This window comes from Glossina fuscipes, unplaced genomic scaffold, assembly GCF_014805625.2.
Source record: "Glossina fuscipes isolate IAEA_lab_2018 unplaced genomic scaffold, Yale_Gfus_2 2, whole genome shotgun sequence".
NCBI classification, from domain to species: Eukaryota; Metazoa; Arthropoda; class Insecta; order Diptera; family Glossinidae; genus Glossina; species Glossina fuscipes.
The window spans coordinates 4,235,036-4,307,124 of record NW_023998416.1 but is presented as its reverse complement, the minus strand read 5'-3'; the positions used below and the strand labels follow the sequence as shown (position 1 = coordinate 4,307,124).

General features: G+C 33.7%; 3 protein-coding genes across 3 annotated transcripts; all 3 read left to right on the top strand.

Annotated features, from left to right (window-relative positions):
- Positions 1-43,538: 43,538 nt before the first annotated feature.
- Positions 43,539-44,946, top strand: LOC119632841 (odorant receptor 67d-like). The gene is made up of 4 exons (XM_038025964.1): positions 43,539-43,789; positions 43,872-44,363; positions 44,484-44,670; positions 44,734-44,946. Exons 1-4 carry the CDS (start codon positions 43,539-43,541, stop codon positions 44,944-44,946), a joined length of 1,143 nt encoding a protein of 380 aa, XP_037881892.1.
- A 1,896-nt stretch (positions 44,947-46,842) lies between these two features.
- Positions 46,843-48,300, top strand: LOC119632840 (odorant receptor 67d-like). Its single transcript, XM_038025963.1, has 4 exons — positions 46,843-47,082; positions 47,143-47,663; positions 47,821-48,007; positions 48,071-48,300. Exons 1-4 carry the CDS (start codon positions 46,843-46,845, stop codon positions 48,281-48,283), a joined length of 1,161 nt encoding a protein of 386 aa, XP_037881891.1. The 3' UTR covers positions 48,284-48,300.
- Positions 48,301-51,191: 2,891 nt separating this feature from the next.
- Positions 51,192-52,669, top strand: LOC119632838 (odorant receptor 67d-like). Its single transcript, XM_038025960.1, has 4 exons — positions 51,192-51,431; positions 51,567-52,027; positions 52,135-52,153; positions 52,457-52,669. The coding sequence occupies exons 1-4, from the start codon at positions 51,192-51,194 to the stop codon at positions 52,667-52,669; spliced, it is 933 nt and encodes a 310-aa protein (XP_037881888.1).
- The last annotated feature ends 19,420 nt before the right edge of the window (positions 52,670-72,089 follow it).

Sequence of the window (72,089 nt, the reverse complement as noted above, 5' to 3'; positions counted from 1 at the left end):
TTGTCTGTCTGCGTAATGTTTGTAGTAATCCGCGGTGGTTGCAAAAATGCAACTATCGGCTTTAAGTCGGCAAAAATATTGGAAGTTTTTTTACGTTGGTATTAAAAATGCGATTAATCGGTCGCTGTGAAGGATAAGTTGTTTTTTTTTAGCAAAATAATCAACTGGGTATTCAATGAAAAGACCTAAAGCATAGAATGCAACGCCCTAAATTAAATATTGCCGAAATATTCTTTTATACAATCCCGTCAATACGAGTATCAATTGAAAAGACTTGAAGTGTAGATAGAAATAGGGTAGCTGTGACGAGCATAAAGGATTCTGTTGCGGCCGAGTGTAGTTTTCTCACTTGTTTTATTATTATGTTAAAATGAAATAGAATCTTTTATAACCATCACCGTGATCCTAAGAAAAGGAAAAGAAATAAATTGTTCTCTTCTATATAATGTTGAGTGGGCGCAGGTGATTTTTTCTATTTTCAGAAAAAACTTACGGAGTATGTATGTCGCACTTCACGTATAGCAAGCAAAAACACGGATGGCAAAGTTCTTTTTGCAGAGGCGTGTGGGATCTGCAGGCGTGTCTTTCGACCGGACGAAGGAATGAAGAGCCAAACACACGGACATGCTTAGGTACAGAAATGTTTAGGGGGGTTTAAGACAAGTACCTGCCTGTAAGGCTTAACCTTGCGGTGTCCGCTGGCGCACGGAGTGAGAAGAGGTCACTCACGCCCCGCAGGGAGCAAGGAGGCTACCTGCAGTTCCAGATCAAGGGCATGTGTATGGCGTGCCCTTCCCTCTGGCGGAGGCGACGCCTATCTAACACCTCAAATATTTAGTGTTCCGGCGATTTTGGGGGCAACCACAGCCACCACGAAACTCCCCTAAGCGCCGTCCCAGCAGTCAGGTAGAGGACCCGCATTACGGGGATTCTGCTGCACCAAAAACTGCAGCCAGCAATTCCCCGCAGAGGGGATCCTCTGGGTAACCTGACCCCCGCGGTACCTTACTTATTTTGAAAGCCTAAGGCTCATAATTCGAAACTTGCCAAGAACTTATATACTCAATAAATAAAACAAACATAAGATTTGATAGTCTGTAATATTCAGCAGTCGCGGTCAATATTTTCCAGTTTTGTACAGGTACAGGTGCAGCATCACCCATGATATGTACGTTGAAATTTTTGTAAATTTATCTGCTGTACTTGATGAGTAATAAGCAAAAAACCAATTTTTTATTCCTTTTAGAAAACAGAGATGTTCTCAGTCAACGTGTTACTCGAGCGTCCTTCGACCGATTATGTTCGTTTGACAGCATATATATATGTAGAATATCACTGAATAGGATATGTCGTGTACATCTTAAGAGGCTTTTATAGAATATTTGTGGTCATAAGTAATGAAACGAAATATTCAGCAAACTTAACGTGAATTTTTAATACGCGTCACCAAGACGGACAAAGAAATTACAGAAGTTCTCGATAGAATCATAGATACCTGATTGTTTTGTGAGAAATTTTATTTCACGATATACAATTAACGGAGTTTTTGATGCTTATAAGAGAATGATAAAAACAGAAGCACGAATCAAACTTATTTTCCGGACTGATAGCCTGTGTTGCTAGTGCTCAATGTCTTTTTTTTTTAGTCTAAGAATTCAACTCATTAGTCTAAAATTAAAATAATAATAATAATAATATTTTCCGGACTAGAGTTGTCGGCGTTTATATAAGCAGGAAACAATTCAGTGTAGACCTGTACGGCATGCAGAAAATTAGAGCTATAGTGTAAGGACCAACGTGCTTGGGCAAGCTCTCTGTTCTATCCTTTGTTGCTCCGAAGACCATTCCTCTTTGTTACTAGACTCTAGCCGAATAATGGAAGGGACACAAATTTTGCCCCGAATGGATTGCTTGATCTTTTAGGTATGATTTGAAGCACCCGTGCTCTTCGCATTAATTCTCGTGATAAACTCATTTGTTTATATATAACTTACTCAGGCTTATATTTAATTTTTGCAACTTTTTTAATTTGTAGCAATATTCGAATTCTTTATTTATTACAGCTTTCTATACTTGGGCACTTCTATTTAAACTTCGATATTTCAAGTATTCAGTTATTCAACGCACATATTTTCAGAAATTTCTTTGCACTCAAGATCAAATTGATGCTGTCAGATTAATTAGTCAAGACTATGCTCTACGGCAGCCAGCAGAAGAACGAAAAATATGTTTTCTAAGTATCACCAAAGTTTTTCGATCGCAATACTCTTTGAGCAATGTAACACGATAGCAATCTAGGCTTAAGCTATGTGCTGGACAAAAATTAGAAATGATTTCACCACAATATTTTTGCACCGCTTCTATTTTTTATATATACAAGTGTTGATCTAAAGCTTTGAGACTTGAAATGCGTCTAATGAGAAATGCGCCTTGAGAAAAGTTAATATATTATACTTGGCTATTTAGAATGTTTTTGGCTAATAGGGTCGGTCTATTGCGGCAGTAAGCCTTTAAGCTAATTGAGAAATCAAGCCATAGCTTCAGATCTCCAAAACACCTATAATACTCTAAGCCACATGCTTTTACACATCATCACGTTTTTTGCACATATTCAACTTGTGGTTCAATTGCTTACACCGTTCACATTGATGGTTTTAACAAATCTTCCCAACATCCTGATAAACATAGACCATCATCATGGTTGTATCATAGTTGCACGAATTTTCCAAACAATTGTTGGTATATCTTGGATGATAAGGTTATTTTGCACTACTACACATTGTTTCTCTAAAGTTCCTTTTTATAGAAATACAATGGCAGCAATTGCACAGTGATTACTTATAGCGAAGTAGTAGTAAGAATAACAAATTGTAATGCATTTCTCTACAGTGTTATAGCAAATCAACGAGAAATATATTTCTATCCATCCAAAAAGAAATTTATTGACGTTGAGTTTGAGAGCGGACTTTGATGTGTTTTTTTCTGTCTTGTTTCATTTTTCGAACGATGTTCGCTTGATTGATCAATTGTTAGCTTAGATTGAAGTCTCATATATCGTAACAATGCTTTTCATGATATCCTCATCATCAAAAATTAATAATTTTCATTTCGGAATGCACCTCAGCATATCCTTCCGCTCATCTATCTGTCTGAAAAACTTCGTAACATCCGTGGTAAACATTCTCCCATCCGCAAGAATGCAGATATCGCTTACCCAGCGACTTAGTTATTTAACTTGTTTCCCCCATTGAAAATTGTCCCCTTTCAAAATTATTTTTTAATAAAATCTCCAGGTGTGGGAAGAAAATCGAGTTAAATCGAACCAAGATTTCCCCGCAAATGAAGATATCGCTTACCACAATGTTGCTCTATCAAGATGCGATTTAAATTACATACCGTGCTATGAGCAGCGTTAAACGGGCCTGTAGATGATCGCTCCTGCTTGTCTCGCGTTGACGTTAAAGTTGAGTCGATTGAAATAAATTTTTTTTCTGTGTGGGTCTACCCATCGCTTTCCCTGCGGAAAGCTTTTTGGCCGAGAACCATGCGTTTAGCTTCAAGTAAACAAATGTAGCTTTTCTCTTGCCTTCCGGCTTAAAACTCAATTTGAAATACACACCCAACTTATATAGAGAATGCATGGAGGCGGTTCGCTTCTGTTCTCATTATTGAAGTAGCCCCACTTTACAAACGCTCCAACGAACCTACAGATGAGGTGCATTTTCTAAAAAAAAAAAAAACATAAATAGACCAAATATACAAATTCGAATGGTTCAATGCATGAATTGTTGTTATTGTTTTTTTTTTTTTTTTTTTTTTTTTTATACATATAGACAGTATTATTATTCTATTGCATGCGTATTATTTTCCCTTTCTCCCGTTTTGTTGACTTTGTTGCTTTTCTGTTTTCCCTGTGTCTCCTACGGGGCGTCTAATGCCGCTAGTCAATGTTGCAAATTTGTGGTTTTGTATTACATGAAAAACGCCGTCAATTTACTCGTTTGTGATATCCATCACTATGGTGGCTTTTATGGCACTGTGAGCATGTGTGCGTTTGTTTGCACTAACGCTCGTCAGCCAACCATTTCGTGGTTATTTAGCTTTTGTTTTTATTTTCTTTCCTTTTTTTTCCTTTTTGTGTTTTTTTTTTTTGCTTTACGTTGTGCATTAACATTCCCATTTTTCTTTTGTTATCCTGGTTTTCCATCCTTTTCGCTTAATTTTTATTTTTTCCTACCCTCGGGATTTGTTGGTTAATGCTTTCAATTTACTTGTAATCCCTTTGCTTTTTCAAGAGATATGACTTTGTACGCTTTGTTTACTTTCTGCAGATTTATGTAAAATTTGGGTTACTGTGGATTATGTTGTATTCTTGTTAATGTTCGTTTTCTTATTACACCAGTTTCTCATCGCAGGTTTACGCAGTAAGACTTAAATATTTATGTAATTTAAGACGTATTTATACACTTTAAAATAAATGGTCGACAAATGGCGCATTTTCTCATCATTACCTTTTAAAATATCGGAACGTTTTGTGTGATAATAATAAAGTGCATCTTGTAAGCTCAAAAAATTAGTTTATAAACGCTTAGCACAAGCTTGAGCACATAAGATGTAAAAAGTTGAGGGCCTATTTTACCGAAATAATGGTTGTAATGCCATCGTTTAAAACGCCGAATGATTCGCGCTTAAAATTCCAAAAGAAGATAAACCTCATGTTAAAACTATACAAACCTGATCCGACAATAGACGACGTTATAGTATAAACGACTATATCACATTGCTTACTACAATCCTTCGTATAAATAATAGAAATTATAGTTCGTTGCTAGTTCGCTATTTATTTTGCGTGAGAAAGGTTATACAGAAAAGAGGCGAAAACGTGGCCCTAATGTAATCAAATTAAGTTTTTCCATCGAAGAACTCTTGAATTCTCGCTTATTTTCATCATACAATGCGAATAACGACAGTTAGTTACCATACAAAGGCTACCTTTTAATAGGGATCCTTATAACTCTACCTATATATAGGGACCCTCGGACTCGGTAAAATTTTGCACATTCACTTACGCTAAGCACAATTTTTTGATTGATTGTTATTCCCAAAAATAGGGGAATGAACGTAAAAATGGTGCGAAGCAATTTATATTCGAGAGCATTCGTCCTTGAAGCAACACATGTTAGTGTACCAAGTTTCATTAATATGTCTCGAAAATTGCAATCTATCGTTCGAGCAAAAAAAATAAGCAGGCAGACGGACAAGTGTATATAAATCAATTCAGAAATATCTGAATTCAGCGTATAATTGGAGAGAGTAAATATTTTCACAATATTTTCATTACTATATCACATCACTCCATAAGTCTGCTGTGTAACCTGCGGAGAAGGCATAAGAAGGTGGGGTAGGATGCTGATATTCAACACAAACATTACTTGATCGATTAAGAACCAGAAGTTAGAAAATGGTTGCAATTTGCTGACATATCTGCCCAATATAGATTAGATACTCAAATAACTTCGGCAAAACGATGACAATTGTTTTATATGTTGGTTGGTGTGTAATTTTTGACTCCGTGAAGGTATTTCAAAAAATCGGTTACAAAACGTTCGCTAAAGTCGTGTGCATGTTCGGTCCGGAAATGCTCTTGACCGTCCACAGTTATAGATAACAATTTAAATCGATATTATTTTGTTTTAGACTAAACGTGAAGCTGCTCCTGAAGAACTTCCGATGCGCAGGTTTTTGGAAATAACTTCACAGGATCGAAAGTTATAGGAGAAAATATGAAAAGAAAAATGTCGACGTTTTTCCAAGGTTATTTCAGCTTTTCCTACTGTGGGTGTGTATGTGGGCAGAACGCAAATATTGCTGAACCTATGGCTCTCAGGTGATCAGCGAATGGTAGTGTCAAATTTCAGTCGTTTTCACTGTAGCGATTCCACATATGTGTATGACTCGACATGCTCTACAACCGCAGAAGTACATATATGTAGCAGGTGTCAGACCAGGTAGAAGAAAGTTGGTTATGAGAGTTTAAAGGTCTTTTCATGTAAATAGAAGTCGTCAAAAAATTTCGTAACTTCCCAAGATGAAAATTTCAAAAAGGTCAATTTGACCCAAATGGTAAGTTTAGTGTTAAAACGAGAAACACTCTTCAATTTTTGCAAAATTACTACACAATATTTATTTATATGATATGTTGATGTTTACATAATTCATTCATATTGAAAGCATGACACAACACCCACATATATGTACACATGTCTGTATTAAATTTCGAATAAAAGTTATGTGTTAACGTTGTAAGCCATGAAATTTTAAAATTGTCTCTGCAATCGTTATTGCTGGCACACGCATAAAACACGGTAACAAATCTGCTGCCAAATTTTAAATACATTTATTGTCCTCATGCACTTATACCCATACATGGTCATGTTCGCATTTGTAGAAAACCTTCTGCAACGCAGGTACATTTAGTCGCGCGCATAAATAAGTGCTTTTGTAAATGTTAAATCGATTAGCCTTTTACAACCAACCAACTCATGCCTGAGTGGAATTAATTAGGACACATAAGCGAACAAACTCACGCATAGACATATTAGCATGTTTCTATTCCTTACCGCATTGCATTCACTTTAAACAGTTTTGATGATCTTAATGTGTTTAAACCAACATTTTTTTTTAGAAACTATTCAAGATGCTTTCGAAGCTATTATAATTTGTCTGTTGAAGTGTGCAAGTAATGAGCCAAGACCACGAAAGCAGACATGTTCTCAATTTACGTCGAACTGTCGGAATGCCCTTTGACTCTTTTCGCCTATTTTGGATACCAACTCACGCTGGTTACACAGACAGACAGACGGACATGTTTAAAATTTGAAAGTAATCAAGAATATTTATACTTTATGAGGTCTGTAAAGCTTCCTTCTAGGTATTGGAAACGTTTCGACAAAGTGAATATAATCCTATCCGACAGTGATAAGCAACAAGCAGTAAAACGGCAGACTGATAATACTTGAACTGATTGCAACTGATGCACTAAGTAAGCAAATTGCACTACTTGTGATTAACACGTAGTGATGTTTTAAAGCACATGTTAAGTAAACATGTAAATGTATCCAAAGTTGTTTTTGTAACATAAATTTTATGAGTGTATAAAAAATTAATAAAATTATAAAATATTCGCCAGTAAACAAAAATTTATTATTTTCCAAGGCATCAGTAGAATGTGTGAATGCTTTCACAAAATGCAATATTTTAGTCAAATCAATTTAGTCATATCCATAATAAATGATGAGCTTTTCAATATCACATCGTGTATAGGAAAAAGGAATCTTTGTACCCGATAGCAAACAAAAAAAAAAGAAAAGACCTTTGGAGCATTAATCTCTACGGGTGTGAACAGTTGATTGACATCTTGACAAATATAATAGATTTTCACACTAACAATATTGTTTTTCTATGCTCTCTAGTTTGCCTTTTGTCACTAATTAATGGTAATTGAAACAACTGAACTCAACTATGGTGTTGCGTGGCCTAATTGAATGCAAATTTCCGTGTTCATGCCTGTGTAAAAAGAACTTTAGAAAAAGTGTACTTAAAAGTTGTTTTGTGGAGTAATAAGATTTCCACAAAGTCGTGTAGCTTCACAAGAAGACACGTAAGCATGGAGCGAATACAGTGATACAGTTTCTGACTTTACTTGCTACAGTCAATAGATCGTTGCCTTAAGGATAGCGTAATACATTTTCTTTACGCTGGTACTCTTAATATGTTTGAAATAACTGTCATCTTGGTTATCGCCGTTTGTTGATTGTTTGTTAATTTTGCAATCTTTGAATAATGGCTTTATAAAAATGCCACGTTATTGATTGGTCATGCGAAGAGGATGCTCTTTAGTAACACTATGGCGATAGCTACTGTACACATCATAGAATATTGTTAAAATTAGTAAAAAGAATCAAATCATTCCTCCATACATAGCGAATTTTCATTAAGTGCCTTAAAGTGTCAGAGTAAATTATGGACTTTCCAACTTGTCCAAGAAATGATCTTAAAAAAATTCTTCTGTGGACAATCACAAGACTGAAAAGCTTTTATATACCCATCGCCATTTTGTCAAAATGTCTGCAATGCCCAAAAGAAAGCTCCAGAGATCCTACAAAACATATACATATTCTTGACATTTTCTAGGCATTTTTTTGTCCCTCCGTTTGTCCGTCTGTGTAACGTCTGTTGTAAACATTCTCTTCAATGAAGCTATCGACTTCAAATCTGCTGGAAACACTGAAAGTTCTTGGGGGTTGGCATTTAAAGTGGGCCAAATCATTCAAAGGATGCGTCTACAACGTCCACAAGCTTATGGCACATAAACTGTAAACTTCTATGCTTTCCTGATTTTTTGCCTGTTATTCACAAAATGCAACACATACGCCATAAAAATTTCAACTTTTATTCTGAAAATGGTAAAAATCAGCTGCGTCCAGCCAGCTTTATAGGGAGTGAGAATTTTGTTCTTTTCTCTTCTTTTAGTCGGTTATGGGTATAAAAGATTCGGTCATGATCGAATATAATTGCTTTACTTGTTTTCTATTCAAGCAGATATCTGAAGCAAATTTCAATAATTATAATTCATTTTTGTCAATATTCACGTTGAAAAGATACTTATAGTGAATCAAAAGTCCAAGTTAAGGAAAGAAGTAAGAAAGCAGATTGAATAAAAATATAAAATAAAAAATAGTTACAAGCGAAGAAGAGTAAAAAAAAAGATTTTCCTATATATATTGGCATTTAGATGCTGTTCTTAATAGAGAAAAGAATGCAGGTGTGGCTTTGCTTTTTAGTGCAATTAAAACATATTTCTACAACTACGTAACTGGCTACGTAAGTTTTAACATCTCTATACTCAAATATTGAGAGGATTTTTAGTCTAATATCAAACATATATATGAACTTTTGTTTTGTTACAAGAATCCAAGGAGGACTGCCTAATTTATAAAATAAACGGTTGAATGATACGACATTTCTCCCAGATGTTAAGGGGAAAACCTAACAAATTAAATTTACAGTCAGTTGCGGTTGTGATATTTTTTAAATTTAAATTATTAATACCTCTTCTTCATTAAAATTTTAAATTTCAACCACTGCTTATATATAGAAATATAATACAACAGTAGCAGTAAAGGTAACTTAACTTAAGGTAAACTTACAAGAGCTTCTAAAGGTTCGTATTAGGCTTGGGATAAAAGTTACCATGTAACTCGTGTGTATTTTTTTAATATAAATTTCTTTTTTTTCCGGAGTGTTGTGCAGCATCCCATACCCGCATCCGCTCTTCAACGCCAGCGCATGTTCAAAGTATCTTACATAAACGCGTTCTCTATCTATCTGAGGGCAATGTAAGGTTCCTTTCAAATATTCTTGTTTTTGCAAACGTATACAAACAATGTGAAAAAATCGAATCTCATATTCAATATTAATAAAGCATACGCGGCATACAGTCCTCCAGTTTTCTTTCCTCAATATATCATAAACAATTCGATTAATGATTTCGCTTGCTACTACTACTACTGCGGCATTTGCATATGAATACATTGGTGGATTGCGAAGACATCCAATCCTTTAGGATATGAGAAAAAAAGGAAAAAAGTCAAATTGACGCTACAGTTTTTGAGAGCGAATCGTTCCCAGATGTTTATCTGTGATAATAAAAAGGGACTATCTTCGCACGAACAATTCACGCCTACGCCTTTGTAACTTTATATTGAACAAATATAAAAAGCACAGATGTGCACATAAAAGATAAAATAATGACAACACAAACCAATGTTCTTGTTGCTTATTACCACGACAAGAACGAATATATTGAAAAAATGTTGTTTTTTTGGCCAAAGGAAAAGTCGATTACTTTGTAGCGTATAAATATTTGATCAAGGACAGCAGTGTTGAATAGATATAACGTCTTGGTGAAGTCAAGAGCAAGCAAAAGCGCCAAAGTGAAATTTGGCAAACAAGTTTTGGGACTAGCGTTCTGTGCATTCATCGCCTCCATACGCATCCAATGATATTTTTCTTGCTATAATCGAAGGCAAATGCGGCGAAAATGCTGCTTTCGAATTTTCACATTTCCCCCAAATGAGCACTTTTGCTTAAAACAACATCTTTCCCATGCAGGCATTGTGATATCAGCTATCAGATATATGAGGACAGTGCGTCTTAAATGTGCACTTGGCTGTGAAAAAATGCAATTTAATCCATTGTTGGGAAAAAACGAAATCACTTTCCGAACATCCCGATAAAGCACGAAAGTGCTTGATATATAAAGTTAATAAGGGAACTGCTAAATTTTGATAAATGTTAAAGGATATTAAATATTTTACGATATCGGAACTTTATCGATCATATACCATATATAAAAGACTCCGTGATGTTTTAAGAAAGGCAAGTCTTGAAAAGTGACGATTATCCTTGCAGTTATCTTCATTTCCACTACACACGTCCTTCCTTCTACAAAGGTCACACATAATCATCAGACTTCCCAGAAACTATAAACATGCGTATGTGTCCATCTGTACCTTCCTCCTTCTGTTTAAACATCTGATGTTACACTCTCAGTTTTGATAAGTGAGGCTGAAGCAATATATAACAATTTAAAACGGTCCGAACCTTTCACAGTCACACGTCTTATATCAAAAAACTACAACTTAGTGAATATATTAAAAATTGATGCAATCATAAATACACACATAAGTACTGCCACGATGTAATATGGTTGTTTAAGACCGGCTAAAGTGTACTGTGAACTAGAACACAGCAAAGCTTCGCTGCAAAATTTTTACTACGAATTTAATTTAAAGTCTGTGGAAATATTGGGTAAATCACAGTAAAATGTAGTGCATTTCAAAAAAAGAAAAGAGGCTGCAAAAGCCTAATGCAAAGAAAGCCGACCAACTGGGATACCAAAACTTGCATCTACATCCGTTCGCCGATAATTCAAATAGGATTAATTAACTAGACACCGATAAGCACATCAAATATTGTAATCGAACATGAAAAAGTCTCAATAAAAAAAATTTTAAACCTTGTAAGAAATTGTTGACTAAAAAACTATGGAGTGATTATCTGCTGCAGCTACTTTGAATGTGAAGGAATTTCTCGATTCGATGAGAAGTAAAAGGTAATTCCGCGTGAGCGTATTTCGCCGTTGGGCGATCTCACGGCAAAGCCTATTATCAAAATTTCTACATTTTTGTACAACTAAGAGATTGTGTGAAATAACTTGAACAGCACTTAGAAAAGATTCAGTAGAATCCTCTGTAAAAAGTTCAAAAAAAAAGGTTTTCTTTTGATAATTTTTTTGGAATGAAAGGAAAAGTAAAAGAGTAGAAATATTCGGGGAATTTATCAAGCATTTCTTTAAGAATAATAAAAAAAAATATTTTTGAAAAATAGTAAAAAGGAGCTGTACCGCGTACCAAATACCTCCAAATTAAGATACTCTGCTTTTTTTTAAATATTGACTATGGTTTGATTGGAAATTCTTGGAATGAATAAATTCAATTTTTGACCTAAAAAATGTGATGTTCTGCTGATAAATATTGTTTGAATTGCCTCATTGAATATATTGTGCATGTGTCTACGTAATGTTCTTTCAAAGAAGCATGAAAAGTTTAAGAACCGTGTTAGAGGCCGTTTTGAAAAATCTTCTGTCAAGAAACACATATATAAAGTTTAGAATTGTTTCTTCATTACAATGAATTTCTTAATATTTCTTTTCACTTGTATGCAATCCCTTCGTCCCTCAACACCTTATCATCTTAAGAATAAGTTAACAGAACATTATAACATCCAAACGAGACAGTTCTCCTTTCATTTTAATCAATATTTATTATTATTATTATTATTATTATTATTAATTTCGCCAGAGAAATAAATTCTAAGACTAAACTCTTAAAAGCACTAGCATCTAAGGCTATCGGCTTTTTATTAAAAACTCTACCGCACTTGAGATTCGAACCCACGACCATTGACTTGCTAGTCGAGATTCCTCCCCTTCGGCTACTCAGGCGGATTTTAATCAATATTAATTCAATCTGAATTCAATGTTGAAAATATTGAATTTGAAAACGATGAAAATAATGCAAGGCAACAACCAGTTACGAACTTTTGTGCAGTAAACAAAGAGGGAGAACATTTATTTTAGTTTTGGTTTTCTTTTATTATTTGTTATGTAATTGAGTTCTGTATTTGTTAACAATTTTCCCTCTAATATGCTTGGGTAGTGATGCGTGCAAAATAGAAACTTGCAAAATACAAGTAAATGAAATGAAGTTAAGATATTCTTATTCTTGTTCTTGGAAGGAACATAAATATAAATAAAATTTATCAAATTTTTCTTATATGTAAATACGTTATGATTTAGTCGGCAGACAGAAACAAGAAAAGCCGCGCGGTGGGATGCGAACCTTTGTTATCGATCATGCTAGCATAAGTTTAGCTTGATGAAAACGTAGCGAGAATTTTAGATTTATTGTTGGGTATTCTGTGCATTGCATATACTTGCAAGCAATTTGAGTGAATTTTCTTTTGCGTAGAATAATCAAAAACTTGTACAAAATTTTTAAAATAAAATTTCAATCTTACAAAGCAATAGAAATTATTAGAAGACTTTTTCATTTACTTTAAAATTTTCAAAATCATGAGTTATCAAATATCTCTCTAATTGCCTAGAGAAAAAGAAATAACATACGCTCTACACGTAATACGTCTATGCCCGTCTTCTGATAAAAATATGGAAAATCATTGAGAATTAAATGCTTCAGAATAGAAGGGGAATTGTGTTTAGAAAGGTTGCGCTAACTACAGATTTCATAGGGGAGACGTAATAATTTTTCAATAAGGAAGAGACTTTCTTAAGATGCGAGGTCTCTTAATAAAATGCAAAGTTCTTACAATGCCTTATCCATGATAATGTTCACACAAGACGAACGTTTTCTTACCCACTACCAAAAGAAGGGAGTGTACTCATTTCATAAAAGCGTTTGCAACAGAAAAAAGCTCCAGAGATTCCGGCGGGCACATACTTTCTTCATAAACAAGAAAACACCAATCGATTTATGTATTTTCGTCCATGCGCGAGTGTAACCTCCATTGTAAACATTTTCCTTATCATAAAATTGAAAATGGTAGGCACCTTCGAAGTTTTTACACGTTGATTGGCCGAATCGCACGAAAGACGCGACTAAAAGACCATCTAAACGGAGAATACTTCCGTTCTCAAAGGAAAAAAATATTCGATTTTTTTCTTCTTGCTCGGTAGCTGCAGGAGATAAAATTATAAAAAATTCCGCGTATAAGCCCTAAGCGGTGCTTTAGTACTTATTAAAAAATGAAAAAATATGTCACTCCCACACAACATTGGAGTGTATCAAAATTTCATTTTTCTTTAAGCGGGCAAAGTTCAAAAACCCCGTAAGTTATATATGATTTCGGAATGCACCTAAGCTTTCCATTCATTGCATTGTCTGCCCATCAGTGTAAAATCTCTGTCATGTAGATCTTTTTTTACAAAATCTTTTTCTTTTTTATTTGCTCTTATAAATAATTGAAGAAACATTTCATTTATTTCAACCATTTCGCAACTCTTACGTTGCTTATGAAGTTTGTCTGTAAATTGTTATTTAATTGAAGCACTTGAGTTTTTCTTAACACTTTTTCGTGTTTATTTCAAGTACACGAATTCCAAAAGTTTTTGTTAGCATCCGAAAGTTCGAAACGACTTCGAACGTAATAATATCGAATTTCTTAAGACTAGAACTACCGACGTTTTGCATTAGAACTACCTATGTCTATCGAAAGTGAGAATTCTCCCCTTTCTTTGTGAAATATCGCAGTCGCAAAGATGAAGAAGTTGAAATAAACATTCCTTGATGGATTAAAAATATGAGATGAAAAAATGAGATTGATTTGCCCATGTGCTTGTCTACAATGTATGGAAGAAATTGAAACAAATTCGAAAAAGCATCGACATTGTATCATATATTTGCCTACAAATTTCGATAGGTAGGATTACCTTCACCTTCAAAAAACAATTCTAGTTTCCTAGCACGTGCACAAACAAGGATAAAATATTAATTTCCAAATTATCCGCTTGAGTGGCCGAAGACGAGGAATCTTGACTAGCAACTCAATGGTCGTGGGTTTAAATCTCAAGTGCGGTAGAGTTTTTAATAAAACCGAAAGCCTTAGATGTTAGTGCTTTAAGAGTTTAGTCGTAGAATTTATTTCTCTGGCGAAATTAATAATAATAATAATTTCCAAATTTACACTTTCTTTACCTAATTAATAAAGAAATCGGTAATAAAATGAAATTAAAATTTTATCGTTAATTGTGGCCATTATAGTAAGCCGATCAAGACCATTTTTTGGGCCAAACATGTAGGCGAATTTCATGAACATAAATTCAAGGCGAATTTTATATGAAACAATTCTGACTGTTTTTCGAGTCTCTCACAGTTTGTTCTCTATTGTGGGCTGCTATGTTACCAAATATCAAGACTGTTTTAGTCTTGCGGTTAAAGAATGTTGGTCATTTTTGCTAATGTACCAAAATAATCCCTTTTGATATAAGTGCATTATCGTAGACGTCTCGAAATCTAAACTAGTGAGAAAAATATCGATTACAGATTTAAAGGTATCTTCCTGTAAATAGGAGTCATCGAAACGTTTTAAAACTTTGTATGCCTTGAGACCTTTTCTTTTCATATCATGTATCAAGATTACACAAATTTGCACATGTATATGTGTGCAAAATATTAATATGTCGATAAAAATGAAGACATTTCTGTAAAGTTATGCTTAATAGGTCTGAACGTGGAATATAAAAAAAGTTCCTGATATAAGCTCAAAATCGAAAAATCTCATGCTAGCAAGTGGGATTTTTTCTTTATGCTCTTTGGAAAAATGGTTGTCACATGCTATTTACTCAGCTTTGACATAAGGTAAACATTTTGACATAAGGTAAACGTTTAGTTTACCTTTATCAACACAATTTAGATTTAACTCGGATTTACTTCCACTCGATTACTATGCAAATAGTCGCAGAGACAGACGACAGGCAGAATTCTGCTCCATCAAACAGTTGCAGTTGAAAAAAACAGTGAGAAAAAAAAATTTAAAAAAAAGAAAATTTAAATCTACATAAAACGAAAAAGTAAAAGAGACAACCTGCAACGTAAGGCCACAGTTCATCTGGTGTGCGAGTACGACTACATACACTTTGCTCGTTTAAAAGAGTATACGAAAGAAAAAACTGTGTTATTAAATGTTTCAAAAATTTAAGTTGGAATTTCGTGCTCCTTGCGTACCAGCGGTAGAAGACTTTTTGCATTTTTTTTAGTTTTTGTAGCTGCGCTTATGCACGCTTTAAATGCTTTGATATTTTATGATAATTTGACTATAATTGTCTTCAATCGCTGTAGAACGTGTTACATATAATTTGCTTTACGTATGTCGCAAAATTAGATCAACTTCTGTTGGTTTGCTTTGAACGAATGGTAAGTGATATAAATGATGATTTGTTTTTTTTTTTTTGTTAATTGCATACTTCCTCTTCAGCAAGAGACAAAAACATATATATCTATAGGTGTAACGAATTTAATTCAAGTGATTTCAGTACAATCATTCAATTATACCCAATTCCCTTGAATCCATTTTGACTACAATTTTATCCATATTGACAGTTTTCATGCCTTCATCGTTCTTATAGCCTTGTTGTAGCTTTATGAAGGGTCATTACCCATAACAGAAAACAATGAGTTTTCTTGTCATAATTTTTATAATCGTATCAAATTTGGTATTCCTGAGTAGTAGTTACAATAAACCTTTGCAATATCAAATTCTGATATCGACCAACTTAAAGGATATTGCGTTTGACTTGTGACATCCTTGAGTGTTGCTTAGAATGTGATAGTTGGGCTCTAACTGGTGTGTGGTGTAGTGTATATTAAGTTTGCCCAATGATTTTTTTCTGAAAGAGAAAATTCTTACATTAATTCATTTTTATGACAAAATACACCAAAAGTTATATACTGGTTTAATTTAAAGGTAAAATTTTTACAAAAGCTCCCATATGATCTAAATTTGGAGAATTCGATTGAAAAGTTTTTAATATCTTCCGTCGTAGAGAACTACAACAAATACCTTACCACGGTATAAGGGCTTGATTTTGATAAGACTCTCTGCATATAATGGAGTTTAAAAAACACACCTACGTGGTCCAAATGCAGTAAGCTTAACTTCTGGTTACCATTTTTGGCTAATTTCCACATGATACATTGAAAAGTATTTTTTTTTTTTCCATATCAAGAAGGGTGTTCAAAAACTTGCCCCATTCGTACGTCAGGGCGCCAAATTTCCTTAAAAAAAAAAGCGTAGAGGTGTGATGCATGGAGAAGTAGCAAAAGAACTGGCGGACAGACAAGCTTACTTCGATACAGACAATGATTCTGAGTCGGTTGGTTTATTTTATGCGCTGTAAGGTATAATAAGTCCTTATACGGCCACTATCCAGTCATTGTCTGTGCAATTGATGTTGTTTTCTGATTAAATCTGTTTCAATATAACATTTTGAAAGGCTTTTCAAAGAGTCATTTGTATGCAATCAAGTTTATTCTTGTAGACAGTGATTCAACAGAATAGTGATTTCAACAAGAGGACAGCGTGCATACAAGGCTGACTATTTTGAATCGGTTATTTACACCAATCAAGTGTACACAAATTGCTTGAACATTTAGCAAAGCCAATAAACCATCCGCTTTAGGAACAAAGACGTAGAGAAAGTCACGGAATATTATTGTTTAGTTATGATTTTTACAGATTAAAAGGCAAATGAAAAAGAAAAAAAAAACGACATAAATCAGAGGTTATTCCAGCAAAATTTCAACAACTTCCATAGGAATATTTATAATCGTTTATCTTATGTCAAATTCCTTGAAACCGTAGTGTTTACTAGAATAAATTGATATGTATTTCTATTCAAGGCTGTTCGTGTAACCACTTTTTCTGTATGTCTTGCCTTTGCTTATGTTTTTCCGGCGACAGCATGACAGAAATATAAAAAGCAGGGAAAGTTAATCCACGTAGTCAGATTGAATATTTACTTTGTATTCGACGTAGGAGTTTTTTTCTTTGATTATAGAAAGAAATTAACCCTAGACCTAGACTTTTTGATTCTTTTCCAGTTTTAGTTTCGAAAATATGGTTATAAAGCATCTGCTGTTCCAACACTTTAGGGTGAGTTGTAATTGTATATATGAAAAGATTTTTTAATATCTATAAATAATTTTTCTCTATCCAGTCGACCTATGTTTACTTGTATCAAACGAAATCATTTTAATACACTTTTTTTTTGAAATTGTTGTTGTATGGTTGATGTTGTATGAACTAAAACCCTCCATAGAAAAATGCAGTGTTATATAACGATCACCAGCTCTACAAAGTTCGGTTACTTTAATTTTTTTTCACACAATAACCATTTTTTATGAATCGGAACTTCTGGGTTTATTAATGTATTGATCGGGTGTAACTTGAATTCTCATGGCTTTTATATGCGACTAAAAGGAAACGGGTTAAAACAAAGCGACTACTTTATAAAGAGGCAGAACTATTTTTCGGGTATATATACAATACATACAACAACAATACAAAACAATATATATAACTAAGGACAACAACACTGTGTACCAGTAGCCAGAACTACGTGCAGAACGTCACACATCCGGCTGCTAGGAAATGTGTAGATTGTGTGCAATAAGCTTACATTGTAAATAAAACGACGGATATGATGCTTTTTTAAGTGCCTTTGTAGCAGCAGATGTGCTGTTTTAACAAAGCTCTCGTCAATTTCATTACCAGTCAAAATTATATACTCTATAGCAGAGTTGTGAAAAATTGTTTACAATTTTTTTCTTCATTTTATCTTGCAACCACTTTCTTATATGCAAATTATGTTTCTTTTACTCTGCTCTTCCGTTGGATATACTCCTGCATCTCTTTTATTTGTGTTTAGATAGTCAATCACGTTATGTGAGGATGCATATCTACGGTTATTTCTATGACATTGTGAGGAGTGCTTTATAATGTTAAAATTCTTAGTAAGTTGACAACATTTGTTCGTTGCTCTTAAGCTTATTCTTTGCTCTTCTTGTTTAAGTATTTTCACTCTTTTGCTTTTATTATAATTTATTGTAATTTAAATATTAACTTTCTTCTGCACAATAGGATTCAAATCCAATCACAAAATTTTAGGTCTTTTATTGCGAGAACATTTAAATTTTGGATCAAAACATTAAACTTAATTTCCAAGTTTTACGACATCATATACTTAAGCTAATACATGATGAATATTAAAGTGATAAAAACTTTTACTTCGGACACTGTACGTGGACACTGTGGAGGACTTGTTCAAATAAGCATTCATACGCTCATGGTATCATTTGCTAGACGCAATAATATATGCATGGTTTTGAGGTAAATATAACTGAAACACAGAAAAATAGTTGCAAAGCAAATAGCACTTAGCCCGCCGACCAGCTTCTCTTTCCGGCCTATTACTTTCATTCATTAAAGCACTTTCTATGACGTAATTATGAAAAAGAATCGAAACAAAGCCAATAATAATGTGTTCGTGTACGTGTAAAGAAAGGAAAACTCGAAATGTTGAAAGGTTAGCTTCTACTAAAGATAATACAAATAATTTAAGGGAAGATGCCGGCACACATAACGACATGAGAAAGCACACAGAAAGAGTTGATAAAAACAAGGAGAAAAATAATGCTAGACAATGCCGACTATTAAATATCGTACACCATCTCTTCATTTATTTTCGTGCAAATTAAATCTTTTACTCCTTACTCCTGGAAGAGGGCTCAAAACGTGGACTGAGGCACAAAATTAACCTTCTCGTGCTATTACTACTCACCTAATTTCGTCATAAAGTACTAAAATGAAACTTTGTCTTGTGCAAACTTGCTCTTTATGAGAATCCTTACACGAGGTAGTGGCCATAAAATATACCTACTTGGTCCTGATTTGATCCAACTAATTTCTATGCCAAATTGTTGTTATGGAATAATTTTCATCGTAAAATATTGACGTATCTTGTAGAATAAAGGCTTACCTTTTTGCCGCCCCTTACACGAGATAGGGTATAAAAAGTAGATGTGCATGACCCGAATTTAGTGTTGTTCATTTTTATATCAACCGCCATTGTTGGCCAGTTCTTGCTAGTAAACAATAAAACGGAGATCGTTTTCCCATATAACGACTTGCATTTTTTAAAGATTGTTTTATACGAACACATTTAAAATATTATCCAACGAAATGTGTAGGGATATTTGGAAAATTGAAATTTGTTTCTTATGACGAGTGTTCTAAATTAGAGCTTTATCTGGAGAGTGGAGAATAGTCTGATCCAATTCATTTTTAATTGACTATGTCTCTAGACCAAAGAACGTCAACGTATCAAATTTCTTCAATGAAATCAAAAAAAATGATGACCTGCAGATTAAACAAAAAGATGCACGGATAGATGGACCAACAAGCTTTAATTCGTTCTTAAGTCTCGTGGGTGTTACATATACCTGCACAAAATTGATATGCACCACCGGTGGTGTAGGCTACAAAAAGGGGTTTGTGAATCGCAAGAAAATGAGGCACAAACGCATAACCCCATCATTATACTATGAAGATACTACTTTTCTATCTTTTCCTTGTAAACATTTTCTTAGTGTGTCAGGGACGAAAACTCTATAATGACTGTACATAAAAGTCAAATCTCTTACTAATCTGTAAGACCAGTGAGAATAAAGACAGTCATAGGATGTAAATAAGTAACGACACCATATTTATGTTTAAGTTCAATGATAAGGTAGCAATCAGCCAGTGGTAAGTGTGGAAGTAAGTAGTGATATGTGCGCATATAAGAATTATTATTGTATTTGTTAAAAATGAGTGGTCAAATATATGAGAAGAAGACACTCTTCCCATGGATATTCCACAAATCCATCTTGAAGAGCTAATGTTCGAAATATTAGCACGATAACTAGAAGGTTACCGGAAGAAGTTAAATGGTCTTTTAAGGCTTTTTGCATATGAAATGCACCCGTACCCTACTGATGCTGAAAAAATTCAATTTTTCCCACTCGTTTGTTGGCCATCTAACCATTTAGGGCTAGGTGTTGCCTTGATTTGAAGTTCAAAACCTTGCTCGTCACTGAAAAATAAATTATTACAAGTCAGTAAGATGGGCGTTACATTTTACATGATAGTGAAAAACGGTTTTCGTTCCAACGTTAATGAAATATTTAATAAAAGAAAAATTTCTCTTTATTTCAGTCTTCTTAAAACTGTGCGCATAATATTAATGGATTCCTTACCTGACTACAGTTAATTGCAGGGATCGACAAACGATGGCAATGAATACCACGACTAACGTTAATCACACAATAACGCATGATCTCAACTTAACGCACAGCGTTCACTGTATGCATAATTAATTTGAGGTTAAAATCTTTTCAAAGCTTCTCTCTTTGGCAGCGAATACTTTGAAACTCAATTGTTGATTTTAGGAACAAAGAATGCTGGTGTTGAAATTTTGAAAGTCTTTATGGTGATATGGAAATGTTATGGAAGAACAAACAAAGCAAGCAGCAGAAAAATGAAAATGAAACAAACAAAGCTCATAAGGCAAGCCTTCCAAGAAAAACCATTGTTCACAGTATTCGTTGTTTTATGGATATCAGTAAATGCTGCCATTATTAAGCATGCCATTAAGGTTCACTTAGTTAAGACTCAAACTTTTAGACAAGTTTTTTGAGTTAATAAACAGACCACCTATCTGTACAGTTGAAGCTTAATAGCTGTAGCTCTTTATGCAAAGCACAAACGTTGTACTTTTAATATTTAGCTTTATTAGCTAATTAGTTTTTGTCGATCACTAATTACCTAACAGCGGAAGTTGGCAGATCGTGAATAGCGAGTCTCATGCAGTTTTTTGTATAGACTTCACATTTGAATCGGATCACGGCATCCTGAATAGCGGACGTTATCACAGGGAGGAAGCCTTCTTTGATACCTCGTTTTCCTTTTTTTTTGTTTTGTTTGAGAATTTGCCTTTCCTCTGTCGACAGTTTTTCGACCCCTCAATTATGCATGAACTTCCATTTTTATTGTGTACAAAAAATCAAACTTTGGCATTTAAAGAAGTATAATTTTGATTAAAGGGATGATTCTTCACATTCAATTTTGCGTCTTTCGACTTAATATTTGTACGATCAATCTCCTCCGCTGTTGGTTACGTACTGTTTTAGTTTACTTTTTCCTCCTTTTTTTCGTCTTTCTGCCAACCTAATTTTCCGTTCAGACACTGTTCCTAAATATTTGTCTGATTATATCCATTTCACGTATACATTAACACGGTGTGCTATGATGCCACGATTAAATTTTTTTTTTTTTTCTTTCAAAAATGATATAAATAAAAATTTGTTCGCGTCCTTGCAAGTCAACGCGTATGGTTTTTGCATGGTTTAACGTGGTAGTAGCCATCCCGTTTATCCAAACTGACGTCGTCGTGCTATTGACATGCACGAAAATTCGATTGTTATGTGCTTCGTCAATATATTAAAAATGCGATAACATGCACCTTCAACGTACACATAACACCGTCATCACAGCTACGGAAAAGAATTCAGACACTGTATGTTTATCAAAGCTCTTAATTGATCCCTATAGTGATTGTGTTGTTACGGTTGTAAAGCGAATAATTTGAAGATTTTTTTCATGTAACGAGATGCATTAGATTGCATTGCAATCTTTTAATCGAACTATTGTTTATTGATTGGTTTCTGGCTTAAATTCTTATATCAAATTCCTTCCTAAATTGGATAGCTTCACTTTCTTACCTACGAGTACTGTTCGCAGGTGTACCTACAACAAAAAAATAAAGTAAGAAATCAAAGAAAATTTTAGTTTCTTTTCTTATATATATGTTTCTTTCGTTCTTCTTCTTTGTTTTATTAGAATTTTTAAACGTTTCATGGCAGTCATTAATTTCATCGACTTATCGAGTTTGACTTAAGTTTGACACCATTAAGAAAAGCAACATATAGTTAATTCCGACTTTTGTTTCCTTTGCTTTTCAGCAGACGATTGCCTGTAGGTAATAAAAAGAAGGACAAAGGAAGATGTCTGTTTACTTTGTTACCTTCGCTTATAATTCCTTCCTTCATACGATTGGATAAACGATTTCTTGTTGATTTCTTCTTTTCTTTTCTTCTTTCGCATTGCGATTGACTTTGTCTGGGCAATATTTCCCATGAGGTTGCCCTTCCTTATTAGAAAAAATATTCTTCCTTACTCTTCTAAATTTGTAGCATTCTTCTTCTTCTTCTTCTCACATAGTCTCTTATATATTATATTTACTTTGTAAACTTCAAGTATTAGAAATTGTATTGATTTAATAAAGCAATCAACATTTACTGATGCTCATGCATGCGCCTTGTTATGCTATCATAGTCTAAATAATATTGTAGGTGATTTCAGCATTTGATCTAACATTTTCCTTTGCGCATTTTGTTTGTTTGTTTGTACATATTCGATGGCTTGGCATTTGTCTCTTAAATGCCATAGGCATAATATAAAAAATTCTTATTTGGCTCAACGAACGCGCAAGCAAGCGTATCACTATTACTTAGAAAATATTTATGCAGGCTCGCATGCATTTGTACACAGAAATAGCTAACAAAAAAATTCTATAAAGATACAGAGACTAACTTTGGATAGAACCAAATACTTTTATTATTGTTTGTTGTTTGAACGAGAAAACAAAAACAATAAAAAATTTAATAACAATTTCATGCATGCAGAAGAATTAAGAGATGAAGTAGAAACTCTATCCTTGCTATAAGCCAACTACGAAGCACTTTTGTGCTTGTATTATAGCCACAGGATGACGAATGTGTACGCACATGGAAAAGAGTAAACTTGTAATGCCAAAGTACTTATGTGCAAAACTAAACTAGAAAATCAAAATTAAATTATAGTTTAAAAGTCCATTCCTCTCAGGGACACGTCCACATGGCAATGAAAACAATATTTTAAATAGCTTTTATTTCATGTAATGAAAGGAAAAAAAATAATCAAAAATTTTTCCATTAAATGGTTTTAGTACAAAATGCTTGTCACTCCTAAGTGTATTAAGAAGAGCAAGCAAATGAGGTTTTTGTCTTTTGCATTAGAAATAGAATAACAACTAAATGATGTAAGGCAGTAATGTATTCCTTTTATGGTTAGCAGAATGATTTAAATATGGTTTTAAGTAAATGGCTATTTCAGTAGTTTGTTGAACTTTGGCAATGAATTTTTGGTCACTTTTCTTCATAAATTAGCATTTATTTCACTTACATACTACGTTATTGATTCTTAGGTCGTGGAATGTTTGCGATTTATTGCATACGTTTTCTTTTAATAGGCTTCAGAGAGAATAGCCTAATAGGGTGATATAGCAAGAGCTTAATGGCCAGTTTACATGAAAATCATACGTTTCTTATGATTATGTCATAAAATATTTGGCAAGTTGCACTAGCTTCTCTTAGCATTTCGAAATCGTCTAACTTACACCGGCAGAAAACAGTAATCATGTTTCTGCGAAGTCCTCAGATGATTGCAAAATTATATATTTAGCTGACATATCTAGTGAAACTGTTAAAAATGTCAATCTTCTTTAGTCAAAGAAGGACAATTTTGGATATTTACGAAGCAATTTAATCTAAAATTAACTTAATCTTGAATAAACGAATTTTAGTCCAAGCAGATTCATAATTTTTAGATTAGAATAGAAGATTAGGCGGAAGAAGTGCTGCAGAAAAGAAAGATTGCCGGTTAAGCTTCTGAGGAGCAAAGTTTGAAGCTTGTTTTGGTTCCATGCCTAAGTTAAGTCCTTCTTACGCATCTCTGATTTCTCACTCTGTTCATTTACTTATTTATTCTTTCCGAGTTGCGTTTAGCCGCATTAAACAACATATGACCATTTAAGGGCTGAAAACTGCGACATTATATCGAGAAAAGAACATTGATCAGACGCGGCAACAGAAAAGTGTACTTAATGCCATTAAAATATCTCAAAGTTTACAGCTTGGAGATTACATGCAAGATGGACAGACAGAAAAGCTGAAATCGGGTCAAAAAGTGCTGTTGAATCGATCGATATAATAAAAGGCGGGTGTATCTCAAGTCCTTCTGCGTGTTGCATATGTCCGCACAAACTTAATACATCATTAGATCGAATGTATGAATTTATTTTCGAGCTATTGCAGGCGATAAAATTAAAGGTTTATTTGCATGGTCCTGGCATTAGTGGCGTGACACAAATTAGTCTACTCGTTATATTATTGGCTACACTAGCTGAGGATGATCCAAAGTGAAAATGTTGCATATGTATATTATCTTCTTTCCAGAACATATCTGTCTTATGCATCTTATTTGAAGTGTTTATACTGTCATTGGCCTCCGAGTCGAGAGATATTGGTAAGCTCCCTTGAATTTTCACTGAACTATTTAAATCCAATCACAACTAAGCAAATTTCAAAAATGAATTATAATATTTGGAAAAACAGTGAGCAATACAAGAGTCTGCTCTCTGTCCAGCGTATAGAAATCTATAATATATCAACTCTATAGCTCTTACGTCAAATATCTCACTCAATGTCCTTACTCAGAGGGGTTTTAAGTAAATCTGTAAATACATAAGGAATCAATAAAGAGGGGAAATGGAAATGCCTAGGGAGTAAGTAATAGCACTTACTTCGACAGGTAGAATAATTTCAAAAACATATGGTTATAGTAAATTTAATGAAAAATAATTGCCATCAAATTTTAAGGGCTACAGCATGCACGCTATTTGAATGAATGTCCGCGAACGTGTTAAGTTTTGAAATTTACATCCATTTAGCGTGAACATAATTCGAAACATTAAAATGTAATGGGCATGTAAATGCTGTTGTAGTTCATTTGCATGCAATATTTTAATTTACGATTGAACGTAAATACCTCTAGCTTATTATGTACAAATATTAAGTGAAAAATTAAGAGGTTTTAAATATAAATATGTCCTCGACGCGTTTCCGGTATACATACACAATATATTATATAAATAACATAAAGCAAATAATCCTTCAAGGGATTACACAATTGCAACCGCTACCGCAATATAAATATAAATATAAAAATTTAAAAGCTCCTGCATACATAACTCCGTAGGAACATGCAAAACTTTGATGTAAACATATATAAATATTATTGAATTTCTAGACGCGTGCTGTTTAAGGCACGCGATGCGAACAATAGTGTTGACAGAGGTCAAATTGCTACATCGAATGCTAGTGATTACAAGTATGTTTTAAATTGTGCAAAAGAAGTGAGGATTTTGTCACGCGACATAGACTGAAATAATTGACAACTACGTAAATCTTATGGTTGTTAAGGTTTGCACAATTACACAGGGTTCATATTAAATTTTCTTAAATATTATAATTACTATGGTACTAAGATTGACCTAAGTGCAATCACAATCGATCAATTTTTGCTCCTGCAAGAGGCATACTAGAGACTTCTCTACTTCAAATATTACCAAATGATCATTAAAGTGTGATGATAACCGCCAAAGTCATTCAGATTTTTAAGGTAGGGCTGCTTTGTTTACTAGCAATGTCGCGCTAATAAGTGATCGAATGTATCGTCAATCAACACTCTAAATTACCTCTAAAAGGAATATTTGTTACTGCCCGTGTAGATACGTAAAGTATCCGTCCACCGAATTCGGTCAATCTTAAAAATATACTGACGTAGTATGAAAGTTGAGATCAATTATATCAATTGATATAATTTTTGGCTTCCTCTTCAAAGTCAAAGGAGTGGTGAATATGCCTTGGTATATACGTGTATATAAGTGTATGTATTAATTTCCTAGATATTTCATTGCTAACATTTAAATTTTATGGATGATATTTAATAAACGCTTGCTCTTAGATTAGAAGTGTGGCAACCTTTTATAGTTAGGTGATAAGTAAGCATACATAGGTAGATAATAAGATAAAGTAAGCGTTAATTTAAGCGCAATCAGATAAATAAATAAAGCGCTAGAAAATTCTTTACAATAGACACAGGCATCAGCATTAAAATCTTTATAGACTTTTGATTATATATTAAGTTTCTACCGATCTGCGCAACAATCTAGAACGAGCTGGACCCACATTTCATTTCATCTTCATTTTCGTCATTTTTTAGGTCATTTATTGACTCCGCAGAATATTTCCAAGTCGATTTATGCCTGCCACCTCTCTGTTTGATGTGTGACCATGTAGTCTTCTGTTGCACGTATGGACAGCAAATTTTCGAAGAAACTTGATAAGCTGACACGTTTCGACTACGGCTAAGGTCAGGCCATTCTTATGTGAGATTTTTCAAGAAGTCATTCTTATACGCAAAGTGACTAAATGACCTAAATGAAGATATCCACCTTTTGTCTTTAGAGTTTACCGTGAAATAAAGAAGAAGCATAAACGAACTAAACTTTTAATTACGATACAAAAAAATAACTAAGTTGTTCATACTAATTGTCACGCACAGTTACAGCAGGAATACTGGAAGAATACAACTTACGGAGCTATTACGCAACTGCAGATTTTTGATAGGTCTTAAAGTCCACTAAAGCCCATCAGGAAAACCTGCTTACTATGTTCAAGATTGATCATCTAATAACGCACTTTGAAATACATACGTAGGACACTAAAGTAATTGTAGGTGTGGTCCCTTGTGAATTTGTTAAAATTTTTTATTATTAATTTTGTGTCTTGTGTATATGGGAAGAATAGATTTGGGGGAACTTTAGCGGTGATAAAGCCTGAACACAGTAATGGAATTAGGTTTTTCTGATAGATTTTGGCGTCCTCTGTTAAATTCGTTGAAAGTTTTTTGTTTCAATTTATTATGACATCAAGTATGATTTCGTTCTTTTAATTACACGCAATTGTCAATTACCTTAACAGAAGCGCGAAGCAAGTGTGAAGATAGAGCATCTGGGCTAACTTCACGCCAATATTAAATGATTAGCTTAGTCCGATTCGAAGGTCTTAGTTTGCTCTAACTTAAAAACTCTTAATCGAAGAATTCTAATATCTATTTAAGCATTTTCGTATTGAGTGTTGATCAACGTAAAAAAAAGAGAAAAAAAAAATCGGAGAAAAAACATTTAATTGCGTGTCTATTACGCTTATGCATGAAACCGAAAGTTAATTAATAAATTGTGTTGTCACATGACAAAGCAATAATAAATTTACAATACTACCATTGTTTGCGCTGCATGAAATAATGTCTGCTGTGGTTTACCGCTTTTTTATTTCCGATTATTTTTAGGCGTTGGGGCAAAATGAGCAGAGAGTGTTTAATAAGCATATATAATAGACTGAATTAAAACATGTTATGATAACAAACACAAATTTAATCGCAATCATTTAATGAAGTAACTTACTCATCCTAACTTTTTATTTACTATTATTGGGTATGCATATTAATATTATAATTATTAGAAGTAATTAAAATGCTTTCTCGAACTTCACAAAGTGGTTTGATATTTTTGAAAACGAAGAGTATTGCTGATGATGGGAGCTCCTTACTAAGGAAAGCAACGTAAACGTATACATCCTTTATATTGAATCTTAGGCATTTCTCATCTATATATAAAACAATTATGATAATAAGTAAAATAAAATTGCTTGTCGTTAGTTGGAAGCATGTGAATAGAACTATTAGAATAGCTTTTACCCCAAATCCATTAATTCGTTAAACTTTTACGTTTTCTCTTGAGGTGTTGTGAGAAGTATTTTTCAATCTTTTACACAGGTGCCACCCTCTAGGATTTGTTAGGCAGTGGTGGCTAAAGCGACTCCAAACCTTGCTCTAACAGAAATAATACACGACTAGCACAAGACCTACCGGGGTTTTGCATACTTATGCTTACTTCTACCAGAAGGGATCATCTTGGTATCGTATATTTGTCGAAAACTGAAGGTAGGAAGCTGAAATTTGGCACAATTCAGTTACGCATCTAGCGTTTAAAAGTGTTTCCAATGCATTTACATATACACATCCCATAAATGGAAAACTAAAACAAGCTTGCAAAAAACCAACACCTTTGGCGGGATCTAGCTATATATTATGGGCACTTCGAAAAGAGGTGATTACTTAATAGCCTTTTCATATAGATAAAAGTCATAAAACAACATTGGTACATTACATGCTTACACGCATTACAATCATTTGTTTAAAGATCAAAAATTAAAAAGCATCGCAGTGACACAGCAAAACGAGCAAGACAGTCATATACGCTCCCTATCGAAACTTGTTGCAACCAGCAGCATACATCACTAGCTTACACTGCAAAAAAAGCATGAAGAAAGCATTTAGTAAAATTTATAATAATGCACTGAATAAAGCGTGCACTTTATATTCAATTATATTAGCCGTTGTTGGAAACTCCGACGGAGTAAAGCGTCATTTATGAATTTCCAATTTAAGCCATTTATGCAAACTGACGATTTTTGCATAACATAGCATAGGTAAATACAACGACAACTATGAAATATGTATTCGTAATTTCATTATGTATAGCTTTAAAGCTTTATTTCCCACTTTGCGTAACTTGGTACTTATATAACGGAGCTTGAAATCCTTTTAGTTGCTCTTCATTATGAATTTTATTGCAAGGCATGTAACAAAGTTGCTCGTCGTTTTTGGGCTAATATCTCAAGTCAGGCAAGAGCAACAAACTTGAAAATTATTTAGGCGACTATCAATTGCCCATTTTTCGTTAGGCACCGACATTGATCCTCTTGGCGGGTTTTTTCAAGTTCTACTTCTATAACATTTATGGATCACAAATTTCAAAACTTTTCCGTACTAAGATTCATTGTCAATAGACTAAGTTTTGATACTCCACGCCATTTTACGCGATCTTGTGCTTTGCAAGAATAGACGGCAAATAGACAGAGAATACTAAATGGACTCAGAATTTTTGTCCTTAAAATGACGCCTACTTCTGACTCTTACAATGGAAGGTAAATGTTTAGTACATTTCCAACATCATCACTTTTCCGTTTTGCTTGAATACTTTGCACAATTGCAATTGCAACTCATATTATCAAAATTACTAAACGTTAAACTCAAGCTTTATTTATTCATTAGGGGAACTGTCAAAATTAAGAGATACAATCTATGATATATGAAAGGTTAATAACAAGAATGATTGATTTCTGCGCATAAATGTGTTATGTCATTTACCGCCTTTTAAGCATGCTGTGCGGCAACAACTGAGCAGAGCTAGTAATATCTCGCTGACTTTTGGGGTTTCTGTTACCTATTATCACCCGTTTGACTGCTTACTCATTGCTTCGTATGTGTTATTTGTATGAACGAGAATTTTGTTAAACAATCTGTACTGTATTAAAAGATTACAAAGGACAATGTGTTTTTATAGCCATCGTGGAGGGATATGGGGTATACTCATTTTGTCAAAGTGTTTGCAACGCCCAGAAAGTAGCTTCAAGGTCCCCACAAAGAATGTCTGTATTCTTGATCAGCATAAAATTCTCAGTGCACCTAAGTATGCCGTCTGCAAATCTGTCCGTCTCCCCAAGTGTGTAGTACCTGTGGTGTACATTCTTTCAATCACAAAAAAGAAGATATCGCTTGCAAATTTGCGAAAGAGTTTGAGAATGACGCAAACACTTTGCTTTCCGTGTTTCGCTGCAATAATGCATACATCATAAGCCCTTCTACTTTTATTCTGAAAGCAGAAAACATCAGCCGCGTCCATCCGATATTATAAATAAAAATTTATTTCATTTCTTTTATTTTCGTCTCTTTTAGGATAACGAGGAGTATGCGTATAAAAGATAGGGTCACGTGCGAATATAATTCATCTACTTGTTGTGTTTCCGAATGAATGCGTCCGATGTAATTGGAATATATTTGCTGTCTATTTTCCATATAGAGCGCACATTTACTTAAAAACCCAATATTTTATATGCTTTAGCGTTGTAAATGTTTGGTGTAGTGTGACGTGATATCGAGAAAGCATTGCTGAAATTTTTTCCCACACAAATTAGCAGAAAGTAGTAGCGGGCAAGTGGAAAGGTTACTGATGAACGGCTTTCCGTTTGCCGTCGGAAATAGACATACTAAAAGACCCTAAGGTATTACTACCTTTTACCTTGGAAAGTTTCTTTGTGTATTGTGTCATTTATTTGTCTCTACTATTACTTGTGATATATTTTGAAAATTTCTTAGCCACTCTTATCATTTAGTGCTGCCTGTTATTATCCCGTGTTTGGAAACTGGTCTCGCTATTTTGTCCTCTTTCCTGTCCTGTATCTATTAAATTAAATTAATGCATACAAATCGTTATATTTGGTCCTTTCATAAACATAATTTTAAAAGATAATCGTATCCATTTTCATTGCATCATTCAAGCATTGATGTACAAATGTGGAAGTTTCATATGCTGATTTTACTCTGTTAAGAATTGTAATTGCTTTCGCCGGCAAATTATTGCAAAATTGAGCAATAAAAACTTGTCCAAATGCATTACATGTCGGTTGTGAATTTTTTACCATGCGACCTTCAAAAAGAAACGGGCAAGTCCAGTTAAAAATCTTCATCGCTGGAGAGACTGGAATAAGAGCCTTAGTTAGAGGGAATTAATTATCTACTTTTAGTTCATTAGCTTACAAAATTTTTCCTTTACTTTTAAAGAAAGTGTTTTCACGTACCTTCAGATATATTTAAAAATCTTTGTCTACATAAAATTTTTATTACAACACTAATCACTTAAGACAGAGTATTCAGGATGACTACACAACTACAGCACTTGTAATAATAATGATGACGTTAAGATTCAATTGAAATCTCTGCATAAACAAGAAAGCCAAGGCATTATAAACAGCGGAATTGCAATCAAGTGAATTGCATGGCCTTGCGAATAGTTTGAAAATGCGCTTTAGTGGCAAGTAATGATTAGATTAGATTGTATATATGCAATTAGAGCTAATGGAATTGAGAAATATCGTTATATATTCCCTTCTTAACAGGAAAGTGGAAAAAGAAAAACTATTGAAATAAATTTAATTTCCATTGAAAATCATTTTAGAAATGATTTTTCCTTAACCATACTTTTTTCCCAAGTTTTCTTGTGAGTAAAAGAAAGCAAAAAGTACGAAAGTCTTTTGGATAAGTTTTCTTATATTTTCTCAATAAATTACTTAAGAAATCATTTTCATGTAATAGATAACGAGATAATGCAAATGACGAGCAGATTTCACTCTTTTTTTTTTCTTTTTATGTTATAGTGCTGCAGGTATTTGATAGATTTGCTAACACAACAGTTTGCATTAACGACGTAGACTGAGTTAGCATAAGATGATAAGTCCGTTTAACTTTGTCTGTCTATTGATTTATCCTTTATGGATCCTCTATGGTTCGATTTAGGTACGGCTGTCCGCCTAAGGATCTCGTTATTAAAATTACAATTACAAGCGTAGCCCTTTGTCTAGTGAAGCGGACTTGATCTAATATACTTTTCAATACTCTCGTCAGATTTTCGCGAAAATCAGCTAAATCGATTAACTGTCTACTCTACCCAGCTGTCGGAAAACTATAATCTTTTGCATCTGCTTTTTCACCTCATATTCGAAAACTAGTTAAATTAATTCAATTCAATTTCCTTCCACTTAGGTTGTCCCAGTGTAAGACTAACTTTGACCCGTTCCTTCCTTCCTTCTTTCCAGGTGTCATGTAAACAATTTAATGACTTTTATTATTCCAATACACGATTCGAATGATTATGTAAAATTGTTGTTGCTTATACTGTTTCTCTGTACAGCTAATACTCACGATATCAATAATTTTCTATGTCCTATTTAACAGTTCATGGTAATGTGAACGGCCCTCATTATGGAAGCGGTGTTAATGAACTATATATTATGGATTCGGCCTAAAGCTCCTCATCCCAACTTCCTAAGGACGAATTGTGTTTTGGAGTGATCCTATTGAATCAACAACATAACGTGCATAGAAAGAAGAATACCGTTTATTAACACTAGGCGCTGATATAGCACAACACTTGCAAGATATAATACATGAGAGAATACTCGATTGCTAGGTCTAATTATGAGAAACAAGTAAAAGAGCTACGAAAAAATTTACAAGCACAAGATATGCAACATATGCCATCGTTTGCCCACATATCGTATTTTCCATTAATCTTCCCTTACTATAAATGTTTAAAAAAGTAAATTTGATTTCAGATAAAACCGATTAAATTTTGAATGCGACAAATCAATCAGTTTTTCTCTGTGTCTTCACATTTGATTCTGAAGTCTCCATTCTACTTCCCCTCTACCAGGAAAAAAAAAAAAAAAATTTCATGCATAATAAAATTCAATTTAACGTTCATTTTCTCATGCAAATCAAATATCCTTCGTTTCATATACTAATAAAAAAAACGAAGAAAACCCCCAGTCACGAACTGTGCAATCTTCACATATGACAACACCGATGAAACGGTATTGAATTCTTCAAAGAAAAGCATTTACGCAGAGACAGCTGCACGCGGTGGTGTGAGCTGATGTCGAAAGCGAAAAGAGAGAATGTTGTGATATAAATTTTCGAAATTAAAAGAAAAAATTGTATACATATAAATTACTACAAAGGCGCTAAACTTACGCGCTCATGTGCTTGTGCGAGCACTTGCAAAACATTTTCTAAAACATTTAAAATTTTTACATAAAATTTTCGTCTAATTGTAAGTCTAAGCTAGTTCGCCTTGAGGCGAATTTCGCATATTAAATTTTTTAAGTTTAAATTTTGTTTGATATAAAGGGATTCGTTAGTGGGCTGAGTTTCTCAAAGTATCGTTGATTTATTGGTTACTTATGTCTTTGCCAAATTTCCTACGTAATACCAGAACACTTTTTAAGCTGTTGATAGAAGACATTTTGAAATTTTCGTTTATGTAAATTTTTAATAATTACTTCTATTATGTACGGAGGATTAGTTATTTTATACCTATGGTTGACTGATTCAAAATATTTTGCGATAAACAAGTTTTTGTAGAATAAATTTCCAATATTCCAGCATCGTGGCTGCTTATAGATTTAAGGCTACAGATTATAGGGCAGACAATACTAAACCAAATCACAAAAACTGTAGCTTGTTGGGTTCCTTGCAATTTCGTTTAATGTTTAAGAAAGTTTACCTTATCATGGAAACATTCCACCATCCGCACGAATGCTGATTATTCAGGTTAATTCCATTCTAAATCGAACGTCTGTATCGGTCCTCTCTTGGCATTTAAGAATATATATATATATATATATATATATACACACAAATATATAAACGAATACATATAAATATGTATGTACGTAAACATATATATTTATGTCTGCTCAAAACCGTGGATAGAGCGCTAACTGAAACGAGCGTTTATGGTTATTTCTCTTATTTCATTAGTAAGGTAATGATTTTGGAGGTCAAGGGTAAGCATTATTAGGTTTTCAAAAGCTAATAGTGTGCAGTTTAGTTTAATTTAATGTTAGGGATGTGGTATTTTTTTTGCTCTTAAGTGTATGTAAGCTCAACATCCTCTTATGTTGCTTTGGATGCCTACCATTTCAACAAAGAGTCAAAAGAAAAATGCATCTAAATTCCACTCGCCCGTCTAACAATGCATTTGAATGCTAATAGAGTAGAAAGGCAATAAGAATTTTTGTAAGATTTCCTGTTTTTTATTGTTTGGAAGAACATTGTCAAAAGGAGAAAAGTGTGACGAAAAGACGAAAAGATGTCTGTATTTTCACAGAAATATAGACAACGTTGGCACTGCTTGTCAATATTTATATCAATGACAATAGCACATGTCAGTGCCATTGATAAGATTTTGCGCGACATAAATTTAAATTGTATTGAGTGAAAAGAAATTGTCGGAAGCAGACAGAGCGAGAGAGAGAACAGTAGCAGAATGAATTGTCAACTTTTGTTTTGTTTTTCTCACAGTGGTTTTGTCACGTTCGGGTTCTTGTTAACCGAGGAAATAACAAAGTGGAAAACAACATAGCCTAAGGAGAATGTGTGAATGAATTAGTTTTTAACGAAACTGTGATCTATTTAGCAAGTAAGACCAATGCTCACCATATAAGCTTTGAACCAATTATGAAACTGAGAACAAACGCACTTATTACGGGGATTGTCTGCTACGAATATTTCTCTGTATTTTGTCGAGTTTCGTATGCAATTTATGTTCAAGTTGTGTAGAAAGACAGTTTTTGAATAAAAATAATGACTCTTGACTTTTGAAATTTTAATGGAAAGGAAATATTTGATAGGAAATCGGCACTCATTATACACGCATGCGTAAGCTTATTGTTGAAAACTGTTTTCAATTTCGATTAAAATAATCGAATTGAGTTTTTATCCTTATGCAACATTCATTAGTTTATAAATAAAGCTGCAAATTTTTGGTAAATGTGGGCGGAGCTTTTAAACGACGAGTGGTAAAGTTAAAGCACGATTTCGAAATATTGATTAGGGAGTAATATCATCTTGTGTTGTCTATTATATTGGTATTTATGCTTAGAATATGAAAATATGAAATAAATAAATTATTTTCTCAATTTTCTCCAGAAAAACTATCCGTTTTCCTTTGACCTTTCTTGCTGCACGTCAAGCTCCAGAATTAGGTTTTCAAAGTCCATATAATTGTTTTAATGATTTGAAAAATCTTTATTAGCAGTGCAAGTTTGAGTTATACAGAGCACTCGCATTATTTGTTGTGAACGTGTACGATTATATTCGTGAAATCGATGTTTTGGATCATTTAGAATTTAATGACTTTACTGAAAGTGATTGCGAAATGCCATATATATATATATGATAGAATGAGGAAATTTCTATAATCTATGTTTAAAGAGCGGTAACCCGATGCAAATGCAAAGGCAAGTAAAAACAGTGTAATGGACCACGGCCCACGGCCCACGATTAAGTTCAATACACCTACACCTAAAGTTATTCATATAAAAATTTTTCAAAAAAAAAGGCATTGTATGGAAAAAATCCGAACCGTTTCCAAGCGCCTTTTGCCAAAACACGTCAGTGTTGCAAACTTTATCACAATATCTCAAATATTGCGGTTTACACGTTGAACACATGAAAATAAGACGGGCAAATGAACAGAACCTTAATTACTACCTTTAGCACGCTCTTGGGCTATTGATAGTTATTCTTAAGGACCTTTCGGATTTTTTTTTAGCCCTAATAAAAATGCAAGTCGAAAGTTATGGTGCGTGCAAAGCTTCAATGGGAAAATGCTGAAACTTCCTATGAGTTGACAGTTTCTAACACCACAGCACATTTTATTGGGTGGGCCTTAGGTATTTTATTGAAACCTGTAGCAATGCAATAGTTTTGAACACGCACTGCCCCGTACGAAAAGCGTTACTACTTACAACAAATTTTAAGGAAAGTATGGCTAGGCAGTGACTTTTGACGAAAAGTGAACAAGATTGAATATCGGAAGCACAATCGCCTATGATGCAAGTCCAAGATAATAAAATCGGTTGTCCATTGCATCCTTTATGGAACGCAAAGCTCAAACCATCGTGGCGATAATAAAATGTAAAACGGAAACAGCGATACAAGAAACGATATTACGTTGATATAAGGGCGCTAGCTCTCTCGTTTTCAGAAGCTATCCAGAAAATACTAAGAGCATTGGACAGAAATCCACTCTTATCCACTATATTCACGAAATATTGTTGTTTAAGGCCAAAATTGTTTCCTATCACCACAAAATCAGAGAGGCCACATCATGACACACGACATTTTATTATCGCATTAATTTCTTGAGAATCCTAGAAATACTAATTCTTATCAAATTTTGTATGAATTTACAATGAAAATTTACTTGGAAACACTGAGCTTGAAAGTACATAAAATCGCAATCATGTTTCACACATAACTTCATCACGAGATAAAAATGATTGTTTAAAAATAAATGCCTTTTGTTTTACAAAAATACTTTCACATACAATACCTAAATATCACCTGAAATGCATGTAGAAAGCACTTAAACTCAACTATCGCATCTGGCAGTGAAAATCGTTTTAATTAATCTGCAAATGATGCTCTTATGTTTCTACAGATATGCTGAGACATATCCCAGAAGCCAAGAAAACGAACCAAATTTCATTGGCTTTGCATGGAAATAACGAATAATTCTGGGAGCACAGTCAACCAAAACTGTACTTTAAAGAATATTTTGGATGTGGACTGAATTCAAATGCACTGAATAGAGTGTGTAGGTAAGTGTGTGAATTTGTGTTAAGATTTACACAAATTTTCAATTAAAAGTGAACTGTGTTTACATTTGGCCTAAGTCGAAGTAACATTTCTCTAACATCCTCTAACAATGAAATCAATTCAATTTCATTGTGTTCTTAATAAACTGCGAAAAGTTTTTTAATACAATTAACCGACCGTACAAAGGGAATTTTCATTTAGTAACTTTCTTATTAAGTTATTATGAAGAATAATAACAAGCAAAAGATATAAAGACGATGATATAAAGTAAAGAAAAACAATTTGACAAAATGAACAATAATACAATTTGCTGAAGTAGCAGAACTGTTTAGATTGCTGTCAGTGCGGGCAAATTTGCAAGAACAATAAGTAAATGTCAACACATTCTTTCAACTTGAAAAATAATGTTATGGAGAACAATTCTAAAACTTACTAAATCAACCTTCTTCTTATTCACTACGCAATAATAGACACAACAGGACGGAGTTTACGAAAGTACTTGTGTAATACAAATTCCAATTTATTCCTCTCAGTTTAGACCATTCGTAGTATTTAATGTGGCAGAATGTTCGCATATTAAATTTATTATTCCATTTGCAATATATGCAAATACCTATCATAGATCGCGTGAAGTATATTCATTCTTCTTCAATATTAGGTCGCAGGGGATTTATTCATCTTCCTGGGGCGGATGGGTATTCTGTTGTTGACATAGAAAGCTGCAAATTGTCATATATATTCTTAGCGCATAAACGCAAACCAAAGTTGAAACAGTGGTGATCCGCCGAAAATCATTTCCATAATAAACGAAAGTTGCAGCTTACTCTTCAAACTTTGAACTCCGTACAAATTTATTTCACCTAAAAATTGGTTTTATTTTGCTTTCGCAAACATCCACTATGGGCGCAAATTATAGTCTGTAAGAAACGATGCTTTAAAGTCCGGTATAAATATCATCTAGCAGCCTGACATAAAAATGTTCCCCTTCAGTCATTTAAAATGTCCACGTTTAACAAAGTACTCTTAAGTTGTAATGGGTTGATTTTCCACAGGATTCATTCCGCGGAAAGATGATTCCCTTTTACTACGCCTGTCATGGATGGAGACAGTGCGTCACTTAAGTACCTAAACATGTTGTAGTTGACACGAAGAGAATGATTTTGGTATTAAATGTCGACTTAACACATTATAAAATTTATGATTAAATTTCGAAGTAAACCATTACTCTCCTCTTTACAGCATAATACGCGTCCTATATATACGCGTAAACGATGGAAACTATTTAAAGAAATTAAAGTAAGACTATAGCAGAAAAGTCAACAATCAAAGTACGTAGCCGAGGAAATATGTTTTGTAATTAGAATTTTGCTTTAATAATGGTTTTCAAGAGCTATAAATATTAACAAAGAGTTAAATTTCATCCATAATTATTTAATGTTCCATTTCAACTGAAAGTAAGTCGCATTGCGATTGCCAAACATTTGCGGTAAACATACCTATCACTAAAAACATTCATTGTGAGAACGAAGTAGATCGCGTATTTAAGTAGCAACTAAGTAATCCTTTCTCCTAATTTGTAAACTAAGGTGTGATCTACGTACAGTTCACTCTACTCCAATGAATAATTAATAATTATGAAAAACGTTCAAAAATTATTAAAACTAGTGGTTGTTTAACTTTGTCGATTTCCGGGAGTCAAGTTTAGGAAGACTGTTACGGTGGAATTCTCAAACGCCGTTACAGCCCAGAAGAAGGAAAAGAGCTTAAGTCAGAAACAGAAACCGCATCTTATATGTCGGTCAATAATTTGCGGGACTAAGCGCAGACAGGTTTTCTCACATATGGAACTTATAAAGAATAAATTTAATAAAAATTTGTAGTAAATTACTTGGAAATTTTTCAATTTATTATAAATTAAATGCTGTTACTGGTTTTATGGTTTGTTATACATATAATCTTACTCCAGGCTTTTAGTGCTACGGGCTCTTTATCCCTTCTCATAATTTTCGTTTTGCTTATATGTCTTGCTTTGGTGATAGTTTGCAGTATTCCTTTTTAAATCATTGAATGCACACTCTTACGTAATACTAAGAACTGGACTGGAAGTTAAACTTTTTTTTATTTTCCAACATTAAACATTTATTCTTTACCCCCAATTTTCCTGCAACACTATTAAATATTTATTTTTTCCCCACATAATGAACTTACTTTATACCGTAGTCTATTTTTGTGCCACTCTTTAAATGGTACGCACACTAACTAATTGCTATTCATTTGCAAGATCCAAAGGCACATGTTGAAGATTTCGTGTAAAAGATAAATATTCAGTCAGAATAAATTTATATAAAAAGTTTCGCTTACTTTACAAGTTATGCTTTGCTTCGTAAAGGTGTCTGCTGACCATAAATAAATATTATTACGAATGCATTTTGATAACTTATACATAGGTAGAGCTGATCTCAGATAAAATTTGTTCATTGTATTTATTCGCTTAACATCTGATGTAAAGGCTTAGCACTCTCTGGAGAATCTAAGCAAATTTTTGCAGTACATCGTGACAGTTGCTACTTGCCTCGACTCTCGGCTTGTAGCCTATTGGTACCCTAAGCACAATGCTGTATGTGTATGCAAGGTATCAAAAAAAAAAAAAAATAATAATAAAATGGAAGAGAGAGACGGGAAAGAAAAAGATGAAGTAATTAACCCTTTCAATCGGTGTTGTATGTAAAGGATAATCTATTTGGATGTCAATGTGGCAAATGGAACAACTTTCAGTAATCATGTTAAAAGAAAACCTACAAATAATGCCATATATATATATATCGGCTCATAAAGAAAGGAGAAGATTGAAATTGAATTACAATTTATGCTGACACGTATGATTGCGACAATTCCGTAATCCTAAAATGTATCGGACTTGTTCATTGTCGAACGTTTCAGGTTGAAGAATTTGTTGTCCAAGCAGAAACAAAATTCGTTACTTATTATATAACGAAACGAAAGTCATCGGTTATTCCACTTTAAATTTTATATTAGTAGTGTTTGCTGTCGTCAAGTAGTTGTTATGAATAATCAATCCATAAATTGTGACTGTGGTCGACCAAAGCAGCGATCATCTATGAAATCAAGGTTTTCTCTCTTCTTGAGTACGCATTGTAAATTATTGTAAGTTAGCAATGCATTTCTGGAACTAACAAATATTTATATTTATCGAAAATAACTTTTGCTTTCATTGTGGTCGCAAATAACGGCCGCACGACCTTCAACTTTTTAGTTGACTTTAAGCGGCAACATACTCTTATGCTTTTGTCTCTTTTTCTCTTTTATTTATTTATTGGCCTTTCCTAAACTGAAGAAAAGCGATTTAAAAAAAGAAAACCGTTAATTCGATGCAACGGTTTTGCAAGCTCTAAACTCGAATACATCCGTGTTGGAAGTCTTTCTGATCGGTTTTACAATCGCTTCTTAAATACGTGAAATATTTTTTTATCACATCGTATATATTATAAACTTTTCGCCAACTATACTACAACGGCACATGAATTTTTTTTTGTTGAAATTTTTTATAAGAACAAGACAAATTTTTTGTTTTTTATTTATGACAGTACTTTTTATTTTTAGTTTTTAAATTAGATTTTCTCATCATTATGTTATTCTTTCATTCTTTCGTATTAGTATTAATTACCTTAGCAGAGGCGTGAAACAAGTGCCAAGATAACCCAACTTTTGTGTGGTCTAGTCTGACTCACTAACTTGACGTCAGTGAGAATTGGGTCAAGCATTTCTTGATAGATTAGTAACAGAAGATTAAAGAGCGGATGCGATTTACCTACGTAAACGAGTAAAACATAGATTTCAAGCTTGAAATTTTAAACGCGGCACCTGCAACTTGAATATTCACTACTGGCTGTAATAGGATGTTTTTGAAGATATGACATATATAGATTATAGACACCATTTTAGAATGATTTAAAGAAAAAAATGTGACATCGACATCTTACATATGCCAACTGGTATCTGCGGTGTTATCTACTCTCTTTATCATTCTACTTATTGCTCACTCATTGGTTATTTCTAAGATATTGTGTGTTGATTGGTGGCGTCTGTTTCTAGCTGAATAAATAAATAAATAAACACACAAACAAATTGAAAAAACTCCACAATGCTTGCGTAAAGGCTTAGTAAACGTTTGTCGGAACTTTGCTAAACGGATACAAATGAATGCAAGGCATTAAAATTTATTAATATTTAAGAACACAAGGAGCAGGGGGATCTTTACGGTTATATGCAATTGATTTTAATGCTTTAATCGCGAATATACGTAAACGACACAGCCTAGAATTACCGCACATACTCAAATAATGTCACACAGAATCAAATTAATTACATATACATATACACACATCGAAGCTAGCCTTGAGTACTGAGCGTTACGAATATGCCCGTGCCGATGTACGTTCATGTATTTGCGTATTATGCTAATAACAAGGGCATACATGTACGCCTGAATTCATATACGCATCGTTATGGCAACAGTTTGAGCAGCGGCTGCGAACATTGGTGTCGTTTAATTTCCCGAGACACAGTTAAACTAAAATTTTAAACATTGCATTTGCGTGTAAACTGCACAACTGGAATAGCAACAACAGCACATACCTAAGCTCGTAACCATGATTCCTACATATGAGAAACAATCTTAGAACAGCTTTTGTTTCCGTGTTGTGCTGCGTGATTTTGCATTTGCTGCACTTTCTTTGTGAGGAATACAAACTAACAAGAATAACATTAGAAATTTCGTTTAACGAAAGTTTCTTCATCGGTTGTTATACGCATCCCTATCTTCCTTCAACTAGCACAATTACAACGAGAGAAAGTAATTCATAGTCTCAGTCAGGTTGTTGTTTACTATATATGATAGAATCTCGTCTTTCGAACTGATTAGGTAGGTAAAATTTGTTGTAGTTTGTAATCACTGAGTTTGCTATGTTGGAATAGGGTGTTCAATGTATACTCGCTATTACCGAATCGAGATATTCATTCAAAATGTAAGTAGATTCATTTTTACTAGTCCACCTACCTATATTGTGAAGCAGCTCGAGAGAATGTTTAATTGCTTTAATGGAAATCTTTCCAGTTGTTCCGTATCACTGTACGTTTTCAGTCTGTAAGCTAAAGCTATTGAAATCCACTGAAATCCTAATACTTCCTTTTTCGTTTAGTGGGCGTCGAATGTAAGACAATTTAAGAAATAATACAATAAGAAATTGAAACGTCTTCCAGGTTAGTAAAGGAGTTAAACGTTTATGCATACAATATGATGACTGGACTACTCATAAATAAAAAGGTAAATCTTATAAGGTAATTTCTGCTGTCTTCCAGTTCATTGTGGAAAATAAAGACGTAATCGAGGATATGCCTGCACTAACAATCAGATGGAGATGCTTGTTTCAAAGTAACGTATAACAAGAAAGAAAATGATACTCTGTTGTGACCGCATCTTTTGTATCCATCACCGTTCGCCCAAAAAAGACTAAACAAAGCAAATCAGAAAGTCGTAGGTGGATGGGGCTGAATCGAGCATACAAACTACCATTAAAACCCCATGCTTTTATTTATGTATAAAAAGAAAAGTTAAATAGGATTAAAAAATTTATCTGCCAACTTTTAGTTCACTAAAATGAAAGTTTATATAATCGAACTTTTTATATAATTTACTTTACCTATTATACTTAAATTACAGTGGAAGGAACAGTGTACGTTGTGTGGATTTCTTATCGCAGATATTTTCATCGCAGAAATAGACGACCATGCCCAACATATAATACAAAATATTGAAATTTTATTTTATTGTTTAAGTAGCGGGCTGATAGTTTGGTTAATATATGATGAAAATTGTATGAAGAAATTGTACATAAATATAAAAAATTGAAATTAAAGCGATAGAAATCGTTACCTGAACTCATATGTCTTTATGGGCATAAACTTCTAAAACTGTACTACAAACTTAAAATTAGTCCAAATGGTAACATGGGTCTTGCAAGTTACACATTTTTTTAGTTTCTTCACAAATACATAATACATATATTTGAAAATACGCAACTCGTTTGGGTTTGCCCTAAAGTTGTCGATACACTTGAAATAGAAAACAAGCAAAGTCGTTTAAAAAATTGACGGATATTCGATAACAATGTCCAAGAAATTTGATTTCCTCTAAACGCCCCTTTCATTCGTAATAAGCGGGTAATGAGGAAAAACCCACAAATTTTTCCTTATCAAAATGAATTTATGCTTAATTACTCTGATGAATTCGTCCCATTTCCAATGTCGTCCTGCATACGAACACTTGCAATGTTTCTAGCAAAATTTGAAGTCGCTATCTTCATTCGTGTGAGCATGATAGTATCAATTCACATAAGCATAGATGAACAGCTACGGCTTAACCGATTCATTATTTCATGCTAATCAAGATTATGTATGCATTATGGGGTTTCTGAAGCTTGCTTGTGGATGTTGTAAGTGGTGGGTTTAACAATACTTAGCTAGGAAGAAAGTATTTAAATAAAACTTAGACCGCAAAAGAAAGAATAAGAAAAAAGCAAAATAAAAATTATTTGCCAAATACCAATGCAAGATATTTTAGAGCGTGAAGAGGCCAATAAAAAAGAGATGCGAATCAAGAGAAAAAATTATTCCGCACAATCAGTGAAACGAATATTGTTTGTGCTGATTTTATTCTTTTGTGATCTAAATATTTTATTTATAAAATTATACCGATTTACTGCTTTATTCATTTCGAATAATATTGAAATTATTTTAAAGCATAGCTTATAGAATTTTTTCAAAATTATTTCTTTAAAACTAATTATTCCAACTAATTATTAAGACATTATGCACTTTAGTTAATAGTTTCACACGTTCGGCCTTGTAATTATTCATAAATAATTATTGATTGAATGAAAGACATTACTTAATAGCGGTCGTATCAGAAAAAATTTTGGAATTTCTTGCAGTTTTCCTACGACTCACTTCAGAGGAAGTTGTAAAAATAATATAATTGAAAAAAGTGGACGAAAATGCCACCGTCAGACCGCCTCCAAAAACTTATCAAGCAAATACGTTTTATATCCAGTTTCTGTGGTTCCGATATGATAGACGAAAATTATACTATGTTTAATCCATTATTTACGGTGTTACTAGTGCTTTTAGCGATATATACCGTATGCTTCATAAACACCATATACGATGGCTATGTAATCAACAATGATTGGACCATCATTTTGCAGTGCCTTGCCATAGCAGCAATGGCTGCCCAGGTTATAGGGAGGTTATGATTATGGATATGTATATATATATATATATATGGTTTTTTCTTTTCAGGCTATATCCAAACACGCATGTTATTATAGTCATCGCATAACTCTAAGGAAAATGTTTAAGCATTTGGCTGACATATATGATGAATATCAGAGTAAAGGGTCACGATACGAATACGCCTTGAACAAAACTTTACAAAAGATGATGAAATGTTCGAAGATTGCCTGCGTAATATATTTCACGGCAGTAATCGGTTTAATCGTTATACCAATTATTTATATGCTAATAACAGGCAAACGGGAGCTTAGCCTAACCGCATTGATACCGGGAATTGATCCAAAAGAAATGCTTGGTTATTTCATCCACACTGGTTTTCACTCTTCCATCATATTCTTTGGTGGTGTGGGTTTCTTTTCTTCTGACGTCGTCATGTTTTCACTTTTTCTTCATGTACTTTTGCATCGGGATATAATGAATGCGAAATTCCATGACTTGAATGAGGTCACAGGGGAACAAGATAAACCAGCTAAGAGAATACGGGCCCTGTTAAATGATGTAATTGCTTGGCATCAAAGTTACAATTTGTAAGTAACGATCACCTAGGCCGGTGATTATGAAAATGGTTGAATTTTCTAAAATAAAAATTTATTTTTAAGACGCAACTTTATTTTCAAGACAACCATTTAATAAAAGTTTTCCTGCAGGTTCATGGAATACATTGAAGATCTTTATTCTGGCGTTATATTTATACACATGACTACATGTTGTTTGTCCATCTGCTCTACTCTATTTTGCATAGTGCTTAAGGTCTGGCCGTTTGCACCACTTTTGTTGATCTTGAATACTTCAATGTACGCTTATTGCGCGTTTGGCCAACTATTAGCAACAGCGGTTAGTACAAAATTTGATGAATTGATTGCTTTTTCTAGAAATTTTTTAAAACATATTTCCTAGAACGAGGAGGTCACCAGAATGATTTATGAGGTTTGTATCTGGTACAGACTGGAGGTGAAGGAACAGAAAATGATCCTGCTCATGCTACGCAAATCACAGTATGCCGTTGAGCTAACTGTTGGTAAAATAATGCCTTTGAACTTCAATACCGCTTTGCAACTAACCAAAGGCATTTACACCTATTTGATGGTTTTGATAAATTTTATAGAATAAGAAGGGACACAGCGCATAATTTTAACGAAAGTCTTTATGGTATTTAAAAATTTATTGTATAGAGATTAAGTTTACAAATCCGGTTGCAAATGGATTGACGCCGATAGTGTCTTAAAAAAGAGAACAAATTTGCAAAAAAAAAAAAAACAGAAATTTTGACCTGCTCTTATCAGTTGAATACAATTCACAAAAGAGATCGCTGTAATGTCAAGAAGTAGATGCCTAAAAAAACCTTTTAAATGTCCGATATGCACTTAGCTGACTAAATAAGCAACCTTCATATATGTTTGCATTCGCTCGTACAGGGGAGTGTTAAGTTTGACACTCCATGTGGATTTCTTTTCTTATAATTAGTTGCCTATTGTTAGTTGTTATTATGACGTTCCTGCACCTTTTACCATGTAGCGCTTGTAGAATATTCGGACATTTAATTGCAAAACTTGTAACTTCAAATAATTAAAGAATAAATTAGAATTTCTTATTCTAACGGTGATCTAAGATTCTCGTAATTGGTTTATTCGGTTGTTACACTACTCTAGATGAATTTCCTTCTTAGGTACATGAATGGGTAAATATCAAAAGATGATTTATAAAAATTCCATGCTTCTTGCTTTTCTCGTAAAAATTAATTTTTTCACAACTTCGGTTATCTGGCGGATGAGATATATTTTGGTTTCGGTGTAGAGTAAAATTATAAATATTTTGGTTTGGCCAAGAAGGTCAATATTATTTCGTAAAGGCAAAAGCTGGTGAAGTGACTCGATACCTTCTCGTACGGAAGGAAGGACATGTTGGATGTTGCATACCAACTTATCTTCCTTGTTGCGCACGCCTTGAATAGCATTCGCATTTATGCAGTGCTGCTGAATGAGAGTTATGCCCAGACCATCGCTTGTGTACCTCATACTGAAAACAGAAGAGGAGCTTTAGCATGGTGGAGGTTGACTTCGGTGTATCTGATGTGCGCATTGTTTCTGCTTAGGCCGCTCAAACGCAAGCATCGAGGGGCGTCCCTTAAGCTTCGTGCGCCTCCAGTTTCTGCGGAGTCAAGATTTTCCGCAGTCAGGCCCTTCGTAGGCCTATACCTTAATGCCGGCGGTCCCTGAGTTTTCAGATTCAATGAGGGCTACTCGTTCTTAGAGGACCCTGAAGACCTACCGTCTGCCTGCCGGAAGGCAGTCAGTCAAAACTCAGCTCTTGTATTTCGAAGGGATGATTTTGTTTCCCTAGAGATTGGCAGGTAACTGGAGTAAGGAGTTCGAAGACAAACTCACGTAGTGTCATTTCTCCCCGAGCACCGTTAGTGCGACAGTCGGGAGTTGGGCGTTTTGTTGAGTTTGGCTATCTGGATCCGTCTTGCCTTTTTAAAGGAACGGTAGCACGTACGGTGACATGTACGGGAAGAGTACATTGCACATTCTGCGCACGACGGTTTAGATGGATGATACACTTGTGCAAAACCTTAAGGTAGGTGTGTTCGCCTTCGTCCCGCCGAAGTTATGGGTACGGTAGCGGTGAATATCAAATAAATTTAGAAATTCAACTCTGCGGTGCAATTTGTACAGTGTACTTATCAATACGAAAGTTAAATTTATTTGCAGCGTAAAAAAAGCAAGTATTCTCTTGAAGTATAACTTAAAAATTTTTGCAAAATTATATCCTTAGAACTAATTATTCAAACTAATTATTGAGACATTATGTGCGTTAGCTAATATTTTCACACGTTCGCTTGTGTAATTATTATGGAAAAATGATTGAATGAATTAAATAAAAGCAGCAGTTAACAGCAGTCGTATCAGAAAATTTTCCGGAATTTCGTGCAGTTTACTTACTACTCGCTTCAGAGGAATTTGTAAAAATAAAAACAAGTAAAATAATCGAAATAGGTGGATGAAGATGTCACCTTTAGATCGTTTCCGAAAACTTGTCAAGAATGTACGTGTTATGGTCCGTTTCTGTGCTTGCGATATGTTCGACGAAAGTTATACTATGTTTAATCCATTATTTATGGTTTTACTAGTGTGTTTAGCAGTATACACCGTATGCTTCATAAACACCATACACGATGGCTTCATAATCAACAATGATTGGACCATCATTTTGCAGTGCCTTGCCATAGGATCAATGGCTGTCCAGGTTATAGAGAGGTTATGGTTATGGATATATATATAGATATATAAATGTATGATTTTTTAGGCTATATCCAAATACGCATGTTATTATAGTCATCGCACAACTCTAAGAAAAATGGTTAAGCATTTAGATAATATATATGAAGAATATCAGAACAGAGGCACGCGATACGAATTTGCTTTGAAAAAAAGTTTGCAAAAAATAGTGAAATGTTTGAAGATTGCCGGAGTAATATATTTCACATCGGTAGCCGGTTTAATCGTTATACCAATTATTTATATGCTAATAACAGGCAAACGGGAGCTTAACTTAACCGCGTTGATACCGGGAATCGATCCAAAGGAAACGTATGGTTATTTCATCCACACTTGTTTTCACTCTTCTATCATACTATTTTCTGGTGTGGGCTTCTACGCTTCTGACATGATCATGTTTTCGATGTTGCTTCATGTGCTTTTGCATCGAGATATAATGGTCGTGAAATTCCATGACTTGAATGAGGCCACAGGGGAACAAGTTAAACCAGCTAAGAGAAGTAGGGGCTTGTTAAATGATGCAATTGCTTGGCATCAGAATTACAATTTGTAAGTAACGAACACACGTCATAGACGCACTTAGGCCGAAGGTTTGAAAGTCGAAGTCAACTATTTTCTAAAATAAAAACAAAATATTTCCTTTTTCGTTAAAATAAAACTTTATTTTTACGGTTCATAGGATTACTTAATAAAGTTTTTCTTGCAGGTTCATGGAATACATTGAAGAACTTTTTTCTGGCATTATATTTATACACATCACTACAAGCTGTGTGTCCATTTGCTCTAGTCTATTTTGCATAGTGCTTAAGGTCTGGCCGTTTGCGCCACTTTTGTTGATTTCAAATACTTCAATGTACGCTTATTGCGGGTTTGGTCAACTATTAGCAACAGCGGTTAGTACAAAATTTGATGAATTGATTGCTTTTTCTAGAAATTTTTTAAAACATATTTCCTAGAACGAGGAGGTCACCAGAATAATTTATGAGGTTTGTATCTGGTACAGACTGGAGGTGAAGGAACAGAAAATGGTTCTGCTCATGCTACGCAAATCGCAGTATGCCGCTGAGCTAACTGTTGGTAAAATAATGCCTTTGAACTTCAATACCGCTTTGCAACTAACCAAAGGCATTTACACCTATTTGATGGTTTTGATAAATTTTATAGAATAAGAAGGGACACAGCGCATAATTTTAACGAAAGTCTTTATGGTATTTAAAAATTTATTGAATAGAGATTAAGTTTACAAATCCAGTTGCAAATGGATTGACGCCGATAGTGTCTTAAAAAAGGGAACAAATTTACAAAAAAAAAACAGAAATTTTGACCTGCTCTTATCAGTTGAATACAATTCACAAAAGAGATCGCTGCAATGTCCGCAGTAGATGCCTAAAAAAATCTTTTCCGATATCAAATTAACTGATTAAGTAAGCATTCTTCACATAGGCATACATTCACTTGTGCAGGTGAGTCGTTACGATTTATACGCCATGCGGAATTGCTTTCTTATAATTAGTTATCTATTGTTAATTGTTATTAGGATGTGGTGTGCCTTAATAAAAATTTTTAAATGCTTATACTACTTACCATGTAGAGCTTGTTTCGACTTTTAATTGCGAAACTTGTAGACTTTTAAATAATTAGGCAATCAATTACATTTTCAAAATTTAAGGCTAATCGCAAGATTCTCGTAATGAGATATATTTTGGATTCGGTGTAGAGTAAAATTATAAATATTTTGCTTTGAGGAAAAAAATCTACGCTTTTTAATAACGAAAGATATAATCGAAAGTTTATAGTTGAACTAGACTGACCTTCAAATATCTTGCACTTTTTCATCTAAAAGAATTCTGGATCTATTTTCGTCATAAAGTTCGGAAAATTGTTGCCATGAAAGGGATTACCTTTCGTGAGAAGCCATTTTAGATGGGAGCGTCTAACGTAAACCGACTTTGTTCATAAAGTTAATTTCTGCTCTGGAAGATTTGATTATTTTTCACTCATTTTTATCATCAAACAATAAAAGTCAGACTAGTTTCAAAAAATACAATTAATACAAATAAAGGCTTACTTGCCATGAGAGTCCTTTTGTGGCAAGCATAAAATACTAAAAATTAGATTTTGCCTTATAAAGCTTTATATTTTGTTAAAACATTTAAAGGGAAACAGATTAACAAAATGGTTTCATGCGATGGAAATTATCGACTATCATTTGCTATGCGAAAATATTGCTACGAGTTTTCACCGATTTTTCTCATGAAAAATCAATAATAGGAAATTTTTTTCATATAAGTTTTTTCTCCCGAGAACCGTCGTAAAACTGGTTCGATCTAGTCCATTAGATTAAAATATTTGAAAAATTGGTGATCTGGAGTTTGCGAGCTACAAACGAACAGAGAGACGGATGCATTCGCTTAAAGCAATTCAGCACCGATTCTTAATCAATTAGCATAAAAAAAAACTGGACATACATTTGGCATGACGTACCAAGTCACAGAAGATATTCTCGTGTTTACAAGATATAAAACTAGACAGATCAGTGTGTGTTTCGGTGGGTGATTACTTTAAAGCTTCTAATTTCAGATATAGTTTCACTCAACCCTGCACAAAAATTGAAAATTCATAAAATATAACAGTAAGCTATCAATTATGTTATTTGGTTATATTATTTTTACCTGTGATCCTACTTGGGGCTGAGGTAAATATATATTTGTAATAAACTTACAAATTCGACGTCGAGTTACAGTTTGCACAGTGTATCTATCCTTATGAAAATTAATTTAGTTTGCAGCATAGAAAGAGCAAAGGAAGACTGGAATGAAGTTAGCCCACTGTACGTAGCACATATTTTTGTTTTTGCTAGAATATGGGCTATCTTCTCATTTGGTTCGCGCCTCTGCTAAGTTAACTGATAATTGAACGATATTGAAAGAATAACAAAGCGATGAGAAAAATTAAATTAAAAACTAAAAATAAAGGGTACCATCATAAATAAAAAAAAATCATTCTTGATGTTATAAAAAATTAAAAAAAAATTCATTATCACTATTTACTATATAGCGCATGTTAACTTTGCCGCAAATTTACAATATACAAGGTGTGTTATAAAAACTGTGAACGAAGTCGTCCAAGCGCAGTTCTCTGATATGTTTTAAACGACCGTCAAACCTATCAGAATTTTATTACAATATGTAGACTCTATCAAAGCCAAAATCGCCCCAAAAATGTCCTCTTCCCATATACATAAACCACTAAATTAATTATCAAACTTGTGAACGAAATTGCCCGCCCGCAGTTCTTTGATCTGTTTTAAACGACGCTTAAATCTATCAGAGAAATCTAATTTCACTCTATCACTACCACGCGAGATCGCAATACTGTTTTATGCTTCTGATCCGCAGCTAAATTAGGGAAAGGAAACGTAATCAAATAATTCATAACCTTTCGTCGTCGAATACATTTTCTATAGCGTTAGGGAACCCGCGTACAAGTCTACTACTGTGAACATGTGTCTATAATATGTAATCTTAGACACACATGTTGAACAAAAACAAAAATGTTATGTATATAAAATGAAACATTTCAATAGCATCATATTTGCAACATATTGCAATTAGTGTCCTATGTATGCGGGGAGGTCATCTTTGAGGAGATTTTGGCAGTGATAGAGCAGCGTAACGAAATTGGGGTTTTCTGATAGGTCTCAATATTTTTCAAAACGTATCTCTAATCTGGATTTAAGTAATGTCTCTTGAGAGTAATTTTGCTTGACACACGCCCCTTAAGTAATGTGGGTTATTTTGGTGGGCTATCTTCACTTTGGCAAAGGAAACGCAACTTATGGAATTCTTTCCTTCGAGCTAATTATTCGTAGTAATTATTAAGTCAATATGCGCCTTAATTAATATTTTCACACGTTCGTTTGTGTAATTATTAATGAAAAATTGTTGAACGAATTAAAAGCAGCAGTTAACAGCAGTCGCATCAGAAAATTTCCCGAAATTTCTTGCAGTTTACTTACTACTCGCTTTAGAGGAAGTTGTCAACAGACAAAAAAAACAAGGAAAATAATCGACGAAAATGTCGCCTTTAGGCCAATTCCGAAAACTTGTCAAACATGTACGCGCTATGCTCTGTTTCTGTGGTGCCGATATGTTCGACGAAAATTATACTGTGCTTAATCCAGTATTTATGGTTTTACTAGTGTTTTTAGCGATATACGCCGTATGCTTCATAAACACCATATACGATGGCTTTGTGACCAACAATGACTGGACAATAATTTTGCAGTGCCTTGCCATAGGGTCATTGGCCGTTCAGGTTGTTATCATTGCCAAAAAAATAAATATATCTATATATAAACTTATATATGTATATACGATGTTTTCTTTTTAGTCTATATCCAAATATGTGTGTTATTATATCCATCGCACAATTCTCAGAAAAATTTTTAAGCATTTGGATAACATATATGACGAATATCAGAATAGAGGCTCACGATACGAATACGCCTTGAAAAAAACATTGCAAAGGGTAGCAAAATGCTCGAAGATTGCCGGCGTAATATATTTCACGTCGGTAGCCGGTTTAATCGTTTTACCAATTATTTATGTGCTAATAACAGGCAAACGAGAGCTCACCTTAACCGCTTTGATACCGGGAATTGATCCAAAAGAACTGCTTGGTTATTTCATTCACACTGGTTTTCACTCTGCTATCATATTCTTTGGTGGTGTGGGTTTCTTCTGTTCTGACACGATCATGTTTTCGATGTTACTTCATGTGCTTTTGCATCGAGATATAATGAAGGCGAAATTCCATGACTTGAATGAGATCACTGAGCAAGAAGATAAACCAGTTGAAAGAAGCAGATCTTTATTAAATGATATAATTGCTTGGCATCAGAAATACAATTTGTAAGTAGCGATTACATGTTATAGACGCACTTAGGCCGGTGGTTATGAAAATGATCGAAGTCAAGTATTTCCAAAAATAAAAATAAAATATTTCGTTTTTCTTTAAGATATAATTTTATTTTTAAGGTTCATAAGGTCACTTTTTAAAAAGTTTTGCTTACAGATTTGTGGAATACATTGAACAGCTTTTTTCTGGCGTTATATTTGTACACGTCACTACATGTTGTTTGTCCATCTGCTCTACTCTATTTTGCATAGTGCTTAAGGTCTGGCCGTTTGCGCCACTTTTGTTGATCTTGAATAGTTCAATGTACGCTTATTGCGGGTTTGGTCAACTATTGGCAACAGCGGTTAGAAAAAGATTTGATGCACTGATTACCTTTTCGAGAAATTGTTAACATAAATAATATTTTTAAATATATTTGATAGAACGATGACGTTACAAGAATGATTTATGAGGTTTGCATCTGGTATAGGTTGAAGGTGAAGGAACAAAAAATGATTCTGCTCATGTTGCGTAAATCGCAAAATGCTGCCAAACTAACTGTTGGTAAAATAATGGCTTTGAACTTCAGCACAGCATTACAGCTAAGCAAAGGCATTTACACCTTTTTGATGCTTTTGATAAATTTTCTGGAATAAGAAAAAGCGAACAATTTTAACGAAAACTTTTTTGCAATTGAAGAAGTTTTGTAGCCGTCACCGTTAATGTAACGTAGTACTAATGCTAACATCCTTTACAGTTGTATCTTTATATATATTCTAATATAAGGTAAAGAAATTATAGGCTTATCTATCACTTTATGATTTGAAATTAAATCGAAAGTAAAGAATTACACGGGAAGATCTATATTTAATTGACTAAATAAAATTTTTCGTGCCGCTGCGATAAAAATAAAAAAATGGTTAGTTTTTGTTTAGTTGCAAGCGAATCCATGCATACTTTTTGACTTGGGTTTTAGATCATAAATGGTAAATATTGGTGCGGAGTTTAAGTGCTGCACAACTAAGAGAAGAACAGACGACCAAAGCGTCCAGAAATATATACCACTTATAAGACGGCTGAAACTTGTTTCAGTCTAGAGATAGAAAGGGTTAAATATTCAACTCAACTTGGTTAGGCATATAGGATTATCGTGCACTACGAGCTGATTATGCTCGACACGAAACTACACTATAAGAAATTGGATTTGTAACGGACTTTTTAAGGCCCATACACAGCTCGCAGAATCGAAAATATTGGTGCTGGTGGTGAAACTGTCGAAGAAGATTCAAATTTATCGATTAAATGGCGCTTACGGTACATTATAGCGTATTAAGCATTTGGATTTACGTCTCCATCCTAACAAAATCCAGCTAAAGGAAGAACTAAAGTCGGCTGACCATGCGATGTGTGGAAGTTACGCTAATTGATTGCTCGAGCAATAGCGTGTGGAACACGATTTTTGGCATCTATTTTCCCTCAGTGATGACTTTCATTTTTCGCTTAACAAGTTATGAAACAAGTAAATGAAAGTGCGCAAGTAACACTTGCATTCACAAAGGTCATTGTAAAGTGCGGCATGTGGTCTGAAGGTGCGGTGGGCCCCTAATTTCCCAAAAAGACACCGGTGTGACATACACCTTCTATTCTTATCACATGATTACAAACTATATTTTGGCGTGAAATTGAAGAAAAGAATGTTGGAGATACGTGTTTTCCATCGGATGGTCCCACAAGCCTCACAAGACGCAAAGAGTTGTGTAAAATGACTAAACAAAAAAAAATATTATATGAAATTCCTGAACTAAACAAATTAATTTTCATTTTGATTTTATTGTAGTGGTAAGAACAAAGAGCCAAAGAGCGTGGAGTTTATATCAGGAATTTTTTATATAACCAAGGCAGTGACATGACAACTATTGTAACATAACAACTATTGTTTCGCATATATACTAATGCATATTTATATATGGAACCATAAATCTGTGGCAATATTAGCCAATGCACGTTTACTCTATGATATTTGATGTCGCAATTGACGCTATTGTCAACAGTTTGCCACCATTTATTAGCCACGCTGTAAACAAAGAAATATGTTACGCTGGAGTAGTAAGAAAACTACCATCAAAAGCAGTAAAAAATTGAAAAATAATTTAAAACATAATAAATGTAAAAGATCTTCTTGTGGTTATTCACTGGGTAAGTAGTTATCGGAACTATTTGTACGCAGAATACTTGCTTATTCGTATATAACATGCCAAGATCTTTAAATGTAAGGGAATGTGGTTAACGAAGTTATTTTCCAGCTCTATAATAAATGTAATGAAAATCAACCCAGCGGCTCAGATATAGCTCAGGTTTAATAAGCACTCTACACATATTTCTCTAAACAAAAAGTGGCCAAGAAAAAATAGTCGTATGTACCCAGCTGCGTACTTCCATCGTAAGTAGATATAGGGATTCTTTCAATCCATAGCGATTTATGTTTGGTTGATAGAACCGATTATAAGTGACGTGTATCAAAAAATTTTGGATATCCCTGTCAATGTCAGATTTTAGATAATTGCAGACTTTATTATCACAAAATTTTTCATCATTTCGTTTTCCTGGCTTCCTGCGTTCATATCTGCAAGGAAGTGTAAATGTTGAAAGTTGCCATCACTTCCAATCAAAAATACATTTCTTTTCGATAATTCTGTGATTGTTGCAACATATCTATCTAATTAGTATTTATTTGCTTTCAAATGTAGGAATGCGCTACATGTTCAGTTATATGGTGACATTAACATTGTCATTATATCATACTCTACGTACATGTCTGTCATTAAATCTCCAATTTTGTACGTTTTCATTCAATTTATTAATAAAAAATCAAAAAAAAAAAAAATTATTATCATGATTATTGTTATTATTAATTTAGCCAGAGAGTCAATTCTAAAACTGATGAAACGGAGAAAGCTGCAAAAATTTTGTTGCTCTTTTATTTATTCATTTATTTTTTTACAGCATAAATTGGCGGATTTCGACTTGAACGTTATGTGATTTCAACAAAGAGTTGCAATTATACTGCAATTCTATCATGGTGCAGCCATACATCTCGTTAGAGCAGTGGCCATGAAGATGATGCGATATAATTCCGTCAAATTTTCTTCTGTAGGATTATGTTTAGAATCATCGGTGCAACAAACCATAAACTCTCAGTGATCATAAAATCATCATTCGTTGTGAAATAAATTCAGATATATGTGCAAAAGTGAGTAAAACTTGGCTTAAAGTTTTACAAAAATGAAGAGGAGGCCTTTTACATGAAATTATATGAATTCTGTGTCAAGAACACGATCCGTCGTCTTTTAGGCAGTGCAACCTGTGACACTTTTTTGCATATTCATAAATGTTGCTAAGCTAAGCTATGTGCCATCGATCGGAAGGAGTGGTCATCGAAAATGGAATATCCACCAGATATAGCGATAGGACCACACCTTTTTCCACCATTTATGCAAAAAGTGGCTGAGCATTGCAATGTTTCAAAGCCGAATCGTTTCGTCTCTACTTGGATTCGAAAGAAACTGGGATATCAAAGGCTGTAGTCACTTCCGTAAAAAAACCGACATACATACATTTAGCTTTGTCTGTCCACTTGTGGTTCAACTGTCTGCCAGCAGCTATCGAGCCCTCATGACCGACAAAGTGATGGTAGAAAGACTTGGCAACATATTTTTAGGAGACGTAAGTCAAGTTTGACAGAGCAGAAATTATCCGTCCCCGACAATGAGCCAAAAAGCTTTATTTATTGAATAGGAGGGATATACCCCAACAACCATTCTTACTGCGAGTAAAGTTTCTATAATTATGGTTATTATTAGTAAGTAAATGTGAGAAGTTTAATTAAACATTCGTTGACATATTGACATGCCCACATTTGAGAAAATGTCCCCAAGCCTGTATACTTGCCGCCGAAGACAGTCTCGCTTTAAAGTAAATATAACTTTCTCACTTGTTTTTCGAGTTGTAGATTAAAGTAGTACTATAAAGATAATGTTGAAAATGCAACGCCTTATGTTGCTTGTAGATTGCAATGTGTTAGGGTAACTATACGCTATGCAGTAAACAATATTAATTCTTCGAATGCGAATACCAACAACAACAAGTGCTTTCAATGAGTATCTTCATAGATATACAGTGTTTCGATTAATCATTGTGCAAACTGCAATTGACTTTAAATGTTAAACGTCAATTATCCCTGATGATGCTAGTGTCAATGCTTATGTTGAAGTTGCTTCTTAATGAGATTATCAAACGTTTCAGACAGAGTCGTTTCCTCTACACTGTTCAATGAAAACTTTAATGTTCTGTGTGACTTCAAAGAACACGAATAATAATTTATAACAAGAAACGAAGGAAAACATTACGGTCGGAGAGAATCGAATATCAAGCACCCTGCACTCTACATCATTTCGTTCAATGCAATTCTTGAATTATTTTCATAATAAAATACCCGAAATTATACAAATCCGATTTTATCTAAAGGCATATTTTTCCCAATAATCTTTATGTGTTAAACGAGCCAGAACGTGAATTAAAGCAAAACTTTAGCAAAATTAATTTTCTTGTCAACGATTTCACTACGCTTCACCTATTTTCGTCATTATTTGCTAAGCGTTAGGCTTTGTTGCCGTAGGAAAGATTATTTTTTATGAGAATCCTTATTTACGAGGAAGTTCAAAGAGATGTGCTATCCGATTCAGTTTTATCTGACCACTATGGTACGACAGAACAATAAGGCTGAGCAATTTTTGGAAAAAACTTTTGAAAACTGAAGATGCTTTTCCAAGAACGACTTTTTCAAAATAATATGTGGATTGATAAAAAAGTTGTCCGATTCAAATTATGTTCAATTGTTTTCACTCTTCGGCCAAAAGGTGCCAGTGTACCAAATTTGATCAAATTACCTTCAAAATTGCGATCTTTAGGTTAAGCGCAAGAATACATAGGCGCACGTTAGACAGGGAGACAGACACATGGGCAGATGGAGTGACAAGTAGATAGTTTAGGAACTGATTCTGAATCGATCGACATAAGAAAAGCTTGGGCCACCTTAAGCCCTTGTTGGTATTACGCATACATTCGTTCAAACTTTATATGCCTTGCATCACAAGTTATTTTGGTCATGAAAATATCGATCCTTGTGCGATATATGTGGATGTAATATTTACAAACTAACACAATATTAATTATCTAAACAATTTATATAATTTTTTTGATTGCTTCCTAAGCATGTGATTGTTTCAACAGCCGGAACGTAATAATTGACTTTTTTGACTTTTGTGCAGTGCAGGAATCCATTTAAAAAGAAATGCTTACTTTATCTGCTGACATTTATATATATATATATATTGCATAAATAACAAGGTTCTTTTGCTACTTTTTGTCTCTTCCAATATGATTTCATATCTAGCCACCTCCACATGTAGATACGGTGGCGCTTACATTTGAAACAGCGGGAGAGCCTACCGAAGATGGATCGCTCCAAAGGCGAGCAGTGCGGTTAAAGTATGAGCAGTCACAGTAGGGTTTATTGCGATATATGTGTATACATAAGGACTTTGGGAAGTAATTAATGAACTTATTTGGTGGAATGTTTGCCTAGGAAGTACTTTCAGGCAGCGGAGCTTAGATTAAGGTAGCGTAAACAATGGGTTGTCTCGTTAGTGCTTTAGTTACTAATCAAAACCAAATTGCTTCGAATTGCTTCCTTTTTTTTTTTTAATATGACCAATAGCTCAGGGTATGTCTCTTATTCGTATAACACAATAACTATCAGAAAGATGATAGGAAAGAGCGGAGAGTGTATGCCCAATCGATAAATGTTAAGCCCTTGCGGGATGAGCACTCACTAGATCCAAGACCAAAGAAAACTGTAGCACACTTGAGATTTGAACCCGCGAACACTGACTTGGTAGTCGTTGTTTTTATCTATTCGGCTACTCAGGCCGATCTTCTAAATTTTGAAGTAAAATTTAAAAATAATTGCTGCTATTGATTTCATGCCAAGCGCCGTTTTACTCTACAAAAAAATTGTTCTTTATTTTATAAAACAATTTTTCTTTTGATACTAAAATTGTATATATATAAACAACTATTTGTAGATGCATGTTAAGCTGGAGAAGGTAAAATGGTTGACAAACATTTTTCTTTTCGTGACTTTTAAATTGAAATTGAAATTCAAAACGTCTTTCTAAAGTGCTCGCGCATCGAACACCATTTCTGCATTAATATTCATAACTGATGGAAAAACCAAAAAGACACTAATACTTGTTTACATACTCAGTAAAAAGTATTCTTAGTTCAGGAAACATTTCAGCTAACCTTCAGCTAACAGGAATACAATTATGAGTTACCTGAAAGACCAGTGGACAATGGCTAAACATCTTACAACCACATCTATGATTGCTGGGCGTATGCACCATACTGCGTGCCAGAAACTCTCAAAATTAAAAAATAAGTTCAGTTCGTGGTGTTAAAAAAATTTTATTGAACTATGAAACGGGACATATTTCGTGTATATACAAATGAAGCCCAACTAATGAACATGCACTTCTAACGTGTATGCCGAAGCTTCAAGGACGATATCTTCTTCTGACAAGGAAGGCATTTACTATCTATTGCAAATGAATTTGCCAAACATTTATTTCGATCGTATTTCGCATCCATTATTGGTAATTGTAATCAATTAGTTTTGCATTCAAATTTATTGCACATTACTTGCAATGATTCGAAACATACGATATGGAAATGAGCTTTAACCTTGAACGAAAGAATTTAGAATAAAACGAAACATGGCATGAGAGCTAAACACAAAACACCATAAATCATTTCATTTTCATTCATTTTCACCTTTTTCTTAGGATTTTGGTAATTAGAACTTTCCTTTTCGCTCTGGTTCACGGTTAAGGCATTCATTCACTTAATGAATAACGTTGCAATATTCTTAGTTGATAATCTGTCCCTCGCTAAAATTAGATATTAGGGAGAAATTAATGTAGTGAGTGCAAAATATTCTTTGCTTTTACTTGCAATCGAACTCCTTATCTATGCAAAGTTATTGCGTGGAAAATTTCCTACGATGTACAAAATACTTGAAAGCAAAAATAAGTGAGAAAATTATATTCGGCGGAGGTACTATGCCTTTCGCATTCTACTCTACAAGTTCTTTTATTTGACGCCCATATCGCTGATATTATCACGAAAAAATTAATCGGGGTAACCATATCCATTTTGGAATTAACCCATTTTTAGGCAGAAAATATATCTTCATTTGAGGAATATGTAGACTCTTCTATCTTTTACAACTTCTGAGTAACAAGCAAAAACCCACGAATTTTTATTAAGAAAAACAGGGTTGCATTCAGTTTATGCTCCGCAGCGCGCACTTACACACCGACCCACGGACGAACAGACATTGCTTAATCGATTCAGAATATCACGCTGATTAAGCACATTACACACTTTACAGGGTCGTTGAAGCTTCCTTTTTATGCTTTACATACATTATGAATTAAAACAAAACGAGTATATCCCCATCCTTCAGTGGTAGATATAATAATTTAATTATTGACTATTAAAACATATTATAGAAAATATATTTGAGCTGAGTAGTGATAAATTATATGAAACAAGTAAGAAGCCTATAGTCGGGCAAGGCTGACTATTAGGCATCCTACGCTTATTGGGCTAATAATGTCATTCCCTAACGTTTTTTATAAGGCACCCAAAGTTATATATTATTTTCACGTAAATGCATAATTTTCATGAAAGCCCTTACATAGGAGGACACTCAAACGTCAACGTGGTCTAAATTTGGCAAACTTAATTTTGTTCTTAGGGATTTTGTTATTTTCCATATTTCTTTCCATCATAAGATACCATTGATTAGACCTTATTGCCTTAGAAAGGTTTCTTTTCAGAAGAGCTCCTACAGTTGATTTATTAAGGTCCAATTTTCATCATAAACTATTAAAAGATTTTCATATAAAGGCTTACATTTCATTAGAATCCTTATATGAATTGAGATTCAAAAAGTAGACGTACAGTGTACGGATTGATTGCACTTTTGCCAAATTTGGTACAACTTTGTCAAAACCAGCGAAATATGTAGTACTGTCCTCGCGCCAAAGAGCTTTAAGTGATATTGATTGAAAATCTACGACAAATAGTATTTCTAGGCATAGCTAGCGGCCAGTATGAAAGTGGTCTCGTTCAAGGAACTAAATGGCATGTCCATAATAAATAAACAGTTATTTTCACACTTTCCTTTTTTTTATGCTACATTTTTTTTCTTTTCTTGCTTTCGTCTGAAGAATATTTCTTCATATTAAGAGGAAAACATATAATGAACATATAGTAATCAGCGCCTTCTTTTCACTTGTACTGTCATCAAATCAACATTGCAGAGAAAACAAATTGAAATTGAAATTGAAAATGCATGCGCAACAAACACGCAAACACTTGTATATTTTTCATTTCAGCTTTCAACAATAGCACAGTGCAGCAGCAACAACATCTACAATCTGCATCATCATATGAAAGAATATTAAAGAGCGAGCGAAGCACTCTAGAGATTTTCAAAGAAACACTTATAGTTATTGCTAAAACTCAAACAGTTGTTACGCTTTATCCTACGAGATGTTCGTGTGTTCTCGAAAAATTTTCTCAAACCGCTTTATTAAATATTTAATAGTTGGCAGTTTGAAGCTCTCACTATACTGCTCTCACTATACTGCAATCGTAACAATTAAATTATAGATTGCTGCATGACTTCAGGGGTAAATAAAATACTTGTACGTTATAGGGTTTTCGTTATTTAATGTCTACTATATCTCCCTCTCAATTGAAGCTGAGCTCAATACTTTTACCAAGATTTGGCTGCTAAGTATTATTTTATATTAGTGGCTCAATAGCAGTGGAAAAGCAAATATATTTGAGTTTTGATTTTTATAGCGGACAGAACAGCTTCTGTATGGATGTGTAGTTGGAAGAAAATATTGACGACTTTCACAACGTTCTTGATGACCCAAAAATTGCTTTACTATTTATAATACGATTCGCATCTCGTTCAAAAGCATTTTTCAACAATGATTTGTATGGAGTTTATTCTTATCAAAAGCTGGAAGATAATAGGGGTTTCTGCTTACAATGACATCTGCGACATGCTATGTCCTTTTTTTTTAACCTTCACTGAAGGGCAAGGGGTCTGTTTATTTCCCTCTAGTGCCTGTATAAAAATGGAAAAAATGTCTACGCCTACCTAATATTATAATGGAACAAAATTTAATTTTCTTTTTTAATATATTTATAATGCGCAGAGACAAGTTTCAAAAGCCCCATAAAATCTATGAATTCCTCACCGGTTTCAAATTTGGATTGCATCTAAATGTGCTCGTCTGTCTGCCCAACTGTCTAGTATATGTGGTAGATTTTCTTCTTTTAGCGAAAATGAAGTGACCCACATTTTTCAATGGACACGCCTACAACGCCCACACACCTATGCGACAAAAAAGAAATGAAAATAGCAAAAGTCAGCCACGCCCACTCCATATTATATATAGAGCACGAAAATTTAATTCTTTCACTTTTTGTGTTTTTCTTAGGACAACGATGACGGATATGAAAGATTCGGTTACGACCGAACATAATTTTCTTACCTGTTTAAGCAGTTTCCCTTTTGCTTGTATTACTTGTTTCACTCAGAAAAGAAAGCCGTGAAAGATTCGTTTTAAAGCCAACATAACTTTCTCAGTTGAATTTAAATCACCTTTGAACTCCAAAGAGTTGTTGCTCCACAAGAGCCTTCATCGCAAAATATGCATGGGACTATAATTTTTTACAAAATATAGTAAACTGATAAAGAAATAATTCATGTGTTGATCATTGCCATCATGAACCAACCAATTCATTTTACATGTACTCAATGTTGCAGTAAATTTACAATGTAGTCTAATGTGACTATAATTTGCAGGTTCTCCCCATAAATTCCCGTCTTATTTTATTGTATCCCCTCAAATTCATGTTTCAATAGATGCTTCTTTCTGTTATCTCACGCAAGTATCGTGCGGTTTATATCAAGTATTGGGGGATATATGTGACATCCATTTTTATTATACTGACCGATGCAAGAATCTTTTCCAAGTCAATGTAAGCAGATGTATCTGTCTGTCAGTCTTTCGGTTTTTGTTTTCGGCCTACAACTATTTGAGATATTTTGACGAAATGTGATCTATGCCCGTATTTTGAATCAGGAACGTAATATATTGAAAATGGATTGGATCGGACCATTTTTGTTACTACTTCCCACACAATACTTTTTTCAAAACAAAATTGCAATTTTTAAAATTCTTCGACAAAAATCGCTGAGCGCTATTTTTTCGGTAAAAATTCAACCGAATGGACCCACATTTCGACATAAATAAATGGCGGATAAATTGATATAAAAATCAAATTATTATTTGAGTCATGTAGATCCATTTTTCAATCTCATGTCATATAAGGTTACTTATGAAATGCAGGTGTTTGTATGGCAACAGAGACTAATTTTCAAAACTTTTTGACTTTTTTGGGCCCATTGTGTGCACGAGCTTCAATGAAAAACATGCGTTTAGACAGAAATTAATTTTTAGGATGTTATCACGAAAATAATGGCAGAATTATACTAGGCCAAGTTATGTAGAGCATCTAATGGTCGACCTTGCTTGAATGATGTTACTTATTAGCTGCCAAAAGAGAATCAAAGAAGTTTTGCTTTCGAGTAAAGGTCAAGCATTTCAGTAATGACTACCAGCGCCATGATATCAATCTTTAATCGTACATTTAAAAGCGCACACAAGCACGCACATATAAGCATATACATGTATGAATGATTTGTTTACGATATGCTTATAAAAAATAAATTACGATAATTATCATATTATTATTCGTTAGCCAACGTAAGAACAAGATGCGATATCATTTCAAAGAAGTTCTTTTAGTGCCATTGTTTACATGGAAAAGTAGAATTATTCAGTTGAAAGGTACTTGCATTCTGCCACGACGCTGTCCAATAATATGTGTGTAAATGTCTAGAACTGAAAAGCCGTTCGGAAGCGTATAGCACTCCACGGATAACTTCAATAACGACGAATGGAACGTAACGAAAAATCCCTCAACGTCACTAGAACACATCATTAATAAATTCATAAAACCAACAAACAAGTTATAGTTCAAGAAAAATAATATTTCAGAGGAAACGTTCATACCTTCCGTGCTTTTCAATTAACTTATAACAGCTCTTCAGTACATTATTGAGAAAATTATAAAAAATTATTCAACCAAGCAGCAGAGTAAAGGAATTGAAGTGGAATCGACGACGAATCGTTTGTTGGCTTTACAAAAAAGGAAGAGAAAAACTAAAGAAATTCATTATGAAACGAATGACTAACGAAAAAGAAAATGAGTTGAGAAAGAAAGAAAGAGATGCCGGTATCTTATAAAAGCTTCATCTTTACGATGGATTCTTTAAATGAACCCACGTCGTCCTAATATGTTACAGTTAATTTGTCAACATGTTCTTGAGGACCAATACCATAAGATGCTAATAATTTAATCTTTTCGCCTGCTTTGCAGAGCAATGGTTACTAGGGGATAAAATTGTATGGTAAGAGGTAAATTATTATATGAAGGATATATGTAGACGATTTGCCGGTTTTTAACGAGCTCGAATGGAAACCTGTGATACTGAACACAATGGATGCCTGGCGAGATATTTACATCAGAAACTATATAATAAAAAATTCGCAAAATTATTCTCGATTATCGAAAATTGAAAACAAGCTGTTATCCTGGCAATGCCGAAAGGCAGTGTCTTTGTTTGAAAACTTGGGAAGAAAAATTTGTTTTCTACAGCAAGAAGAAAAGTAATGCCGCAAGTGAAAAGCTACAACTGCACAACCGCATGAGTTGAAATTCGATTTGCAGCCGCACCCGTCGTATACTCAGATTTGGTTCTTTGTGATTATTATTGGTTATATGCAAATCGGAAACGACTGCTTTAGCGGAAAAAATTCGAAACTAACGACGATAGCATCGTGATAATTGTAGCACACTTCAAGTGTTTTGACAAATCGTTATATATAATAAGAATGTCGAACTATTAAAGAAGCTTTGGGCTCACTGAGAAGCGTTCTATTTCAGACTTATTATATAATTCTCATGTGATCTATGTTCGCTTACGGAATTTGCAATTGTCATATTACTACAGTTTGACTGCGTTTATTTTGCTAGACAACGCAGTTGCATGTTGCAAGTTAGATTTATTTTATTTAGAAAATTAGCTAAAGTTATGTTATTGTTGCTAACGCTATCTGCAAAGTAAATCTAAATAAAGCATTTTACTGATTTATTTTAATTATTATTGCATGTCCGTCTAAGCTCTCGCAATCATTTAATTGATTGTTGAATAATTAGCATATTATTGTACTAATTCGTTTACTTGGCATCTAAATTATTTACTTTCATAATTGCCTAACAATTCAAGGTATAGTTCAACATTTTAGTAATTAATCTCGTATCTGGAATTTAGGTAATCAAATAAATCAAATCATAATAAAGACCTAATGAAGAAGATTATCGCTGCTATAACATTTCATGGTTCAAGTTCCATTATGACAAATGGTCACTACGTTAGCTGGGGCAAGTAGAGTACGATGCTTTGCAGCAAGACATGCTGAGGGGAAAAGTTTCTTGTGAAAGCAGTATATCTACCTGTTGTAGCACTGTGTTGCCTGAAGCCGACCGAAAATTGAGGCTACAGGCGGTGTATTTCATACTGGGCGCTCCTCTCACGGTAGAATGCTTTGGAAACGAACAGGTTTTACCGGCGCAAAGATCGTTTCATGCATGCCTTTTTAGTTTCCAAGTCGACGGGCACCTTGAGTAACGTAGGGTGAATCGATAAATATTATCAACAATATTATTTTTCCTCTTATTCGTAGGCATAGCAAAGTGGCCATTCCATCCATTTTCTATATATCGTATGCAAACATACATGGGAGTTTCTCATTGCCCCCAAAAGATTGTTGCAATAGTAAGCAAGTAAGATGGCAAAGTGTGGATTTTCACTTGTGAATGGAGTACTCCAAGTAGGACACATTTTCATTTTTCCTATATAGCAGTGTACTAATGTAAACTCCACCATAAAGCTTATTCTGGTGACTTTACCTTTAAACGGGGTTATATAATGGAGGAGACAAAGAGTTTTGTTTTTTTTTGTTTTTTATTTCAATTCTTCCCTTTGCCGTCTTATTATAAGATCGGCTTGTTTTTCTTCTTCTCATAAGCAAATGTTTAAAATTTCATTTTTATTTGTACTTTGTGTGATAGATGTTTTTTTGTTGACATCTTATTTTTATTTTATTTTTTAATTTTTGTTTTTTAGGTCAAATGATTACAGTTGTTGAATTTTCAATTTTTCATCTTGTGAAGAGGTCAACAATGTGAAATTCTTCATCATTTATATTGTTGAAGCTACGTAATAAATTTTTACTTGTTCGTAAGAGTAAAAGTATGTATTCATATGAACACATAACTTAAAATTTTTTAAAACGTAACCTAAATAAAATTTATTTTTAATATCTTACATATATATATATATATATATATATATAGATAGATATAGCATTGAATAAATGCTGGATGACACTTGCATACATTTGATGTAGGAATTAATTCAAAATGTCACCAGAAATGGCCATTCTTGAAGAAAAAAAAATAACGTTTCAAGATTAGGCCTTACGTCTATTTATACGTTACATAACTTCCAATTCAGGGTATAATACGTTTGTGTAAATGTATGGATCATCTAATAAAAGTTAACTATCTTTTATTACATCGATTCAGGAACATTTTAAGAATCGATTTAAACTTTTTTGTTAGTCTTTCAGTTTGTCAGTCTGTATATGTTCTTTTTAAAGCAGAGAAAGCAGTTTTTGATGTACTTTGGTGAAAATTAGTACACGATCATTACTTGATGCAAGGATGAATGTTATTAAAAAGGTTCAAAAGATCGAGCCAGTTTTTCGACCAATCCGCATATAACATCTTCATTTCAAAGTTGTTATATGAAAGTTGACCTATAACAGCAGTTTGACACTAAAAACTGACTCTAGCAAATTTGGATCAAAAAGCTTCGCTTTTGGAAGCCTACTGCTCATTTGCATTCTCATGAAATAAGCGGCAAAACTAGAAATTTTTACCTCTCTATTATGAAAATATTTGACGAATAATAAATCCTCTGACAAGGAAATTATATTTGATAAATTTGCGCCACGTGAGTTCACGTGAGTTTCGCCCTGGTTGCGTATAAAAGTTTCCGAGATAGTTATGCGTTTACAGGAAAATCATTTTTGGTATTTTATGACGATAATAAAGTAAGAAGAGCACCATAGATATATACCTTTACTAATTATATAATTCGTCTGCGTTTACATTTTTAATAATTACACTTTACACCGTTTGTGGCACAAGGGTAGGTTAAGATTGCGAAGACCTACCTTCTATTGCATCGATGTATTCAAAAAGTGATTTTGTTTTCTTATGTCCGACCTGCAGTCCCGCTATTTTTGACATATTTAGGTGAAGTTTGATACACTGATGTGTTTTAGCCCATGTATGAACTCTAACGAGAACGGTTTGGCCTTATTTTGAATAGTCGTTATGTGAATATCATGTATTTAGGTATGTCGCCTATTTTGTTACTTGTTTTCATTTAACAACCGTGTACGTTTCAAACAAAATTTTGGTTTCAATTTTGCATACCTACGTACATACGTCACTAATATATTCCAATATTATGATAACACATTTTTTACACATACATTTATTAATTTTTAAATATAGAGCAACATGCGCCCGGAGGGACTTAAGAAAAACTATACATATATATACCCGTACATATCTACATATAACAGCGTGTATATGTGTATGTATACGTAAACAGATATTTATCGTTGCATGTATCTGTCTGGCAACTGTAATTGGTTAATTAGATGTTATACAGTCGGCAGAATATCATTTCTGTTAGATGCAATTGAAGAGGTAGGCTACAGAACCGAGTAGTATTGTCTGTAACTTTTATAGACACGGCGAATTACCTCATAATTAATCTTACGATGATGCGTATATATTTATGCACAGGCATGTAATTGCGTATTTAAATTGGCAGAACAGTGCTATTAATTTCTCTTAATAAAGTCAATGAATCTATTAAACTTTTCCAATGATTGTAGACGAATATAATACGTAGCAAACATTTTCTAATTTACTGATTAGGTACATCTATGAGTTTTAACCAACTTATATATGCAAGTAGGAGGAGCAATACATGCGAAGCTATATCCTGTACCGCATTCCCATACGAATTCATTTTGTAGACTCCGCTCATTACAGTGTAGTAACCGCACGACTGCAAGTGTAGGCGGAACAAGTTCACATGTTTCCAAAACATGAGCTTCTTTCGTACAAGGAGAACTGCTTGAGTTCTCTTGTCACTGAAAGATGGTAGAGCGTATTTTTTTCTGCTGTTTCTTGTCGAAACTGCAACTCGCGTATCGTCTATCCTTAGACAAAGACAAAGATTTCCCCACTTACTCTGTCAATGGTTTTATCTCATCAATGTAGAAATGCAAAAAATAGGCCACGCCCATCTAATATTATTGGGTTTTCAACTTTTATTTTATCTTTTATTTTCGCTACGCTTTTGAAAAGCATTAGGTAGTGGGTATAAAGGAAGTTCAAATTACTGATGAAAATGCAAGTAGCGTTGACGTTTATTAACAAGTATTACGATTTCAATTACATGACTGACAGCCAGTAAACAGAAGTAGGCAAGGCTGAGTGATGATGACAATATTGTACGCGTTAATAAGCCTGATAACAAGTGACAAATTATTTTTTTTAATTGAGTGAGATATTATATCCATATGTATATATATGTAAATATATAATGTATACTGTGCAGGTTTTTAAATAAACCATACGCTGGGGATTATAGCATGTAAATTTAATTTATGTACATATTCGTATGCATACATTTTTAAAATAAAATAATTATCGTTCAACCATTGCCATCATATTAAAATATTTCACTTGCATATGAATGAAAATTTGTTGCTTTTTGTTGTTGTTTGCAAAATTATTCGAATATATTTTTTGTTCAAGTTTAAAAACAAAAAAACCTTTTAGTGAAAAGCGCATTTTATCATTTATATGTGACTGACTGTTTTGAGTTTTCCCTACATATTCTATGCGTTCAACGGCTTTATCCCTCTCTCAAGCTTAGTTACGTATGAAGTAAAGTATTTTTTATCGGGAAGTTCTTTAAGAAAAACATACGAACAACTGTCATTCTACACTATATATGAAGAACGTAACAGTTCTCCACCACAACGTTAACAACGTAAGAGAGTGTCTTTGATGTTTAAGTTAGAAGCGAAGCAACCACACACAACCACATACTTGATGGCAGTTAACAAAAAATATTACGAACATTGCTGTCATCATCCAGTGTGAACTCACAAAAATGTAAAAAGAAAAAAAAAGGGAAAAGAAGATAAATAAACGAAGAGGTATATATATGAGGAGGCATTGGCAATGCAAAACGTCAATATAATAAGACAAGTGAATAGTTATAATAGGCAGGAATCGTCTACCTTGCAAAATTACTTTGCACAACTACCGTTCTTTAGCTCTCTTTAAAAGATATCTGCACGACAATAAAGAAAAGGTAGTAATGCTTATCTACCTTCGACCACGAATGATGGGAAAGATTGTTTCAAAAACGGGCAGCGGGATTAAAAAACGAACATTTTGTGCAAATGTACTACGCAGTGCATGGGCAAATTCAGGGTAGAAAGGTGAGACTGCTGACAAAGTCCTGCAATTATTTAATTTTTATAATAAATATTCGAATTATTTACTATATTTATATAATAATTGCTTGCGAGTATGTTATATTTTTTAAAGGACTTCTTGTTAAGCAAATCTTTCTGTGTAAAAAACTTGCCAGTATATGTATATATATCTGTGTATAAGCGGGGCACACTCTACAAAAGTCTACATTGGCACTAAGTATTTTCTTGATTGAAGCATGTCGCGGCAGTTAAAGTGCAGTTGTTACATTTTGAAAGATTTACCGGACGCTGCATGCCGGAAAACGACTTTTCGTTGTCGGATTAGGTGGTTCACTCTGCTCCGCTCACGGCTGTCTAATCGTATAAGAAACGGCTAATTGACTATATAGCTTAGCTATCTGCGACGTAAGTGGCGATGTGCATATTGTGGCATCGCCCACCTGCCCTCACTACCTACGGGCCTGCGAAATGTATTACTCTTTTTCTCTCTCCCCCTCACCTGAGCAGTAAAATTAAAGATATAGCTGTCTAAAACATAGGCATGTTATTTAATGGAAATTCTATAGGTATTGGGCACAAATTCCCAAGAGCACATTAGCCGTGCAACCTTTCCAAGGCGATCTTTAATTCTCGAAATAAAAGTTTTCTAATAAATAGTAGGTAATGGGGGTTATAGCATTAAATGGTTAACGGATGTAGAAATTGAACTCAATGAGTAACTGTAAATATTATTATGACTATACCTAATGGAGTAAATTTTTAGACTAAAAGAAAAAAAGTAGAGCACTACTAACATAGGCTATCGAATCAATAGTAAATAAAAATCTTTATATGACTGGACATTTTCAAGAAGAAGAAAATACTATTACGAACAGCGTCGATAGATACTGCAAACTGAACGAAAGATTAGCAAAACCAGTTGCGATTCAAAATCAAACGACCGCACAAATCATATTTTCAATTCTCAAAAGCTTAACGCTCTTGTTAGTTGGGAATATATTTTTCGTTTCAAGAAAATATTTAAGTTTCAAAAAATCTTGTTTTGAAAAATATTTACGAAAAGTGAATAGAAAAAAAGTTAATTAAATCGATTTTAACAATTATATTATCATCATCGTTGGCGAAGCTTATTCGAAGAATATTTGTCAAATGATCTCTATAATCAAGGATCCTTGAGGAACAACACAATGTATGCTACTTGAAGAAAACGAAGGTTATTTTTTTTTATTAAAAATCATATTTCATTTTTAGTTTACATTTAAGACTATTTGTAAACGTCACTTCGCTTGACAACTAGCAAATTGCATTACGAAGCACTTAAAGCACTGTAGTCGGATAAAGCCGGCTACTTAGACGTCCTATTTCGCCAGATATAATCTTTCATATGTTTTCCTTATAAATTAACCTCCTACGTGAAGGATCAGTTTTCCTTTAAATGCGAAGCATGGAGTCGCATTATATTTTACTAGGAACACTGGTGCAAGTTCTAATAATTGCAGTTCCAGTTTATCTTTGCCTGTTCATTTATTCGAAGACCGCTATAGATTTTTTAAGTTTTATAAATTAAATTTAAATTTATAATGTATGTATGGCATATAAAGAGAGAAATCTGTGAAGGTGACGGTGACAAAACCGGTAGTAACGGTGAATTAGAATTTGAAGTTTATAGTGACAGTAACAAGATTGAAGTGATAGTTATTTATCCTGGTATACGATTAAATATGCCGAGAATTGAATTGAATGATATTGAGTGGTAGGAAAGAGAGAGAGAGAGAGAGAGAAGAAAATAAGTAAAGCGCAGAAACTGACTTATCTGCAAATATGATTTTTCAGACTTCCTGCGGATAATATGAATGGGAAAAAACTTGGGTTAGAGTTTATAAATTTGCAGATGACAATCTCTTCAACAAAAAGAATCTCAAGTAAATCGGGTTCGTCTTTACTTGCATGTTAAATGCTTGCAAAATTATTACGTAAGTAGTTCAAGGGATTATTTACTAACATGATTTTCGCAAGTTATTTCTTTTTTAACAATAACAGCTATTTTGCTTACTTTAGATTGGACGTGAGGGTTTAATAAATAAATTAGTTTCTTTTAATAGGCAAATTCAAAATTCTTTACTTAGTAACCGGATAACCGATTCATTTTATTGATTTTTTCTGGCCAAGCTTTCTTGTTGCTAAACGAGATTCTCACTTTCTTATTAGACATTGCTCTTATTATCTATTGTCTGCATCTACTTAAAATTTATTCAAGTTGAAGGCAGACATGTTGAGTTGCGTGGAAAATAGGACATAAAAAAATGAAAAAAGAAGAAGAAGAAGACTGTAAAAGAATAGTTTTATTTAAAATACTTTTTTCGGTTTATTAGAGTACACAGCTTTTAAAAAACATCGAGAAAGTACAAAAAAATTTTACAATAGCTATACAGCTACAATAAATTTGCAATGTATATGTATGTTGCAAAATGCAAGGAAGAATATATTCTTGAAAAATGAATGAATTTTCCCTCATTTCTTATAGAAAACTTGAATACAATGAAACTTTTTTCTTTATGAAATTTTTTCTCGTCTTTCATTTTTCTTCTTTTTTTTTCGCATTTTATGCCTTATAAGCGGATTTGATTTTTTCTTTCTCATGGCATTATTTAACTTGGAATTTTCTAAAGTAATTGCAAAAATCATTTACATCAAATTTGTCCAAACGATTTAAAAAAGAATTAAATCAATTCAATTAAAATGTTAACAGTTGAAGACACAATGGAGTCGGGAGCATAAGAGAAAAAACAGCAACTTTTCTTCCTATAAGAGGTGCTTGCGGGAAATTTACTACTTGATAAATTCTTATGTATATTTGCTTATATTTGCGGTCAGATAATCAAAGAAATTGACATACAGGGATTGCTCCCACTCCCACATCCCACTCCTCTTTCTTTTTTACAGAAAGAAATTGTAGCGAATGTCATTGATTGAAATTGTAGTTCCAGTAAACGAATGTGAGAACCCTGGCTTGTTCACTAGGTGTTATCCTAGCATACCTAGGTGAAGTCAGAGCTAAAATTTTACATCCTTACAGCAGCTTTTGATGAGATTCTTCTTTTAGGTGCGTATCGTTTAAAGCTTTTGGCGTTCCTCCTATCCT

Coding starts and splice junctions, on each gene's coding strand:
- LOC119632841 (XM_038025964.1), top strand. CDS start 43,539: ATGCCACCGTCAGACCGCCTCCAAAAACTTATCAAGCAAATACGTTTT. Junction 43,790..43,871: donor GCTGCCCAGGTTATAGGGAG/GTTATGATTATG, acceptor ATGTTATTATAG/TCATCGCATAACTCTAAGGA. Junction 44,364..44,483: donor TGGCATCAAAGTTACAATTT/GTAAGTAACGAT, acceptor GTTTTCCTGCAG/GTTCATGGAATACATTGAAG.
- LOC119632838 (XM_038025960.1), top strand. CDS start 51,192: ATGTCGCCTTTAGGCCAATTCCGAAAACTTGTCAAACATGTACGCGCT. Junction 51,432..51,566: donor TAGGGTCATTGGCCGTTCAG/GTTGTTATCATT, acceptor AAAATTTTTAAG/CATTTGGATAACATATATGA.
- LOC119632840 (XM_038025963.1), top strand. CDS start 46,843: ATGTCACCTTTAGATCGTTTCCGAAAACTTGTCAAGAATGTACGTGTT. Junction 47,664..47,820: donor TGGCATCAGAATTACAATTT/GTAAGTAACGAA, acceptor TTTTTCTTGCAG/GTTCATGGAATACATTGAAG. Junction 48,008..48,070: donor GTCAACTATTAGCAACAGCG/GTTAGTACAAAA, acceptor CATATTTCCTAG/AACGAGGAGGTCACCAGAAT.